Genomic DNA, 72,089 nt, shown 5'->3' on the forward strand with positions numbered 1-72,089 from the left:
TGCACCTGAACAGTCTGTTGAGCCTCACCCTCTCTACAGGATATGAAACTGTTGAATGGGTTACAGCAACATATGGCACACTACACAAGTGTTGGTGCACAACAGACCATGGGAACTATAGTTTTATAAGCTGATGAAGTCTGATCTGCAAGGCCATGGAGTCCATCATGATTGAAGTCAGAAACATAGCTATTGGAAGCCTATAAACACACAACCCTACCAACTTTGGACTGTTCATGGGCAGATCATGTTACCCAAACCTGCTAGACTGTTTGCAAGGCAGCCACCCAGCATATAAATCAATGAAATGAGCTACACACGTCCCACATACACTTTGAATAGGCCTTTTCCAACATCCCAGACACATGTCGTATCCACAAAATAAACAACCTGTGCATAAATATGTATTGTCATCGGATGGATTTGCAATTGTGCCACAGATAGATCACACAAGGTAGGAATTGTGGAGTCCTGTTCAAGCTGGTGACACCTGCTGTCCCCCATGTCTTAGTCCTGGGATTGCATAAAACAAAGTCCACACACAGTACCATGTCTAGTCTGATGATGTCAGCATCCCACAAATATAGCAGTGGAAATAAAAGCTCCCAGTAAAGCATGTAGCAAGTTGTGTTAATGCGTAACTCTCCAGTAGCATAACATAATTAAGTAGGGGTTTGAATCCTGCAATTGCTGAGTGTGTGTGTGTGTGTGTGTGTGTGGGGGGGTATGTGTCTGTGTGATTTCCTTTGAGAGTATTGCCCTTTTTGGAGACTAGGCAAACACCTTAGAAGTGTTATATTCCTGTTTGGCAAGTCTAATGATCTCAGCATCCTACAAATATAGCAGTGGAAACAAAACCTCCCGGTAAAGCATATAGTGCGTCGTGTTAATGTGTATCTTTCTAGTATCATAACATAGTTAAGTAGGGGTTTGAATCCTGCAATTGCTGGGTGTGTGTATGTTTCTGTGTTGTTTCCTTTGAGAGTATTGCCCTTTTTGGAGACTAGGAAAACACCTTAAAATTGTTACATTCCTGTTTGGCAAGTCTGTTGATGTCAGCATCCTACAAATATAGCAGTGGAAATGAAAACCCCCAATCAACCATATAGCGCGTCATGTTAATGCATCTCTCTCTAGTATCATAACATAGTTAAGTAGGAGTTTGAATCCTGCAATTGCTGTGTGTGTGTATGTTTCTGTGTGATTTTCTTTGAGCGTATTGCCATTTTTTGAGACTAGGAAAACACCTTAAAAGTGTTACATTCCTGTTTGGCAAGTCTGATGATGTTAGCATCCTATAAATATAGCAGTGGAAATACAAACTCCCAGTAAAGCATATAGCGCGTCGTGTTAATGCGTATCTTTCTAGTATCATAACATTGTTAGGTAGGGGGTTGAATTCTGCAATTGCTGAGTGTGTGTGTGGGGGTTGTGTGTATGTTTCTGTGTGATTTCATTTGAGAGTATTGCCCTTTTTGGAGACTAGGAAAACACCTTAAAAGTGTCATATTCCTGTTTGGCAAGTCTGATGATGTTGGCATCCTACAAATATAGCAGTGGAAATAAAAACTCCCAGTAAAGCATTTAGCGTGTCATGTTAATGCGTATCCCTCTAGTATCATAACATAGCTAGGTAGGGGTTTGAATCCAGCAATTGCTGAGTGTGTTTGATACTGTTGGTTAATGTGTTGTGTGTTTAGCTTTTACTACTGTATGACATATCAGTATAACAACAGTATGTGCATTGCACACTTCAGGTATCTGTGTGGCAAATACATATATGTACATGTGACCTCAATTAGTTCATAGGTGTGAAGCCTGCTTTCTACATGAATACATCTGTTACCTATGACAGATTGTGATTCTGCTTCTCAGACCTTCGGTCACATATGTATGTTTGTGACAAGGCCAGCCACTGTAGTGATCTGTGGCCTAGGTCATCTATGTCACACACACCCATGACAGATTCTGTACAATAGTGGGAGTGAGGGTTCATGCCTTGGGTATATTTCAGACATGTTCAAACACATCAAAGTCTGTCAATAATGGACATTCATTATAGGTGTACAACAACTTTGTGGATATGCATACAGACCCCTTATTGGTTACGTGATACAGCGGGGGACTTCAGAATACCTATGGAAATGTGAATACCAAAGGACAGATGACATAACACTTGGTCATATGTACACATCGGTACCCATTCTACATGTTTGGGGCTACTACCTATGTGGTACTGTCGGGATACAATGTTTAATAAATGTGGATGACTATGCTATATTTGTCTTACAGCTTTACAGCATGGGTTGGACAACAGGTATCTGTCTGTATGATACCCTTGTGGAGGATAAGTGTCTCATCCGGAGAATGCATTGTAGGCCACTGTATGCATTTCCAGATGTGGACAGACATATCCCTAGTGTGTTTGCTTGTACCTAAGAGGGCACTAATCCAGACTGGGTACTATCATCAGAGGCAGAGGGATGTTGACTGGACCCATGTCCCTGCTGGGACTGGCCAGAGCCACGTGCACGTGGTCTTCTATGACAGTCTACTGACAGCCCTGCTCCAACATTGCTGGGGCTGGTACTGCCACTACGGGAGCAGCTGTGACTTGTGTGTCGTCCGTGACGACTGCCAGCCGATGATGTTGCTGGCATATGTAAACGTCGATGTCTCGGCTGTCCTGCACTGTCCTGGCACATGGACATTACATTGCGGAGGACATCTAATGTCTCCCCCCAATGTCTATCAATGACCCTGGTGTAGTGACGCACTGCACCCGCAAGGTCACGGATACTGTCATTGATAGCGGTGTTATGGGCCCTCTGTGCCCTCAGTACCTGTCTGGTGTACCGTTCCATACGTGCCTGTGCCTGCATTACAGCCTGGAACATACCTGAGGTTGTAAGACCTGTGGGGGCACGTCTCCCAGGGGCATTATGACCAGCAGTGCTCCCACGAGAACTCCTGGACATCCGCCTATGTGGTACCATTCCAGGAATCTGGGTATGGCTGCTGTGAGGGTTTGCATGTGCCATAGATACCACACTATCCTGGTCAATGCCTACTGTATGCTGTCCCTCAGCTAAGGCCATTGTTGATGAGGGATGTATTGGCAGTATGAATGTGCGCATAGATGGTGTGGAAAGCTGTGTACTGTCGATTGGCAGAACAACGACAGACCCTGTCAAACCTGCCTGTGCCACAACACGTTTCATCATCTCCACTATTTGTGGCAGTGTCTTCAGGTTCCCTGCTGCACTCAACCAACACAACCTCAGCACCTGTGAGAGGGAGACTGGAAATACACTTTGCAATCTGTACATGATGTTAGCACACATGCACACATGCACACGTGCAAACATGCACACATGCACCCATGCACACATGCACACATGCACACATGCACGCATGAACACATGCACACATGCACGCATGAACACATGCACACATGAACACAAATATACTACGCACTAAAGTAAACACACACACACACACACACACACACACACACACACACACACACACACACACACACACACACACACACGCACACACCAACAGCAATCCAGAACATACCCATTAGTGGTTGATGGTGCAGTACAGTATCACAAGCCAAAGAGCCCTATCACATGTGTCAGCATGCAAGATGTGTGTTGCTCAACAGAATACAGTGCGAGTGTAGAGAGTCCTTGTTAATAACGGTATACATGTGTTTGATGCATGTGTGTTGTTCAATGATTGGCCTCACCCTGGAACACAATGTGTACATGGACAAAACATTGCTGTGCAAGTATTAAATTCTTTTCAATGTCCTGTGCACCATCACTCACAGGAATACATATCATGGCTGGATGCACACAACTGTCAGGTGTATAGCAATGAATGCTATGTGTTGTACTGTAGTTACTGTAACTGGATGTAGTGTAGTACCATAAGCCATCATCAGGCAGCATCATGTGGTCACTCAAGGCCACTAATGTGTGCCACACTGGCAACTATCTTACTGTACCTGAACTGCAGCACTGTGGCTACATTAACCATTTTATAGGCAGTTGTTACATGGGTATGTAAGGTGTTCAATAGGGAGCATTGCCTAACATGAATGTCTTGTTTGTTGAAGAGTTTTGCAACGCCCCATGATAGGCCTCTACCCCTCAGGTATAGTATGTGTGCTGTGTGGATGACATTTGGGATACTGGAGTCTGACCTTACAGCAGGTGTCTACATATGCTATGTGTATTATATTGACACATACTGCTTATGACAAGGTAGTGTATGTTGTGTGCATGTGTATTGACTCTGTCTATACAATGTCCACTACAGTGTACCACAATTGTTTGGGATGCTCTGTGTATAGCATGTGTTTGAGGCAGCCACTCATGCTACTGGGATGTGCATAGTCCCACAGAAAACATGCAGAGCATGCATTATGTGTAGGTGTTGTACATGTGTATATGGCCTAAAACCCACCTATGACATGCACATGTTATTCACCATATGACATGTAGAACACTCACCAGCATGGATCTGCTGTCTTGCTGTCACACCAGAGGGACCTACAAGTGTCGACAACTGTGGCATTGCTGCTGTGACTTTGCAATTTTACAGTAGTACAATGGTTGACAGTCACAAGCATACAGATTATGTTCAAAATTATTGTATTGCACAACACCAGGCTCCACATCTTCCAAATACACAGTACACATCTGACATATGCATGTTCTAACAATCGAGCTAACAGTAGTCTACAGATATGACATGTTACCTGCACGCTCCAAGTCAACTTACTGGGTGACTCCGGCCTCCATGATGACACATGTTTGTTGTAGTGGTTGGCCAGGAGCCACCACACTGAGGAGCAGCTCTTCCACTCTGTTGAGGGGTGGATGTGATGCAGCGCCACCACCTGTGGCAAGCTGTTGTCTGCGGACATCAGAGGCATGCTGCCGGACATGTCTGATTAAATCACTGCAGTGATGGCATACCTGCTCATAAGTCTGGTTATGCATGCCTACGTCATTAACCCGACAGACAACATCCTGCCACAGTGCAGTGTGCTCATGCTGGTCCTGGCTGGTTCTGGGGAACAGCAGGGTTTGATGTTGTAATAGTGTGGATATGATTAATTCCTCCTCTTATGGGGAATAGACAGGGTTACGATGATGAGACATGTCCCTGGAAGAAAATAAAACAATTATTGTGAGCAAGTCTTGTCACACACTTAACATTCTAAAGTACAGATATCAATGAAATGCCATATATAGCAACCTATTGGCTGTCAGTAGACATATACTTTTAATACCACACATCAGTGCTCAGCCCACAACTGCCTGACAGTGCCTGGCACGTTCTATATATTAAGCCATGTTCTGCACAGCAACAAAGTGAAACCAGTATGTAAGACTATACAACAGCACATGGCACACAGTATGTGACACAATGCACCACCTACCCACAGGAGGTATATATGAAGCTAATGCATACAGAAATTTGTCATCCATTTAAATTATTGTAAAGTACAGTTACAGTACTACCAGTACACCACACTACTTGTTGACAGCAAACCCCTAAGAAACATATGTGCACATTCATCAATATAGGTAGCATACTGCTGTACTACACTGTACATGTTGCTAGATATGCACTTATATCCTGTAACAAACATACGACCCAGGCCATGTTACAGGCATACCCACACACGCATCAGACATACCTACAAGACACAAAGGTATGGCAACCCAAATGAGCTTTACCTGTGCACCATACAGTACTGTGTGTCAGAACTTACAAAACCTTATGCCTGAGGTATGTAATGTGTGGGGACAACAGGTAACAAACAAAACAGTGTTTCAAAGCAATGTGGATATACACCATACTGTGCTGTTTAGGCCTACAACTTCAGGTAGTACTACAGTTCATACGGGATTTGTATTCACTAGTGTTAACTATCAATGAGCATGCATGTACTGCTTTAGTCTACAATGGCACACTCCAGTCAACACCATGTGACTATGTCACACCATATACCATACTGCTTTTGCTGCCTAGCAATCACATACATATCTTTTGCGGGGATCAGAGCTAGAACACTACACACCTTGATATAAACATTTACCCACTAGGCTATCACACATATACACAACGTTGACACATTCACCTTCACATTCACCATCACACTCAGTCAACCTCACATAGCAATTAATGCAACATGTACATGCATGTGTGTATCAGGTCATAGGTAGCTCATAGGCTATTAGGTGTAGGGAATATAGAAGCCTAGCCATATGGTACCCTGCCCTTCAACACCCTTGTAATTTAACTTCATGTGCCCCTGCCTTGCTGAGCCACAGAGGTGACTCCCAGGTTGTATTTCCTATGTCACATCCATTCATCATGATTATTCATGACGACTGCTAATGAGGATCTTTCTTTGCTATTGATAGTTAGTTAGTTCCAGGGTATGGTATATGTCTGAGATGAGAATGTACCACTCCAGCATGTTTTGCCTTTTGACGTTACAATGTTTAGATCAGTACAGTGTGTAGCTTGTAGGGATTTTGATCTGTTGACATGGAGCATGTCCGAAACCTGTGTGTTTGGCATAGCTTTGTATGTTAGGCAGTGGTTGGCTCTGGGTGTGCGGTATGCGACACAGTGTAGCTGTGGTTTTGGATGACAGTCTGCATAGGGCATCTGTTTGGGTCTGGTAATACTCTTTGTGGTGTTTGTGCCTGGCATCTACACTTGCTGTAGATGTCTTCTGAGGTACATACCAAAAGGCCCATTGTACTCTATGATGGGTTTTATGACTGATGAGTAGAGTGGAACACTGACCTCTCATTCCACGTATGACACACCTTTTGTGGTGACATGTGGACCATACACAGTTTACATGACTAGTGTGGCACTGTGATTATCAAAAGGGACACTACTGTCCACCTGTGTCCCGTGGTATCTTATCACACTTTTGGTGTTGAGTAGACTACCACCTATGTGGTAGTTCATGGGTACAGAGTTTTTAACAAAAGGGATGGCAATACATTTACAACATTGAGCTTGAGCGTACATATAAACATCCATTGGTGTACATATAGATTTACATGTAGGCACATATACAGTCCACATTTCATGGTGGGAATATCAATTATGCAAGGGTTGAGAGAGATACAGTTATGTAATACTTTTGCACAGTCTTGTGCAGAATGCATTGAGGGTATGCTCAGGCCGTGTATCTTTAGCAGGACTCCCTGTCTGGAAGAGTATAAACTTAGCAAATCATACCCACAGCGTTTAAACAGCACATGTCATATACCAGCACTGTATGCTGTCTTGTTTGCCACACACTACAAGCTACATGAAAATATGCACATAACAACCTTCACCAACATATATATGTCCACCCTTCACAAACAGTTGCAGTATGTACCTTGCTCTATGCACATGTTAAGATGCTAATATATCTGACACGTAAATATCTCTACATATGTGTGTGCCATACACACACAAGGTACACACTGTTGTACATCTGCAGACCTCATGGATGACCTGTTGGGCCTTGCTACAACATGAACAGTTGTCACATGTGTGCATGGCAGTAATATTACAGGGAGTATTTATAGCTGCTAATGCTACATTACTATACTAACCTGGTACAGCAGTTGCCAATGCCAAGCTACACATTATATGACTATCATGCATGTGTTACTCTGTCACATCCATGTTTATATAGCTGTTTGCACTACTCCCCCAGGCAGCCATTATACACAGTACTGTACAGAACATAGATGACATGATTGGATGTTTGACATTAAATGCTGAGCTACATATGTCACAGTTATGTCCCACTGCACACAGCTACACACTAATTTGTCCATGGCAGTAGTCATGCATGGCATCAGTGCATACATACCTACTGCTGTCACATATGCATGTTTTAAAGTATTTACAGTACTCTTCATAAACATCTACTATTTGCTGGTAATCACATTTCTGTCACATACCTGTTTGTCACTTTCAGGCCCGTCTGTTTTTTTTTTTTTTTACAATTTTTTTTTTGGTGTTGCCTAAGTAGAGATTGCTTCTACTTAATTCCCTTTGCTTATTAATTAAGTTTTTTTTACTTAATTAATATGTTTGGGTGCTGATTCACTCGAGTATTTTTACTCAATTAAACGTTTGTGTTATTAAGTAATAACTAGTATTCATTCATCCACAAGTTATGTGAAGCTTTATCATGTGCAATGTAATGATTGCATGTGGGTATAGCAAGTACAGTCTGCTTTTATAGGTATCTGCACATGTGCATGTGATGACCTCTGCACCAATTGGTGCCCAGCATTTGGTAAATGCATACAGCCTACTGTGTGGTAATTGCAGTACACACTGTCATAGCAACCCAATGCTATAACTTGCTAAGTTTTGTGGACGTAGCCCTTTCAGATTTCCAAAGTAGGGCCCATGCTTGTTTGCTGTGTACACTGTTGTTTAAGTCAGAATGTTGGTATACTTCTTATATACGAAGCTAGAGGTGTAGACAGTGATGTACATGTTGTACGCAGACCTGACTGTTGCCACTTCCAGTACAGAGCTATCAGTGTAGAGTTTAAATCATCCCTACAAATGCTTACACAAGATATATGTGAGTATGTAGTTTATTTTCTACTTATGTAATTGACTGCCATACAAAAGTAGTTCTTGAGAAGAATTCTTTTGACACATGAACTGTTTGTGGACTGTTATACTGTGCATATTGATGTACTCACTTCTGCAGGGTTTGTGTATTTTTATTGTTGACATTAGCACAGGAGTCTTAGGTAAACTGGACAATTCCACTACTGAGTATGTCTACCTACATCCTTGGTTGACCCTAAACACACATATATTTAAAATATGGCGAGGGGATGCAGACATACAGAGAGCATTATGTCTTATTGTGTGAGTGTTATCTTACTGGACCTAATGGATTGGTGTATACCTGTTGGTTTATCAAGGCAGGTGGTCTGTCTGCATAGTTCCCAACTGTGAACCTATCCAGATGGTAGCCAGATGTTAGCCTGTTGTTCTTTGTCTGTGCAACCCACAGGTGTTTTCAGCACTGGTACAATGGCATTGTTACAGTCAGTTGCTACCAGTACATGACTAGATCCTTTGGTATTTCTGTGTTGTACTCCTACATAAGGGTATGCTTGTGGAAGTCCTCACAAAGCTATTTGCAGAGTGTGTAACAGCAGATGAGCTGATATGCCTGTGGGTTTTTGCCTCTGCCAGGCCTATGAAACACTCAAATGCATGTTTGCTTGGAGTCAGGGATAGGTAGTTAAAAGTGAGGTACACCTTCCAACTAATAGAGACTGTAAGTGTAGACTTGAGTGAAGCAGTGCATATGGATTGGTACTCCTTTTATGAAGTACAGGCGGTGTCTACTTTTATTATTGTGATTATTCATTGTGTAATACAACACCTCTCTGACTAACGTCAGTACTTTTCAGAGGGATTCAGAGGGACACAGCTAAAATATGTTTCACAATCAGGAAGTATGGCCTCTGCCCTAATCAGATATGCCAGTGTTTGTGCTGCTATGATACTGCGTGGGGGTTGTAAAGTGCCTCAATAACATTATTTGCTGCTAGAATGGCTGCTTCTCTTATCATGGTCATGTAATGCAATTCAACAACAATTGCTGGTAAAGATCCACAGAACAAGCTTTGTGTTATGGCCTTCCTATTTTTCCTTTACATTCACTTATTGTTTTGCATGATATATTTATTTCAGCACCGAGTTATTGTATATCTGCTTTGGATTAGTGGTACTTCAAGCAGTCATGTGTGTCCAAGGTCTGGGGTTCGAGACTGACAGAGGTGTTTTATTTTGCTGCTGAACAGAACAAGGGCCCCGACATACAGAATGATTAAAGCACTTTTAAGCAGTTGTAAGCGGGATTGCGCTAGTTTGTGCGACGCTTAGCGATGCTAAGCTTAGCGCACACATGCTCAAACCTGCTAACTACTGCTTAAAAGTGCTTACTCCCGCTAACCCCCACACTAATTTCTTTGAAAGAAAAGAAAATGGGGAGATAGGAAAGTGGTAAACAAGGGGGCACAAAGAGGGAAAGACAGTGGGGAAACCAGCTCGGGATGTGCAGGATAGGTGTAGGGAAGGTCCATAGCTGCCCATTTCTTTACCAACAACAGCTGTGCATATGTTACAAATTTGGAGTGAAATTTGAAACCTTCAACCCCTGAGAGAGGGGTGAGGACAACAAAGTATGTTGTACTGCCAATTCTAATTATCAGTTTACATGTCCAGCAGACATGTGTGCAAAATGGGCAGCTATGTATGGGGCGTAATTTTTTTGTGGGAACAGATTGCCCTTTTTTTTTTTTTTTCAGATGAGAGTGGAATAATGTGAGGTAGAGGAAGTAGGTATATTTGGGGAGGTAGGTTGGGGAGGTAAACAGACAAGACAACCAAGATGCATACAGGGGTGGAGTATGACACATGGGGTGGGTAAACACAATTGACGGGGACGGATGTTTGGAAATCGCAAGCCCATGAGCCCACAGATGGTAACAGTGGGACTGAGATCTCCACCCATGGGCACCTTCACAGCCCCGGGGGTGGCTGTGCTGGGGGCTGCCTAGGAGGGGCAGGCTCACCCATGAGTCACGCCACTCTCGCCCGGAGCTGGCGTAGGGGAACAGCGACTAAATGCTGGATCTCCCTACGCACCACAATCTGGACCCTTCGGAGGGTGAGAGATGGCCCTTCTCCGCCCACACTTGCAGGGGGAGGACGAGCCCCATCCCCTGCAGTGCTTCCACCCGAAGGTGGCACAGGACCAACTGAGGAGGGTAGCTCGGGCTGGGCACCAGACCTGCTGGTGCCAGGTGCAATCTCCAGCTGAGGAGGGACAGGTGGGTCCACTGGGACTGGCCTTCCCATACGTTCTGTGATTAGGTGTGTTTAATTACAACATAGACAACAGCATTCCAAATTAGTTGTAACAGCATGCAGTAATATTCCCATTAACCCAACACACCAGGATTCCAACAGTTGAACAGCAAGCATAGCACATGCATATATTGAACAACAGTGGACATTACAACAGCATGCAGGGATGATTGGTGGCAACAGGCCACCAAGATTGTGGTGTTTGAACAGGGCAGATGCATCAAAGAAAATGCAGATTTTTAAAGAACAATAGGACATATGTCCCAACAAATGTTTTGAGATTAGACATACCCACTGAGGAGTGCAATTGCATTGTTTATGCACATAGAAATAGGGTGTAAAAAGAAACCTCCATTAACATCTTATAAATACTTTTAGTCTGCACTACATTCCTATTGACTGCAGGTGTATATCCCCTACATGTGTTATTACACTAGGCAACATGCATTAGATTATGTAATGGGTTTGGCTAGTTCATTATATACCTGACCTATATCTGACATACTAACTGTCCAAGATGCAGATGTTACTGCTACATAGTTATATTTTATTTTTCTATTTATGTATCTTCATATCTGGATGTGTTCATGTGACATTTTCAGTTAAATTTCTACAGAACCCTACATTTCATGTAGCACACTCACATTTCTGGGGAACACCTTGACAAGCTACTCGTGGGCCAGATTTACCTATGCATGACGTTTACCAACTGTTGAGGACTGTATATATGCTTCACAGCTACTGGCACTTCCTTCATCCACTTTATATGGGACTGCACAACTGTGGGTTGACAGCACTTAATACAACAGTACTATTTATTTAATGCAAGGGTACAACAACATTTCAAAGTAAGTGACACAGACACACTCCAAGTATTATACCTTTATTAATTACATTAAACACTCTTTTCTAGAGGCTCTCTCCTTTATTTGTTATTACAGTGCATACGGAAGACCTATTCAAGACATATTATACCTTTATTGATAGGTTACAACACTCTTTTTCAGGCTCGCTCACTTATTTTATATGACAGTACATGCAGTGATAGTATTCCAGACTTATTTTACCTTTATTAATGGGTTACTATACTCTATTTTTGGCTCTCTGACTTATGTTATATAACAGTACATGCAGAGAAATTATTCAGGGCATTTTATAGCTGTATTATTGGGCTACAACACTTTTTTCATGCTCTCTCACATATATTATATAACAATACATGCAAAATAATTACTAACCTGCCTGGTGGCACAGTCTTAGCAGCCTATCTGCATAGGCTTGCTGATTCGCAGCATGGACACCTGCAGCTGTGAAGTAAATGAAGGGATATTGAGACATACCTATCCATTATGTAGACTATATTAGCATATCTTACATACTGCATTCCATGGCTACCTACTCAGTAGTGGAGCATCTTGCATATGACGGGCCTCCTGGATCCATTGGTTCAGTAGGTCCTGCTTCCATCTCTTCAGGTCTGCATGGTGGTGATGGACCTGCTCACCAGTCCGAGGGATGCCTGTGGCACTGGTGAGATCATGAGCCAACCGGTTCCAAGCCTTTGCCTTATACTCCGTCCCTTGGAACTGGCCCTGCAGGAGTCGAGACTCATGACGATGGACTAGGAGCCAAACCATGTATTTTGACTCCTCGATGCTCCAGCATTGCTCTCGAAAGCGAGTACCCTCTCCAGCACCAGACATTCTAACTGCAGATGGGAGCTACAATCAGTTATGGCGAGTATTCCCGCCTATGGAGCTTAAATATACCATATTTCCTGCACTTTTTTGTAATTGGCCATTTTTGAAAATTCTCGGCTGACTGCAGACCTGCTTAGCAATGGTTAATCTACCATTTATAAGTATATGTATGTTAACAGTGGATGTTTATCCTAAGCTGTCATGGCTTAGTGGTTCAGTACTTTGATTTTTGTGCACAGTGTCCCGGATTCGAAACTTGTCATTGCATTTTATTTTACTACTGTCCAGACAGGCTAGGGGGTGTGGCTGCATTTAGGCAACTTTGCTCAACATTGCTCCACGTCGCCTGACGTTGCTCCACGTTGCCCTACAGTGCACTGGTTAGCGTGGTGCGCAGCTCCATGCAAAGTTATTGCACTGGGTAAAGCGCTGCTTAGCTGTGGGCAACTACATTGCCCTGGGTAAAGTGCTGCTTAGCTGTGGGTAACTAGATTGTGCTGGGTAAAGCGTTGCTTAGCTCCGGGCATTTATATGTCAAGATCCTTCTTACATTTCTATATATACATTTTGTTCACTGATACATAGGCCATTTCAATGCTTTTTAGTAATATTTTAGTCATATATATGTCAGGAATTATTTCATATGCTAATTTAAAACATAAAATAGAGAGAGGAGTGGTAGGACCTGAACTGTGAATGCCTCCTCTTTGTGCGAAGGCTCTACTACTATGCTATTGCTATTTGGATTGATTTGCATAAACATTTGTTATTATGCTCTTCAGTGTCAACATTGCTAACTTTAGCTAAGCTATGGGCCCACCCGCGCAAACACGCTGAAATATGGGCAGCTATATCGGGAATTAGAAAAAAAATTATATTTTACATTTTATAACTTTACTGGGGGTTTACATTGTGAGGGAGTGTAGTGTTGGGTATGTTGACATTTGAGCGGACTCGCTCATGTGTGTTGACATTTCACAATTCAGACACTTGCAAGGGCATGGACCTTAGGACTGCTCGGCAGTCAGACACGCCCCCTGCCTTCCTGCACAGTCCATGTTAGACTTGAAGTGGAGTCAGTGTGCCCTCATGAATATGCATGGCATGCTGATGTCATACCATTCAACTGCAGTTTCCAAGTAAGACTTATTTAGTCTTACACGGAGGTTTTGTGAATCCGGGGGAATATATTTCCTTAAAAAAAACATGTTTTTCTGCATATAAAAAAATGGACAACATGACATGTTTATGACAATGTTGCAATGTGTTTCCTTAAAAAACATGTTTTTCTGCATTTGGCACAAGAGCAGATGTTCTTATACAAAGATAAAAATAGAATACTAAAGACAAAAAACAGAATGTTCACACTGTCAGAAAAGCTGAAAAATAATATCATTAAGTCAGCAGTTTGCGTCAGCATCTGCAACAATCAGTATTGTTTCTACAGGAGGAGCAATTCTCCAAAATAGAATACCAAGAGGAAATGTATATGTATGTGCATGACTAAAATTGTATATAAAGATCTGTATTAATCCAGTTATGTTAGGGGTACTGGTAGGGACACATTTGTCCCAAGGTAAATGTTATATCTCTCACATCATCTGTACTATATAAGAAGTAAAGTGGAACAGTACTTTAAGCTGCAACATTAGTCCATCTGGTTTATTATAAAAAAGTTATTTGTTACTGCTCTAAGTTGATGCTGCCAAGTATATTCTCTCATCAGTGTATATTCTTCAAGTTTCTGTATGCAACAGACTGTGAATGCAAATATAACCAGACTTTGATTTCAGCAGAATCTAGCCAGCAAGACTGAGTGTCTTAAGAAGACTTCAAATCCATCACAGTAAGCAGCACCATATACTTTTTCACAGGCATCTTCAGTTATAACCATTCTGTCTGCTTATTCCCATTTAATTTTTAATCTCAGCATCTATTTGCCATACTCATTGTGAATTGAGATAAAATACAATCTTCTGCAAGAAACATTACCAACATCACTTCCTTTCTCCCCTAGAGCACTAGACTTACATCTAAATATCCCCTCTCACAGACTGCTTCCATATAACTGATTTCATCCACTCCTTGACATCCTGTTTAATCTGTTCATAATTAAACCATAAACCATTGGGAAGGCTGTAACATTTTTGAAAATGTATCTGTTCATAAAATCTTAAAATAGTCTCCTATTGGGAAAAAAAGTTGTTTGACCTTGCAAATACCTTCTGTCTACCACTTTCTTCAACTTAACATTTCCCCTGCATTCCAGTGTTGTAATAATGCCAAAGTCCTGCTTTTAGTATTCCTTGCTGGGTCTCTGAGCAACCTTTGAGGGTATTGAAAAACCTGTTCGACACTTCTTGCTGAACAGCTGCTCGTGACTCATTATCAGTATCTTCAGACTGACCATTAGGATCCTCCAACCAAATGGTAGCCATGGCTGATGCAAGGGAGTAAAGGTCAAAATCTGGAATATCTCAACCACCAAACTCTATAGGCAAGTGCATTATACCTATGGAGATCTTATAACTCCTTCCCCTCTCTACAAAATTGTCCTACACCTTCTGTACATTATCGGTACATGTCTTATCCTTTCCAATCAACAGGAGCTGTTTGCACACATACAAAACTCTGGAGAGAATCATTTAAATTAAAGTTATTCTCTCCACTAGTGTATATAACTCTGTTATCCATGGAAGAAATCCATATGTATAGATGTATTAATTGCTGTTAATTAATTCCTGATCTTAATCTTTCATCAGTAGCACTAAGTACCTACCCTTGCCGTCTCCACACAACCATGACTCGTTCACCAATGTCCAAAATTACTTTATCTACTCTAACCTATATAGTTTTGTTTAATTACATTATAACTCTGAAATCTTTACAAATTGCAAAAAAAAAAAATTTGATGACTCTAGAAAGATTTAAATCCAATCTGCTTGAAACCAACATGCAATAAAAAGTAAACAGGGAAAAAAAGATTTGCCTCACAGGGGATATCTTTCCCAAACTGATTGATTCTTTGCACTAGCATGCCCATCTCTAAAACAAAGAGAGAGGGGGCAGCTTACAACCTTGTCTGGTGACTCTACAAATTTAAAACTCCTCAGAAATTTGCCGATTGATTATAATTTGGGCCTTTGTATTTCTGTATAGAACTTCTGTTTTTATCCTCACCTCCTTTAGAGCTTTAAAAAGGATGGTTCACTCCACTGAGTTGAAGGCCTTTTTAATGCCAAACAGTATTGCTCCTGCCCTGTCTTATTCTGTCCTTTGTACTTTTACCAAAATCCTCTTAAATTCTACCAGTTCCCCTCTTCAGCTCTACCCTTCACAAATACTCTTTGATTGGCTTGAACTAATCTGTGCATAAACATTTACAGTCTCCTGACTAATACTGCCACCAAAATTGTTGCATCCAACTTTATCAAAGAAATAGGATGGCAATTACCAGGAATCCTCCTGCCTTGGCACGCCTTGTGGAGTAGCACCATCAGTGTCCTTGGAAAGGAATCCAGCAATATACCCTGTGTTGCTCCCTCATTAAAAACATCCACCAGCAAATCTGCCAGAATTTCCTGAAACATTTTGTAAAACTTTGCTGGTAGCCTGTCACATTCTAGAGATTTCCCTGCCTTTAAACTTCTTATAACACTTACGATTTCCATAGTCAGAATGTTCTCAACCAGCAAGTTCCCTTTACCCAGGGTTAATTTAGGGTCCCTATCACTGGAATACCTCCCTCTGTTATCCCAACCAGGAGATCAGAGCCCTGCACTTTATGTATCTGTGAACATCACTGAAGGCTGCCCTTCTTAAGTAGAAGTTCCTAGAATAGTCCTGAAATGCACACATGATCACTCCCTCTATCTGTGCCCCGTGAAGGAGGTAAGGATTAGCTAAAATCCATTATTTGGAAGTGCATGTATGTAGCTTGACAGTCACCTGTCTTGGCTGTTTAATGGCTTCTCATTTTCTCCCCACCTTGTGTATGCCATCAACATCTCAGTGCATATCTGTGTGGGCATTCAAAGTGGGAAGAATTTTGGTATAAATGAAAGATAGTTAAGTTCTTCTTCTGACGGGTAAATATTTCTCCTGGCAAATTTATAACTTGATCTTGCTGCAAAGCACAGTAACTTCTTCTTCAAATGTTACTATGAGAGCCTGCCATCTTGTCAATTTCTCGTCTATCTCCTCTGAAATTTGCTTGAATTTTGTACCTTTGTCTGGAGTAGGCTAAGATCGTCTTACTGCGTATGCAGCCATTGTTGTAGCCCTTTCATTTCAATAGAGACTACTTGTAATATCTCCTACATTTACACCATCATTTGCCTTTTGGAGGTGGCACTAAAAAGTGTCCGATATCTCCAAAACATCTTTCTTCCCTAGTTCCATCTTCACAAATAAAGCAACTACTATTTAAAATGCCATTTGAGTCAGATTGCAAAGGAGAGACTTCAGACCATTTAAGAAGTCATGCCTCCATAGTGAGCTGCCAGACACACCTCCCTCTCCCACTCAATAAATTTGGCTTAGTAAGAAATTTCCACTGACTCAGGGTGGAGATATGTCTGTATATGTTGCATTCAGATGCATGCATAGGAGTAAGCACAGAGATTGTGATGTCTTATTACAGGCATAGAAATAAAAAATGCAAGAAAGGCTCACCAAGGCCAAACCGACTTTATTGGATAGGTTCATAGGTTTATAGGTAGGTATTAGGCTATCTGCCCGAAGGCATTTATAAGCCTAGCCAGAATGTGTTGGCTTTGCCACCCCCTTAGATTAGTTCCCTGTGCCTCTGTCCAGCAGAGCCATTGAAGTGAACCCTGGGGTAAACTTTCTGTTTCCTATCCACTCATCAAGATTTTTCTTGAAGAGAGTTAGTGAGGAGCTGTGCCTAATGTAGATTGGAATCTTGTTCCAGAGCAATGGAAGTCTCTGGGACAGGAATCTATCCCTCCAGCACATCCTATTTATTGTTGTCATGAGGTTTAGATCCCTGGACCGTGTGGCTTGAGGGGATATGATTTTCTTTAGGTGGAGCATGTCCATCAATTCTGGGTTGGACATGGCCTTGTATGTCAGGCAGAGATCACCTCTGAGTAGGCGGTATGCAACCGAGTACATCTGGAGTTTCTTCAGTCAAGCTGCATAGGGCATTTGCTTGAGGTGAGTGATCCTCTTGGTGAGGTACTTCTGTGGTCATTCCAGTTGTTCCAGGTGTCTTGTAAGGTACATCCCAAATGGGGCATTGTGCTCTATGATGTGTCTGATGAATGATGCATAGAGGGGCCCAATTACCTCTTTCAATCTGGATGCAAACCCTTTTGTGATTAGGTGGGCCACATAGAAGGATTTTCTAACCACTTTGGCAATGTAATTTATCAAAGGAGAGGTTACTATCTACTTGGATCCCCAAATCCCTTATTACGTCTTCCGTATTTAGGGGGCTACCACATATGTGGTAGTTTGTGGGTACTTTGTTTTTTCCAAAGGGGATGACTATGTACTTTTTGGCATTTAGCTTGAGGCCATGGTTTTGACACCAGGTATCTGTCTCAGTGAGACCCTTTTGGAGGATATCTGTGTCAGCCAGAGTCAATTATAGCCCCTAGTTTTCAGTTGTATGCAAACTTGGTCAGCCATAGTCCTCCTGTGCTTGCCTGTACCTCTGAGAAGTATATGCCGAACAGGAGGGGTCCTAGGACTGAGCCTTGGGGATCGTCACTTGTAACTGGTTTAGAGTCAGACCTAGCTCCCACAACTCTTACCATGTGGGTTCTGTCCATGAGCCAGTTGGCAACCCATCTGATGATGTAGGGGTTTATGTTCAGGCTGGTGAGCTTGTCTATAATACCTGAGTGGGGAATGGTGTCGAAGGTCTTTGTGAGATCTAGGTAGGCTGTGTGGACCACCTTTCCCTTGTCTATAGCCTTGGTAACTGTCTCAAAGAAGTCCATCAGGTTTAGGAGGCATGATCTGCCCTTAACAAAGCTGAACTGGGTAGGGTCCAGTGTTTGGAAGTTTCCAATGTCTCTGTTAATGAGATCCATGATGATGCATTCCATAGCTTTGCAGACCAAGCTAGTCAGGCTTATAGGCTGATAGTTCCCGGGGTCCGTTGTAGCTCCACCTTTGTGGATCAGAATAACCATTGCTGTGCGCCACTCTGTGGGCACGTAGCCTGTGGAGAGACTGAGTTTAAACAGTGTGTTTAGGTGAGGGGTTAGTTCATCTTTGAGCTCGTGTAGGACACAGCCTGGGACACTGTCCGATCCCATTGATGCTGTGTTTTTGGCTTTGGAGAGGGTTGTTTTAACCTGAGTGTCTGTGATTTCAGGGGCACTACATTCTTCTAGTATAGTTATGGGCCCTTTTGGGGGTGAGAGGGGGGTGACATTTGCACTGAACCTGTCTGCCAGGATGTTGGCTATATCGATTGGTTCAGTGTATTTTGTGCCATTCTGCACTAACTCCGAGCAGATCTGAGAATTGTCACTTAGATTCTTGACATAGCTAAAGAATGCCTTGTGGTTATCTTTGGAGTCCATGGCAATTTTTCTTTCGAAGCTAGCATTGGATGATTTTATGAGGGAATGTAATTTCTTGCTGATACTGATCAGGGATGTCTTCCCTTCTTGGGATTTTACTTTTTTCTGTGCTAGTTTCCTCCTTCTATTGTATAGTTTGTTTATGGCAGAGGTCCACCAGACTGGTTTCCTTTTCTTGGAGGAGTGAGTCTTGGTGTTGTTTGGGATAGCATGATCCATGCATTCTTGTAGGTGCCCATAGAGTGCATTAGTAAAGGATTTTGCAGCTTGGACAGCGTTATCCTTTAGCATGGGGTCTTTGAAACTTCCCACCTCGGTCTTAAGTAACGTGAAGTTTGCTTTTGAAAAGTTTTCTTTGACTGGGGGGTGGTGGCGGAATGTGAATATCCAGAGTGATTAGTTTATGGTCAGATCTAACCAGCAAGGGATTGACCTCCGGTGTGGAGGACCGGTTGCCCATGTTGGTGATGACCAGGTCCAATATGTTGTCACCTCTGGTGGGGATGTTGACCAGGTGATCCAGGGTATTTGAGTTTATAAATTCTAGGAAATGTTGGGCAAGGGAATTTGTAATTGAGTAGTTCTCCCAGTTAATGTTTGGGTAATTGAAATCACCCAATAACAGGGTGTTTGGTAGGACCTTTATGTTTCCCAGTGTTTCCAGGAATGCGGAATGGGGGTCTTGGGACATGGTGGGTGATCTATAGCAAGCTATAATTTGAATAGCAGTTTTGCCAGTTGTTAGTTGCACGTGGATGATCTCTGAAGCATCGTGCTGTGCCACTAACCTGGAGGTGTGGGTATCCTTGATGAATATGGATATTCCACTGCCTTTTGTATTTTGGTCCGGGTTTTGTGGCTGAAATGTATGATATGAGTTGTAGCCTGGTAGTGCTGTGGTGCTCTCTGGACCCTTAAATCAAGTTTCTGTTACTGCACATATATCAATTTTCTCCATACTGAGGAGTGCCTTGAGTGTGTGCATTTTGAGGTTTAGACTTCTGACATTGAGTAGCATTACCCTCAGTTTTTTGTTACTTCTGCTATTTAAGGTGGTGTGTTTGTCTTTTGAGCCTTACCTAAAATAGGCACTATGGGGGTGGCAAGAGCCTTGGCCAGTATTCAAAAGCCTAAGGGTGACAGGTGCAAGCTGTCTCTAGTGAAGCAGCGTGGCTTGTCGAACATGTCATCTCAGGCTGACAGACACTGGATCCCCTTTGACTGACACCATAAGCTTAGCCAATTGTGGAAAATGATAATTTTTTTTCTCTATACCATGGTATCATTCATGGTAAGGGCAGGATGCTACTCAGGGTCAGGATCATACCAGCCTGGTCTATGTGATCAGAGAGTGCCTCCATGTCTCTTTTCATGTAGTCCAGGGAGGTACAGCTCAGGTCATTCACACCAACATGGACAATGACATAGTCATATTTGTACTTGTTCTGGAGTGACCTGAGTGCTTGTGTTATGTGGCGGATCCTGGCACCCAACAGGCAGCTAACAGTAACCTTCTCCTTGTTCAGCCTAGTAAGTGGGACGTCAGTGTGCTTGACTATAGAGTCACCTGTTACTAGTGTGTTGGGTATGTTATTTTGCCTTAAGGGCTGTGATTGTGTGGCACACTGGTTTTGTGAAGTATATGTTTCATGGTTTGTGTTGGGGGTGGAGGTTGCTTGGATGTCTGCTTTGAAAGTCTCTGTTGCTTTTGCAGATTTTCATTTAGAGCCTCCGAGTATGTTTTCATGCATTTTGTGTGTTTTTTGACGGTGCTGGTTACATAGGTCTATGGGAGACTGGTAGTGTGATGCAAGTAATTCCCTTTTCTTCTTGACTGCCTGGTCCAGTCTTGGGTTGAGAGAGCTTAGCCTCCAATTTGGCTGTATAATTGCATCTCTCGCATGTATTAGTGTTTGGTGGAAGGAGGAGAGGGTTGACTGTGTACATGAGGTAACTGTAACATTGCCTCAAAATGCCCAGATTCACCAGTTGGACCAGAGAGTACACCTGAAACTGCCATTTGGACATGCCTGGATAGGTACAGTGAACTGTTTTACTGATTGGCTGGTATGGTCAAATAGAGAGCCTTGTCTTTCTCTACAGTATAGGGGGTCTAGTGCTAAGGTTTATTAGTGCTTGCTAACTGTTTTGAGCAAGTGCCGGGATGAGAAGTGAATGGTTTGAGTGCTTAAGTTGAAAGTTTATCAAGTTCTAAGGGAAAAATTGAAGACTAGACTTTGTGGAGCTGGGAATAGTTATACTCTAGCTAACCGGCGCTGCCTGGCACGCAAAACCATGCAAATGCAGGTTTTATAGCAGGGAAATGAAAGAGATAGAGATTAACCCAAAATGGCCATTAAACTACTAATTTCTGGGCTGAAACCAGTCCTCCAGGGACAGATAGGCTGCTCAAAGCTCCCTCCCTCTCTCACAGTTAACAGAGAAACTTCCTTCTATCCAAGTAAGGTATGGGCAAACACAGAAACTTGTAACACAGCCCTGAATTCAGAACTAACCGGAAAACTGGACTATACTAGCTTAGAAAGGTGGGAAAACAAGTATTTTTTTTTTTTTTTTTGGGGGGGGGTTTTTTCAGAAAATAAAGCAGATATAATCAAAAAACACTTTAAATGCACAGAAATGGCTATCACACTTGAGTGTGTAGCCTATAACAGTTAAACAGGTAATTTAAACACAAAAACAACTTTGCAGTGCAGGCAGTAAAATAAATACAATATGTACCTGAAACAAGCTTTTTAAATCACAGAAACTCTAGAAAATCAGCGTTTTATGCGGAATTAGCTAAAGGCAGCAAGAAAATGCAAAAAAATGATACTTAATCACTCAGATGACCTTCTCTACAGCACATGCACTGACTAGATATTTACAAAGCTGCCACTACTAAACAAGTTTGAGCCCCATCTGCTTGAGTGTCATATAGTCACTGCCATTTGCCTAATTGAACATCTGCATGCAATATAAACAGAAAAGCACAAATACAACATAATATTTTTTGCAGGGGATTACAACCCTGCACCTTTGATGTTTTGTAGTGTTCTGCTCTTAGTTCCCAATCTCTGTATATGCCACCTATAGAATCACACCAGCTCGGAGAAAATATATTTAAGGACTAGGGATGTATGCTCCTATGAAAACCTCTAAACACTTGTAAATAAATATAAAGGTCTGTATCTATGGGTATATGAAAATGCCTCTGGCTGTGACCAACAATCTGTAAATTTGCTAAGAATGCTGTACTTATCTGTAAAAACAGTCAACGATGTTATCTAGTGTTTATTATTTATTTATTTTTGGGATGACTTTTTGTCTATGCTAATAACTTTATTTTATGACTTTGTTTTCTACATTTGTATAGAAACTTTGTAAAACATAGTAACTGTATTCGAAATTTTACATTCACAAGTATGCTTCAGATTTTTCTCCTTCTATTCTATAACTCCTGGGTTGAGTCTGAAATGATCTGTTAGGATTAGAGTTCCACCCAAGTTAAGAATTTGAAATAAATAAATACATTTGTAAATACTGGAGTCTGTTCAAACTCCATGCAGAAACAAGCATTCAGCTGCAAATGATCAATAGGGAAGCAGCTGGAATGTGTCCTGTTCAAGTAAAACATAAAAGGCTATATTAAAAATCATAATGCCTACAGATCTTAAAGAGTATTTATTTTATTATATTGGAAGTTGGTAACCGGGGTAGAGCATGGATCATAAATGACCAATTTTTGAATTAGCTGGGGAAAATTGCAGCAATGACATTAAACTGTAGAATACAGGCAAACTGGCAATGCAATACAGTGTGAGAAACAGGAATAGAATAATATAGCAATAACCCACGCCTGGGTGTGGGTAATGCTAAATTTACCCACAGTTGGCGTGGTTTGGTCCCGAGGGAGCCGGACCAAACAAAGCCAACCGTGGGTAAATTAGCATTACCAGAAGTGGGTTATTGCTATTATGACATTATTTAAGAAAAGAAACTATTACTTTTCTTAAATAATGGCATAGTATAATGCCTGTTTACTGCCCTTCCGCAGATGTCTAGCATCTGCGGCAGTTCTGATGTACTGCGCGCCTGCGGTACATCAGAGTTGTATAAAAGCAACGGAGAAAGCAAGATCTCTGTTGCTTTTTTTTTAGTGTTTCGCTATGTTAAATGAGTTTAACATAGTGAGACAGTTTTAAAATAAGCAACGGACATCTCCGTTGCTTATTTTAAAACTGTTTCGCTATGTTAAACTCATTTAACATAGCGAACACTAAAAAGCAACGGAGATCTTGCTTTCTCCGTTGCTTTTTTTTAAAACACTGTCTCGCTATGTTAAATGGGTTTAACATAGTGAGACAGCTTTAAAATAAGCAACGGAGATGTCCGTTGCTTATTTTAAAGCTGCCTCGCTATGTTAAACCCATTTAACATAGCGAGACAGTGTTTTAAAAAACGAGTTATACTAATGGAAAAAAGTCCGGGCGACCGGACCTTTTTCCATTAGTATAACTCGATTTACAACGGGCACGCTGGCCAATCAGCGTGCACGTTTTGGGGGGATCATGGTATAATGTGTAATAAGATCAATGTAGGTTAAGCAAATAGTTTTATTTATTTATTTTATTTACAGTTTGTTTGCCAGGATAGTCCGAATGAGCCACATATAGCATGGGATGTTCTTACATAATACAATTCACAGAAGTCAAATGTTTATACGCTATAGACAAGACAGTAAAATGTTAAGATTAAGTGTGATATATAGAAGGAGGGATATACAGAGCAAGAAAGTAATTAAGCAGTGACAGAATATGGTGTGCTTAGGTAATTCAGTCCTCAATGATTTGTCAGAAAGCTACACATTTTATGAGGAACATATCACAAATAGAAGGCAAAAATCTAGACATTCTGCAAAAATCTGGACAGTTGAAAAGTATGTTTTTGGAGTGCTATAAGGGAGTGATTTGACCTGAATAAAACCATGTCATCCTCATAAAGTAGCAGGAGAAGATGAGGGAGGTCAAAGTTTATTGACGAAGATGGAGAATAGATGGGGACAAGGATAGGTCCTAGTGAGACACTGTATTATGAGATTATCTGATGGAGAGAGGGAGGATTGGATTTTGGCAGTGATGTGTCAGTTGGACAAGTAGTCATGGAGAAAGGAATATTATTGGGGCTAATTCCTAGTTTTAGTAAGTTGATTACTAGAAATTTGTGATAAACTAAATCAAATACTTTGAAGAGGTTAAAGAGGTACCTGTAAGCTGCCCTTTGTTCATTCCAAGAAGGATTTAATCTGTGAGTGCAAAGTGCTGTTACTATGCTGTGTCCTGACCAAATGTCATGTTTATATGAGAGAAGATTGTATTTGATGACATGTTCTGTTTGTTACAAGCAGATGAGTTTTTTTTTGGATTTTGCCTATGATGGAGATTACAGAAATTTGCCAGTAATGGGATGATTTGCAGGGGTGGTCAGTTTGTTTAGTAAGTAGTTTTACTCTGATGCTTTTGTAGATTGAGGGCACGATATTCCTCTTTCTTTCAAAAAGTTTAGATTTATATAGAGAACAACAGAATTGTTTATGGGCTGAGATAATGATTAACAGACACCAAGTCAGTTCTGAGCATAGTTCATAAACTGTTACTTCTGGATATTCTTTTTGATTTATGTTTGACCAGTGGCTATCTCCCACTTTAGTTCTTGACCATTCATGAATCACCAATGTACTTGTATGAAAAAAAGTCTTCCAGAGTCATTGCAATCCTTCTGTAATTCTATAACACCAAATGGGTACTTGACATTTGGATTTTTTCTTAAGAAAGTTGCTGCTAGATGACTTTTGGACTAATGACAGAGACACAAGGTGTCTGTCTGTGCCTCTAGCAACATGAGTTACAGAACATGCTTAGATTACTGGTAGATTTGGAGAGAGGAGGAATATGATGACGTTGCTGGTGTTCAGCTGTCCTAGCCATGGGTTAGGTTCCTAGGAAACTGCTTCTGCCTGACTTCTGGTAGAGACCAGAAGCCTTGCTGGTATCCTATTAAAATGGGGATTGGCTAGGGATTGTGACTGGGTCCACACACATAAAGGATAATGGTGCTGCATTTCTTGTCACTCCATAGGAACCCTAACTTCCTGGGCACTGCTAATAAGCACTGCAAGGTTGACTTCCATAGTAGTTGAGGGCCCTCCCAGAGATAAGATTACATTGGGGTCACTTTGAAATGAACAATTTGTGGATTTAGGTGTAAGGCATTTGTGAACAGATTATAATTACGGGATAAGCATCTATCACTTTTAAACAGATTCTTAATAACTACTTTCAAGAATCAGCCTGAGCAGGATAATTTTGTAATACCAGGCATTCAAGACTATGTAAATGAATGTACTCCAAAAGCTTTTGATACCAAAGGATATGAACAAGGATAAGTCAGCAAAGAGCAGGCATCAGATGAATGTTTTGTTTACTTACAGACACGTGATAAGCTGAAGTGAAAATGGCGCTATTGTTAAGTTTCATTTGCCTGGTAATAGAAACACCATATGACAAGAACCATTGGGAGACTTTTTTTGATATCAGCTGATTATATAATTTGTAAATAGATTAGTGTTTGTGTGTGTGTGTGTGTGTGTGTGTGTGTGTGTGTGTGTGTGTGTGTGTGTGTGTGTGTGTGTGTGTGTGTGTGTGCATGTGCGTGCGTGCGTGCGTGTGTGTGTGTGTGTGTGTGTGTGTGTGTGTGTGTATAAATATATAATAAATAATATAGTTTATTTGCTTATATAAAAGCTTATGATTCCTGCTTGAAGTAAGCTGGAGAAATGCCTTGTCTGCCCTCCATATAATGCTTGCTAGAATTAACATGTATGGCAAGTAGTGAATGGAAATAAATCTGTAAAATTGGAGGAATGTTCCAAAGAAAATCTAGTGTATCTGTCTATCATACCCATTTAGTTCCCCATTGATTTTATTGCACCAGGATTAATAGATATTAGGGAACAACCAGAGGGCCAAGCAGGTCAGGTTGGTAGAAGCAAATTAAAAAAAAAAAAAAAAACATTACTTGGCTTTCTAAGTTTTAAAAAGTTTGTTGAGTTCAGATCTCTTTTTGGAAGTGATAGCTGAACAGTAAGTTACAAGGTGTATTATTCTATTGCACTGCCTGGGATTCATAGAATAAGTTTATTGCACTGTGCCAGTTAGCATGGACAGCATCCATGCACAAGATGTGTATAAATCTTAGATATTGATGGTCAAAATAGCATGGTATGCAGTGTATGCTAATGGGTGTATAATGGATATGTAAATGTAACACCCAATGCAAATTAGCCACACAGATTATGTAGGAACCGAAAATGAAGGATTGATTTCAAAATGTATAAAATCATGGTGCTACACAGTGCCACATATCTGTTTTGAATGGCAAGGGTCATGGTGTACTTGATAGGAGCCATAGTAGGAAAATTAGCAAAAGTAGCAGAGCGGCATGTGCTGGGAGCTGCTTTAGGAGTCAGTGTCTGTATTGCTGTGTATTGTGGTCAAGTGTGCCACTAGAAGAGATCCAGGCAGTCCCTGACGTACCACCAGCTCACAGACCAACAGTCAGTGGACTGTTTCTGTGTGACAGAGATTACTGTAAGGGACCTTGTCAAACTGTGTTACCCACAAGCAGATCAAGGGGGATTAGTGGTATGCCCATTTTGGTGGATACAAAGGTGTGCATTGCATTTCATCTTAGCTACAGGAACCTTTCAGTGATCTACAGGAAACACAATAGGGATATCCCTGGTATCAGTTTTACAAATCCTAAACTTGTTCCTTAACTTTTCCTACAACATGTGGAGAAGCATAGTGCTTCCCCAGCACACTGAAGAAGAGAACTGACATCATGTAGGTCTTTATTATATACCCCACTTTTCCTGACATTCTAAGAGCAACACATTGTACTCAAGTTACCATCAATGCTTGACCTGGTCCAGAGGGCTTGAAATACATTAACAAGAATGACATCCACTCCCTGAACACCCAGATGGTCTGTAATTCCCAATGGGCATTATTTATAATGTGTCTATATGTCATCTGATCATATATGTGACATCTCCTATGATCCTATATGCTACATCAACAAAACCTGCTGGACAGACAGATTTGTCTCCCAGAGGCTTCCCCGTCTCTAGAATAGACTTCCCATGCATGTCAAGCAGAGTACCTCATTGACCCTCTTCAACTGCAACCTTGATGAGTGGATGGGAAAACACAAATTTGTTCCAGGGGTTCCACCTGTGTCCCTCATTGACAGGCGAGACAGGTGCTGACTGAGGTTTCTTTAAGGGGATAAACTCTTGGCTAGGCTTGCAAGGGCCCTAGGGCCATTAGCCTAGTAACCTCCTATGAGCCTATAATCTGGGTGATTCACATGATTCACACATTTGGTACATGCATGACCTGCATCAATATGCGCATCTGACTTGAAAGGGGACTTCCGATAGGGCCATCTGTTTAATAGATGTACACACATGATAGAGATACAGATCTATGTACGCATGTACCATGCAAGCAGGAAGCAGGCCACATTTAAGTAATGCCTGATATGACCTATAGCCCTGGATGATAACCCCCAGTATGCTAGCCCCAGACCATGCAGGAAATCACCTATAACACAGCCCATGTGGGAACATGAAACATAGTGGAATATGTATTAGGACTGCAGAAAGAATATGTCCAATATCTAGACACATCAATAGGGACACTGTAATACAATCTAGACATATGCAGCAAAATGTTTATTGTGTGTGCCATGCTCGACAACATGATACTGCACAAACAAGTTGAGAAGCAAGTGAACATCCTGGTAGGGCCTTCTATATCAGTTATAGCAACACAAAAGCAAGTGGTGAAGTGTCATAGAAGGAACATAGAATGGCAACAGTACCCTGATCAAGACAGATACAAGTGCACTATCTGGTCCACAACTATGAGCCATCACAAAGACCGCGCTCAATAAAATGATGCATGTGCTAATATACTCAGGCTATGCAGAGCAGTGCACAGACTGACCAAGCTGTACCTTAGACATCACCATACCCACACAGATTAGGAAGTGGGCATGACACAGTCATCCTTTACTTGCATGCATCTGTGACCAGAAGACTACCATTTTGCTCTTTGGGTAGACCTGAGTGAGAAGCCATGGCTACTTCTGGCACATTGAAATGAAGGGTTCCTGCATGGTATGCCAGGGGCAATGGGATTTCCTGGTTTTTTTTTTTTTTTTTTTTTTTTGCATGGGAATTTTAGTGATTTTTTGTGAACAACTACTGGGCCATAATGACAGCCATTTAAAAAAAGTAGATGCCTGCCATGAGATGGCAGAAATGTTTGATTGTACCACTGGCATTGCTCACTCTGGTGGCAACATAGGCATTGTTACAGTGACCTGAAGGTGTGGCAGAGGTTTAGAAAAGGGAGCCAAAAATGTGCTGTAAGCATTTAAAGTTGTACCATTGCAGTCTGTTGAAGAAGCATGCTTAACAGTACATAATTTATTTTCCAACAGTACAGAAACATCAGCTAAACATGGTCTAGTACCACAGAAGAGGGAAGGCTTATTCAGTATATGAGATGTGCATGAATTGTGTGACAGTCTAATTTACATCTGTACTTTTTTCTATCAAACGCAAACCACAAAAGTAAAGTTAGTGCATAAAAAACAAAGAACCAAAAACATAAATGCACTAACAATGAAGATATCCAGGAAAGTTCAATGCCAGTACCAACAACCACATGGTTTCACCACCAACAAGCATCCTTATCATCACTATATTACGTCAGATAAAAAAAAAAAACTTGAATATGCTAAATCTTATGCAGAAGCATTAAAATAGAGAGGAAATACACCAAATATATAGATGCTTTAACCATGAGCAAAGGTTGCATATGTTTAATCTTTTATCTCTCTGGCATATTGTAGACTGAAAGGGGATTGAAAAAAGGGGGTGAAACCATGTGGTTGTTGGTACTGGCATTGAACTTTCCTGGATAACTTCATTGTTAGTGCAGTTATGTTTTTGGTTCTTTGTTTTTTTGCAGAATCCTTTATAAACGCATTCTATGAACACCTTCAGGAATGCATGGATCATGCAATCCCAAATAAAACCAAGACCCAATCCTCCAAAGGCAGACATCATGTCTGGTGGACCCCAGCCATAAACAAACTATACAATAGAAGGAGGACGCTACTACATGATAGAGCAAAATCCCAAAAAGGAAAGGCCTCTCTGATCAGTATTAGCAAAAAACTACGGGCACTCATAAAATCGTCCAAGGCCAGCTTCGAGAGAAAAATTGCACAGGACACTAAGGATAATCACAAGGCTTTCTTTAGTTATGTTAGGAACCTGGGTGGGAATTCCCAGATATGCTCAGAATTAGTCCAAAATGACAAAAAATACACCGAATCTACAGACATTGCCAACATCCTAGCTGACAGGTTCAGCGCAAACTTCTCCCCCCCTCCCCACCAAAAGGGCAAATATCTATCCCAGCAGAGTGCTGCCCCCCTGACATCTCAGATGCTTAGGTAAGAGCCACCCTCTCCAAAGCAAAAAACACAGCATCAATGGGACCAGACGGTGTCCCAGGCTGCGTCCTACATGAACTCCAAGAAGAGCTAAACCCAAACATAAAACTACTGTTCAATCTCAGCCTTACTACAGAATATGTACCCAAAGAGTGGCGTACAGCAACAGTGGTCCCTCTCCACAAAGGTGGTGCCTCAACGGATCCTGGAAACTATCACCCCATAAGCCTGACTAGCTTGCTCTGCAAAGCTATGGAAAGGATCATCACGGACCTCATAAATAAAGATATTGGGGACCTACAGACACTGGATCCTACCCAGTTCGGCTTTGTTAAGGGCAGACCCTGCCTCTTAAACCTGGTCGATTTCTTTGAAACAGTCACCAAGGTCATTGACGAGGGGAAGGTGGTCCACACAGCCTACTTGGACCTCGCAAAAGCCTTCGATACAATACCCCACTCGGGCATTATAGATAAGCTCATCAACTTAAATATAAACCCCTATGTCACTAGATGGGTTGCAAACTGGCTCAAGGACAGAACCCACATGGTTAGAATTGCTGGAGCCATGTCAGACTCCAAACCAGTTACAAGTGGCGTCCCATAAGGCTCAGTCCTGGGACCTCTCTTGTTCAGTATATATTTCTTGGAGGTACAGGCCAACACAGAGGACTGTGGCTGACCAACCAAGTTTGCAGATGACTGCAAACTGGCACCATAATCGACTCTCCAGCCGACACAAGCATCCTCCAAAAGGGCCTCATAGAAACAGACAACTGGTGCCAGATCCATGGCCTCAAGCTAAACGCCAAAAAGTGTATAGTCATCTCCTTTGGCAAAAACAAAGTGCCCACAAATTACCACATAGGTGGTAATCCATTAAGTACAGAAGAAGTAATTAGGGACCTGTGGACCTAAGTTGATAGCAATCTCTCATTTGACAACCACGTGGCCAAAGTGGTTAGAAAAACATTTTATATAGCCCACCTAATCATGAAGGGATTCACATCTAGATCAGGGGAGGTCATCGTGCCTCTTTACTCATCCCTCATCAGGCCCATAATTGAGTACAATGCCCCTTTTGGGATGTACCTTACCAAACACATGCAGCAACTGGAAAGACCCCAAAAGTACCTCACCAAGAGGATCAAAGGGCTCAAACAGATGCCATATGCTGCCCGGTTAAAGAAACTCCAGCTCTACTCAGTGACATACCGCCTGCTCAGAGGCAATCTGTGTCTGATGTATAAAACCATGTCCAACCCGGAATTAATGGACATGCTGCACCTCAGAAAATCCAAATCCCATCGAGCTACGCACTCGAGAGACTTGAACCTCAGCACTGAAATAAATAGGACATGCTGGAGGGATAGATTCATAACCCAGAGGCTCCCTTCACTCTGGAATAAAATCCCAGTCCAGGTTATGCAGAGTCCCTCATTGACTCTCTTCAAGAGGAATCTTGATGAGTGGATGGGAGATCATAGGTTTACCCCGGGTATCACTTCTGTGTCACTGTTAGACAGAGGCACAGTATACTAACCTCGAAAAAGGGCATAGCAAAATTAATTTAAAATGGGTGGCGAAAGCCAAACACACTCTGGCTATGCTTATAAATGCCCTAGGGCAGATAGCCTAGTACGAACCTATGAATCTATGAACCTATTTGTTTATGGAAAACACAGCTTTTTAGGATTAAAACTTATATGATCATTTAGGGCTTAGGAATCAAGTAGAAAAAAGGACTAATTAGAGCTTCAAATAGAAATAATAAAGCAATTAACTTTCTTTCTTGTACAGTGGCCAGTTATTTATATAACTTATCAATCGATTTAAAAACTGCCAAAATATTTATAAATTTAAATATGGCCTTGACTCATTTTTTGGAAACAAATGTTATACTATTGACTTAAAAGTGAGCATTATGGAAGAGATGCAACATGAGTGTTAACCAGGAACTAAAAAATTCGACAACCATGCTGACTATATCAGATGCACCAGGATAATCCAAGAAGAAATATGTTTTATTATGACTAAGCATTTTTGTCTGCATATAAATTGAATCAGACTTCATCAGAATCTTCTTGGATTTTCCTGGGGCATCTCATCTTGTTAGCATGGTTGTTCTATTTTTTGATACATACATATATTATTATAACTATGTATAAAATTATGCTTGTGCGTTACTTATAGTTTGCATGAAACATTCAATTAGCACAATGCCTTTATTTCAAACTGGAGTCACAATTCTATATATGTAATTCTTTAACATACATAAAACTCTTTTGATGATAACTGTTAAAATGTAGCCTATTAAAGCATTCCAGATGTAACAAATATGATATCAGGAGATACAATTCCTTCATGTTATAGATTAGGAAATCATTGTTACTACCACTGTGAATCTTGAAAAGTAATCAGTACTCCACTAACAGATAACCTTTGTTACAAAACCTATATAAATTAATGCACAGGTTAATACATATTTCACCTAGATAGTCTGGCCTTTTTATTTGAACAGTCTCATCATGAGTCATATTGTTTTACAAGCTACCATTTGATTTTGTTTCAAATATAATCCCGGGTCTTTTCTCTTTTGCACCTCACATTCCTTGTCATGTTCCCACTTATTTCTGCTGTTTCATCTTTTTCTTTTTTCTTCATTCTCCTTTCTGAATGAGATATGTTACCTTTTTCTAGGCCTTCTGCAGTTCTGATTTTGATCATAGCTTTTTGTAAGTCTCATAGTTTAATATATTCATTGTTGATCATGTGGCTATCATCAGCTTTACCTCCTTGCTTAATAAGTTTATTTGTGGTCTTTTTTGTGTTGTCATTTGTACTTATATGACATCCATTTATATTGCTTGTGCAGCTTCCTGTTTCACTTCCTTCTCATCTGTCTTTGCTTTGCATCATATTTCTTATACATACATATTATGTTCTGACATGATGCTTTCTCTGAAATTTGTTCTCTTGTTTTATTGCTGCGTACTTCTTCTTCTGCATATTTTGATAAAATGATCATGTTTCATATATTATGTACAGTTTTCCTAATGTTAGGCATCGTCCTTTAGCAGATACTCTCCACTACAATGTTTGCACTGTCATTTATAATGCTGTTAGTTTTCTGTAGCATTTATACATCTCTTTTCTGTCTATGTTTCCTATTTTAGTCTGTCTTTATTAACTACTTATGTGATAGTGTTCAATCTCGCCGTTTGTTCTTACACATGGGTTCGGAGCCGATCCTCGGCTCCGTGCCGGCCTCTTGCAAGCTCTGCATCGAGAAGAAGCTCGAGACAATCTAATACCCACAATCCCCCTCTGCCTTTACCTCAGATCTAGTTTGCTGCTGCTGCATATGCATCGTTGGGAGCTAGCTCGAGAGTTTCTAAGCTAAGATATAACTTTTTTGTTATATTTTATTAAGATTCTAGTCTAATTGATATTTCTCAGGTTAACTGTGTGATTGTGTTGTGGTTCCGTGAATTTATTGGTACCGTTAACTTTAATTATCGGTTAAATATTTGTCGGGGCCTACACCCTTCATATTTTACCTAGGAAAATTTTACCGGATTTGACAATTTCATCGGTTTTGACTAACTTTATCGGACTTGACTGTTTTTATTGGATTTGTCTTTCTTCACCTGTAATGTCTGAGAAGGTAAAGTCTGGTTTCAAGCGTTGTCAGTGTGGCCAGAAAATGTCGGTCACTGACAACCATAGTTCCTCGTCTACTGCCTTGGCCCTCTCCACTTACAAGAGGATTGCTCCATCTGTCACTCTTTTAGTGGGAGGGTCATGACAGATAGGCGCAGGAAACTAATGGACAGAGGTCTATTGAAACCTGCTTTCCAAGAGGCTCTGGATGCTTCTGACCAGGCATCGAAGTCCTCTAAGGAGTCGAAGACGTCGGAGCCTAAGTCATCGGCTCCGAGCTCTTCTTCAAAGGTTAGATCACCGGTTCCACAGACTTCGGGGCCGAGTGTTCAACTGATATCGGTTCCTGAGCCTCGAGTCTTGGAACCGGTGATGGAGCTCCCTCCTTTGACCATATTGAGGTCGGCTCCGTCTTCGGTTCCTTCGACCCGTTCTTCCTCCAAACTTTCGGATGTCGATGTGGATCGCGTGGTGCAGAAGTTATTGGAGCATTCGGCCCTCTCCAAACTTATTTCGGTTTCCACCCAGTTGGTGTCGAAACTTGAAGGCCTCCCTGTATCTCCATCCATTCCTCCTCCGAGACCGATTCAGTCTTTGGAGCCGGAAGAGGCTGATCTACTGATTGTGGAGCCCTCGGGTCCAGAACCGTCCTTTCTCGGTCTGTTCCTCACCTCGACTCCGTCGGACCCGGTACCGGAGTCTCGGAGCCGACGGTCTGTTCTTGGTTCCGGGGCCGAGTCGAACCGGCGTGTCGGTTCCGATTCTCCCTCGGGGCCTCGGCGCGGATCGATTCGGCTCCGTCCTCGGGTCGATGCCTTCGTGCCTGTGTCGGGATTCTTCCCATTTCTTTGGAACCGGGGACTCTTCGATGCGGGACCCGGGGCGTTCGACCTGATGAGGAAGGTGTTGTCTACCCAGACAACCACATCAGTGGAAGCAGTTTCTCCTCCCCATAAAGGGCCTTTGTCTTCATCTGCACCCACGGCCACATCCAAGCGTCGGGCACCAGTGTCTCAGCCACCCCTGGAGGGTGCCCCTCTTCCTCGAGGCTTCTTCGGATGCTCCCCACGAGGAAGTCCCTAGGAAGAGATTGTGTAGAGGAGACACTTGGATTCTCCACAGGAATCCTTGACATCTGATACTGACTTAGATGAGTCAGAGGGTCCCTAAGTCACCTTCAGAAGATGTCTCTTTTTCGGACATATTGGAGATCCTGAAGCAGAGAGGTGACTGGCAGTCCCTTCCCCCTTCTGAGGATGAGTCAGTTCTGCTGAAGGCATTTGGTGCTCGCCCTTCCTCCTCCTGGGTCACTCCGCCCTTCGACGAACTAATGGAACTAATTGCTCGAAGGGCGTGGGAGGCTCCTGACACAGTGGAACCTATTCCAAGGAAACCTAACAAATACATCACAGCACCTCAGGATAAGTCCTACCTTACAAAAGGAGTGCCAGTAGACGCTATGGTGGTGGCAGCGGCCACGAAAAAGGAGATGTCGGAGTCTTCTTCTTCTGTCCATCCTCCTAATAAAGACTCTAGGACGATGGATAGATACGGGAAGCGCATTTTTAGTTCAGCGGCTTTTTCCATGCGGTCCCTGAACTATCTGACCCATTTTACACGACTACAGAGAGATCTAGTCAAAGAGTTGGGAGATACCCTCCAGGGTGCTACAGATGCAGCTGTCTCAGAGAAAGTGACAGCGCAACTTAATACCCTAACATCGATTGTTAACTCGTCCATGAGGCTGATTTCCTCGCGGCGAAGGTTCGAGTAGGGCAGCAGCTTCAGCGATTGCTCTTCGTAGACAATCCTGGATGTGCCTATGCTCCTTTGCGGAAGCCTTCAAGTCTTCCTTTACAAACGCCCCATTTGACGGTGCCACTCTTTTTGGCCCCAAAGTAAAGGAGACCCTTACCCGGTGTGAACAAGAGGGAAAGACTCTGTCTGCTGTCGGAGTCCGTTTTTCCACCCCAACCAGACCGTACCCCAAAGGGCAACGCGGTGGGAAAATGTGGTTTCGGAAACCCCAAGGGTCTTTCTCAGGCACACAGGGTGATGCCCCCTCTAGAGGCAGAGGAGGAGGCAGAGGTGGAAGACGCCGCCCTGGCGGCAGAGGGTCCGCAACATCAAGGTGACAGGGAAACACTCCCTGGTAAACCTTTCCAGCACTCCTGAGAGGAGGCCCGACTGTCCTGCTCTGGAGGCAGTCGGGGGTCGCTTGGCTTTATACCCTCAGGCCTGGCAAAATATAACTACAGACAAGTGGGTAAAAAGCGTGGTTACCAGAGGTTACAACATACCCTTCCTATCCCATCCCATCCCAAAGAAAAGACTCCCAGATGTACCGCCCCATCTGCGAGAGCCAGCAGCCTTAGAAATTTCAAAGCTGCTAGAAAAAAGAGTCATCCAGCCAGTCCCAGCGGACCAGCAAGGATTCGGGACTTACTCAAGGTTCTTTTTAGTTCCAAAGAAAACAGGGGACTGGAGGCCCATTCTAGACCTAAGCTACCTCAATACTTTCGTCAAGAAAGAAAAGTTCCGAATGGTCACGCTTCAATCGATCCTTCCATTCTTACAGAAGGACGAGTGGATGTGCTCAATAGATCTAGAGGATGCATACTACCACATCAAAATGGCCAGGGCATCCAGAGATCATTTGCGCTTCCGGCTGGGAGCCAGTCACTTTCAATTTCGAGCCCTGCCCTTTGGTCTGACCTCAGCCCCCAGGGTCTTCACCAAATGCATGGCAGTGGTAGCGTCTCACTTGAGACACCAGGGATTCCAGGTGTTTCCGTATCTGGACGACTGGCTCCTTTCGGCCACCACCCAGCGTCAACTACTGCAGGCCAGAGACTTTGTTCTTCAACTGTGTGTTCACCTAGGGATCTCCGTAAACTTCGGAAAATCCTTACTTCAACCATCACAAAATATCTTGTTCATAGGAGCAGAGTTAAACACACGTCAGTTGATTCTGAGGCTTCCCCCAGAAAGGATTTTATCACTTCAGACTCACATACGTCTTCTACTCTTGTCAAGGAAATCTCCTGCAAAACTAGTACTGAAGGTGTTGGGCCTCATGTCAGCCTCCCTTATTGCAATTCCCTTGGGAAGGCTGCACATGAGAGTCCTACAATGGCTACTGTTTGCACAATGGTCGTTTCAACAACTACCTCTAACACACGAGATTCTTATAACAAAAACTTGCAAAAAAGATCTAAACTGGTGGCTTCAAACGTGCAACCTTTCCAAGGGCAGACCGTTTGTGCTACCCACAGTTACGGTGACCACGGACGCTTCCCTGATAGGGTGGGGGGGCATCTTTCAGGGACAGACAGTCCAAGGCGAATGGACCAATTTGGAGTACAATCTGCACATCAATGTTCTAGAGTTGAGGGCAGTGTTTCTAGCATTGCAACACTTTGCTCCCCTTCTTCCTCTAGGGACTATTGCAGTTCAGACGGACAACATGTCTGTTGTCTGGTACATAAACAAGCAAGGGGGAACCAAGTCCTATCAACTATGCAGAGGCCATGAGAATTTGGCAGTGGGCGGAGTCCACGGGTCGCTTTCTAATAGCAACGCACATCCCGGGGTCATCCAACGTCATAGCCGACAGGCTGAGCAGAGCGATTCTGTTACCGCACGAGTGGTCTCTAAAACAGTCAGTGGCGAAAAGGATTTTTCGTACGTGGGGCCAGCCTTCCTGCGACCTGTTTGCGTCTCCAATGAACGCCAAATGCAGGAGCTACTTTGCCCTATTACCCCCTCCAGGGGAAGTCCCCAGGGACGCACTGGTTTACGATTGGCCCCGGGACTCCTGTACGCATTTCCTCCATTTCCTCTGATTTCAAAGTTTCTCCAGAAAGCCAGGATCCTACACAGGACGATAATCCTCATTGCTCCATTCTGGCCTCATCAAATTTGGTTTCCCTTCCTGAAGATACACTGCATTCGGGGACCCTGGATTCTGGACCCAGAGCCAGATCTATTGACTCACTCGTCAGGGGTTCCCCATCCCGCGCTCCGGTCACTCCATCTAGCAGCTTGGCTGCTCCAATTCCCAACTTAGCCAGGTCTGATCTTTTATCACCAGCAGTCCAGGATATATTGGTGGCTTCGCATAAATCTTCCACTACTAAAACATATGCTAGTAAATGGAAGCGATTTGTATTCTGGGCGAATACACACCAGGTGGATCCCTTTATAGCTCCTTTGAATAAGATACTAGAGTTCTTAATGGACTTATTTCATCAGGGTGCTTCTCCTGCTACTCTAAGAGTTCAATTGGCTGCCATTTCAAATTTCCATGTGGAAGAATGTGGAGCTCCCGTTATGGCTCACAGACTTTGTAAAGCCTTTTTAAAGGGAGTGTTTCATATTAGACCACCGGTCAGATCTCCGACGTCACCTTGGAGTCTGAATTTATTGTTATCTAAATTAATGTTGCCCCCTTTTGAACCCGCCTCTTCTTGCCCATTAAAATTTTTGTCCTGGAAAACTCTCTTTCTGGTAGCCATTACTTCCGCTAGGCAGTATCTGAACTTCAGGCTCTCTCCATCAAGCACCCTTATTTGATCTTTCACTCTGACAGAGTTTCTCTTCGTACCAATTCATCCTTCCTCCCTAAAGTGTGTTCCATTAACAATATTAATCAATCCATTGAATTACCCACTTTCTTCAAAAACCACTCCAACAAAATGGAGTATATGTTACACAAATTGGATGTTCACAGACAGCTAAGATTTTATTTGGATAGAACAAAAGATCACAGAAAAACAGATCAACTCTTTGTGGCTTTTGCTGATAGCAGGAAAGGACCTGCAGTTACCAAAAGAACTCTTTCTAAATGGTTAACGGATTGTATAATCCATGTCTACGATTCTTCAAATCAACCCCTTTTACACAAACCCAAAGGACATTCCACAAGGTCAGTGTCTACGTCTTTGGCTCATGCAGCTCGCCTACCACTGCAGGCTATTTGTGCGGCTGCTACTTGGTCTAAGCCACATACATTTATTTCTCATTATAAAGTAGACAAGGTTTCTAGGGACAGGGCAACCTTTGGTTCCACTGTGCTCAAGAACGTCCTCCTGTGAGTTCCTCAGGATCAAGGAGCTAGGGACGCTACCCATGTGTAAGAACAAGCGAGATTGAACACTATCACATATAGAAGTTATGTCCTTACCATAACGTTCCATGTGGAGTGTTCATCTCGCCTTTGTTCTTACAGTCCCACCCTCCCACCCTTAGGAAGAACGTTCTTTGATGCCTGGCCAGGAGCATTCTGCTACTGTTACTATATTGTGTACATAGTTGGCATATATATATATTTTTATATATGTGTCTGTTTGGATATATATATAGCTTTCTGTAAATTCTTTATATACATATGTGTATAAGCATGAATGTGCTACTCTGTAGATTGGTTTGCTTGCAAACTAGATCTGAGGTAAAGGCAGAGGGGGATTGTGGGTATTAGATTGTCTCGAGCTTCTTCTCGATGCAGAGCTTGCAAGAGGCGACGGAGCCGAGGATCGGCTCCGAACCCATGTGTAAGAACAAAGGCGAGATGAACACTCCACATGGAACGTTATGGTAAGGACATAACTTCTATTTCTCTTTGCTTCTAGTTTATCAATTTATTATTTGTACCCCATGATTGTCATTATTAAGGGAGCTGTCAGAAAGTAGTCACTTGCATGGAGTCATTTCTGACTCGGACAGTGTTTCCTCATCACATGGCCAGTACTTTATAATACTAACTGAAATATCTATGTTGTTATTTCTCCATTAATGTGAATGAACTTACGATTTTAAGACAATTACTTCAGCCTAGTTTAACACATCCATGCAGCCTCATCTTTTTTGTGTTTTGCACTTCTCAGTAAAATCTTGCTACCCACTTCTTCCCAAGTGAAATAATTTGTATGTCATAGTCTATTTCAAATACTGTTAGGCTAGGAATTTCATTTTTTCTCATTTCCTACCATACTTAAGCAATTTATTTTCTTTGCTTTCTGTTAATACCTTACTCCATGTATATATCTAAAATAACAGTGTTTTTATTCATTTTTGTAAAAAGACATTTACCCTTGAAGTTTTCTTCAGATTGCAGTCTTTTGTTCTCCATTTCTTTTACACTACAACAATTGTGATTGTAATCATATAAACTAACTTAAAAGTCACCCACTTCAGAGTATACTTATTTTCAAATGAAAAAATAATGTACTTCACCACTAGCCTCTGTAATGTCTTGTTTGTGGGCATGGTGGTGGTAAATACCAATGTAGTTTAGTCAATATAGTTTAGCAAGATTTATAGATACAGACAGTATATGTAATGAGACTCTGTGTTGCATTCAGTGGGGTATTGCACACATCAGCACAGACTTTCAAAGCTATATAGACAACTGACATGAGGCTGGGTTGATTCAGCAAGAAAAAGCCTATTTTATTACATGAGAAAGTCTCCAGTATGCAATAACATACTTAACCAAAACAGCCAATCTTAAATCTTCTACCTGGTGGATTTTTGATACTTTTTTTCCTATTAGACAGGAGGTTAGATCCCCTTTGAGGGCATCTGTACAATTTGTTGGCCCGTCATAAAAGCTACATAACTCTTTCATAGACAATTCACAAACCTTCACTTCCTTGATTTTCTTACTGATTGGCTAGTTACTTTCTTGAATGGGCTTCCTTGACCAGTCACATATCAACAATGCATTTCTATGTTGGAATAGACTCCCACTGCCACTGTGAGCCCTTCCTGATTCTATAACTACAAAATTGGTGCTTTCTCACCTAATGTCATTTAAACTAAGTACCAGTGGCAAAGTAAGGATAACTGTCCATATCCTAGCTTTAATATTATGTTTTATTTGTTTGCTTATTTTCAGGAAATATCTGATATGGTATTCATCATAACTAGTACTATTCTGATCATGAAATAATGGAAATTCTACTACTTACTTACAGTGTTTTCTTCTGGTGACATGAGATGTCTTTTTGTGACGAAATAGAAAAATAATGGGAGAGTGCTGCTGAAATTATAGATGTGGTCCAAATGTAAATGACTGAACTGACAAACAATTTGCTTTCATGTTATCAAAACTGGTAAAGGATTCTGCACCCCAGGAAAATGCACCTTAGTAATCATTGAACCCAATAGTGGAGAATTTGGTGGAAGGAATCAAAAATAAAAAAAAAATGATTATGATGGTGGAGAATCAAACAAGTGTGCCTCTAGAAAGTGCATCAGTGATGAGATAAAGGAGGGAAGTGAAGCTGGAGGTTTAGAAGGAAATAAAATGGCTTTAATAAGAGTTGTTAGATAGCATGCATATGCATTGAAAAACAACGATTCTCAAAGTAAGCTGAATATAAAAGCAACAAGGGATATTTGGTTCCACTGGAACAAATCTGGTGCCTACTGAAAAAAAAAAAACATGAGCTATTTAAATCATCCAATGATCTCAAAAGGTCCAACAATATGTAGGAATTTAAAACTGGCCTCATCTTATTTTTGGGAACAAATACTGCAGTGTTGACATATAGGTGGGATTTCAGACATTCCTCTTAGTCCAAAAATAATATGACATGATAAGATATAATATAAATGCTATGGGTTCCCTGACAAGTCCACAAATAATTTGTGATTGCCTCACACAAGTGTGACCAGAAATGACCAAAAGTTTCCAAATACAAACAGTATTTGGGAGAGAAAAAAAACACAAAAAGCATTTTTGCTTGACCACAAGTTCCCCGCACCTCTGATGAGGGGGTATATACCTTCACATAATGCTGCTGTTTGCATAGCAAACTATAGGGAAAAAAGAATTTTGGTGCACTGGCAATTCACTTTTCCTGTGAAAAGCTGGTTGGTCACACAATAGTGATTGTATAAATACATTTCAGTCACTGGTGCTTTTAGACAAGGCTTGCTCACATGATAAGAAATATGATATAATTCTGAAATATGGTATAGAGAAATGCATACATATGTATTACAACTATAGTATAACTAGATTTGTACTCAGTACAACAATCCATCATTTGTAAAATTTTAAATAAATATGAATTTGTTAAAATGGTCATATTTAAATGACAACAACTTGCATATTATTCTCAGATCACATGAAGACCTGTAGAGAACTAACTGTAATCAGGATTTTGCATAAGGTAGAATATAAAAATGTGTCATTTGAAAGGAAGGTATCTGGAAAATATATGACTGCCAAATAACTCTTCCTTGGAACTGTCATTTGCTGGCTCAGTATCAAGACTAGATTTACAGTCATAATTATGTTAATAATCACTAACATGTCATGCCAGGGATTTAGAAAAGAACATCTCCTGGAGATACTGCATTTCCTGTTTGTCACAGTAATTATTTATCCTTTTTATCAGTTATCTGGAAAGGATCTGAGATAAATAAAATGCCATGCTTGTACTGTTTCTCATTTTATGCCAAAACAATTTGTCTTCTGTAAAATGAATGTTTGGCCATTCTTCTGGTATCAACATACTTTGTTATGTTGTCATTCGTTTTTCCCCATTAATATTGCATTATTCCTGTTCATGGGACTGTTTATGCAAAATATCTTGTTTCACAAGTATCACTAAACATTAAACTGAATTATATAGCTCTTCTAGTAGAATAAATGGAAACCCTGTTTGCTCTCAGCATGACATTTAAAGTAAATAACTTTAGACTTGTTAATTCTTATAGTTACACTTACATTTTGCATAAAGCAGTCTATTAGCACACTGCCTATACTTCAAAGTGGAATCACCATTCACTGCATAATTCTTTGGCGAACAAAAATCTCTGGTGGCAGACAATCTTAACTCTCACTATATCCGGCATTGTAAATATAACAAATATATCATCAAATATTGGAACTACTGCATGCTAGGGATGTAAAAATTGTTTTTCTACCACTGTTGATTCTTGAACAGTCATCAGTAACTACTAACACTTTTTATGCTGACCAATATAAATGGATACATAGATCAGTCGATATTTCACCTGTATATTCTAACATTTGTATTTATACAGTGTACATTATCAGTTTGTTTTGTATTGGCTTTATGTGATAACCTTCTGCTTTTGTTTGATTCATTCACAGTTGTTTTCATGTTGGCACATAGTATTCTGATCATGTTCTAATATCTTCAGTGTGTCATTTTTTTTTTCAGTTTTACATTCTGCTTCTATAGGTTTTATAACTTTGCCAGACCAAACTTATTATTAAATTCTAATTTAGTATAGTGGATTATTACCAAATTTATTTACTAATTACAATTCAAAAGACTGTATTTCATCCATCTAGTTCTCAGCTGTCATTGGGTTATGTCATAGTTTATAATATATATATATATATATATATATATATATATATATATATATATATATATATATATATATATATATATTGTGTTGCTCTGTTGTGCTGATGTTTTCTCTTAAATTTGCTCTCTTGATTTATTCCTTCCTACCACTGCTTCTTCTTACTTTGGCATAACTATTATGTTTCTTACATTTTGTACATATTTTACTTAAGTCCTTTACTGGATACTCTTCACCAATGTCTTCATTGTCTTTTGTTACTCTTTTTTCATTTTGCTTTTTTCATTTTAGTCTATCTTCTTAACTACCCAGTCTTTGCTTTCACATTCTTAACATTTTTTTTATTTTTGTTATGTGTCACAATCTTCATTTCCTGAACTCCTTAAGTATCAAGGAAACTTTTAGAAACAAAAGGGTTATTTCTGTCTCAGACACATTTTCTTTCTTATCATGCCACTACTGTATCCTGTTGCATAAATGTATTATGTGGTCCTGTTTTTTTTCACTTAACATGAATAAACCTGATAAAGAATTCTGTATACTCATCTTTTTATGTTTTGCACTTAAATCCTTATACCCACTTCTTCCAGTGTGAGCTTATCTTTATGTGTCACAGTCTATTTCAAATATTGGTAAGCTAGGAATTTCTGGTTTTCTTATTTCCTGTATACTCCAACATTTTACTTTTCTTTGCTTCCCTTCCACCTTTACTATATAGTCTTCTTCATGTGTACCTCTATTAGTAGTAAATTTTTATTACTTTTTGTAAAGAAATCCACTCAGGATTAAAGTTTTCTTCTGATGACAGTCTTTTGTCCTAGCTCAATAGCAAACATATAAACTAATTTCAAAGTTTTCATCTTAGTGTTTACTTAATGAACAAATAATTTACCTCATTACCAGCTTTTATATTTGTTGTTTGTGGACCTGTTGGTGGTTTAAGTCACTGTAGTTCATAAAATGTAGTTTAGCAAGGCAGTATAGATTTTAAAGCTACATAGATGAGTGACATGGGTCTGGATTTATTCACCAATGGTGAGCCGCCTGGAGGACCTTTTGAGAATGTATTTTCAAACAGAAGTTTGGAGTCATATAGACAGCATAAGAACCAATTATTGGCTGGTCATATGTGTTTGTTCAGTGACTTTCTGAATGGGCACACTTGCCCAATTACATATCAACAATGCATTTCTATGTTGGAATAGACTCCCATGGCCATTGTGAGCCTTTCCTAATTCTATAACTATAAAAGGGGTGTTTGGCCACCTAATATCATCTTACCCATGTACCAGTGGCAAAGTAAGGTGGCTGCATGGCTTTACAAATTACAGCTTTAATATTCAGTTTTATTTGTTTGCTTACTTATTTCTGCTGACTGCATTAGTCACATTTGGCATGGCCTATTTTCAGGAAAGGCACAAAGCGTCTTCATTATGACTATCAGTAATATGGCTAGGATACAAATGGGAAGTTACTTACCTGCTAGGGATACTGGTTTCATCTTATGACACAAGGCAGATTCTTGTGATGAAGGAGAACAGAAATGGGAGAATGCTGTTGACATTATGGATAGAGACCAAATGCAAGCAGCTGAACTAAGTTATTTGTCTTCATAATTGTTACTAAACCTGATAAAGAATTCTGTACCCATGGAAACTGCACCTTTGTAATCATGACACCAGACAGTGTAGGAAATCACAAATGAAGACATAATTATGATGGAGGTGAAGCAAGCAACTGTGTCTGTAGAAAATGTAAGAAGAACAGATCAGCAGACGCATTAGTAAACATTATGGGCCAGATTCACGAAGGCTTGCACGGAGTCCAAGAGTAGAGTAAGACTCCATGCAGCCAACATGTCTGCCAAGAGATCCAGGAACAGCTGGCAGGGGTGTGCAAGAGAGCTCCTAAAACTCCTTTTACACGGACAGGGCTAGGATATGCAAATTACCTCATTTGCTGCTGAAAGTTATGCAAATGAGGTAAATTCTGATCCAGAAACCTAACCTGTCCGAGTAAGAGTAGTGTTATTTGTAGAAATGTACTCGGTTGTCAACTGAGTACTGTTCTGCAAATAGCAAAACGGAGCTGTGACAGCTCCAAATAAAGGATGCATCCAGTTGAGGAAGCATGCCAATGGCCAAATATACAGCCATTGGCAATTCTACCCATTGCAAAAAATAAAATTAATAATTTTTTTTTTACCCCGATCTCCAAAGTTTAAGCGTAGCGCAGCATCACACAAAAGTGCTGCGCTGTAAAAATAAAAAAAAAAAAAACAAAAGCCAAAAATAGGCATTTTAGTATAAATATACATCTGCCATGCAAGTGAATGGCAGGCTGAAGACAACATGGCTACCGAGTAGAGGTTGCTAAGGGGGGGTAAGCTCAGTCTAAGAGATGTAACCAAGCATTAGTAGGCAATCCTATGCAAATGAGGTTAAGGATAGTGAATCCCAATTTCACATGGCATATGAGCAAAGTCCGAGGACTGTAAGAGTAGGATAAGGGGAGTATCAGAGTAGAAGATAGGTGACATCATGAGAGGGGTATGTATGAAAGAATGTAAGCTCATTGGAACAGAGTGGCATGTGTTTGCTGTCAGTTACCCATCACTGGAAGAGGCATGTCAACAGGTATCCTAGCTAAAGGCAAGAAATTGAAGGTGTATGCCATAGATAACACTAAAGTTTCTTGTAGAAGTGCCTGCAATGTGTATGCGCGCATGTGCGCGCCTGTAAAACCGAGTAAGCCTGTGTGCATGTGTGTGCACCTGTGTGCGTGCGTTTAAGTCGGAGTAAGCAATTATAAGGTTGTTGAAACCTGTGTAAGCGCGTTTGCACCTGTGTGCATGCGTTTAAGCCAGAGTCAGCAAGTGTTAGGCCGTGTAAGCATGTGTGCACGCATGTGAGCTGGTGTGCGCGTGTTTGCGCTTGTTTGCGCAGCGTTGCCCCCTGTGGAAACAGAAAGGGAAAAGGAAGCACAACAAATAGTAGGAAGTTAATCAAGGAGAAGTAGCAGAGCTAGCAGGTGAAACAGATCAGAATCAGCCAATTACACAGGCAGTACACTAGCCCAGCCCAGCCCAGCACTTAAAACTCTGCAAACAACTTTCCACTATGTTTTTCTCAGATACATTGCAACACTGCAGTAAGCTAATAGAAGTGAAAACTGAAAAAGCTTTACTGAGACAAAGAAATGGATGCCATTGCTGTTATAAGGTGACATATGCAACATGCTGAGGGTGGTGACAATGCGAATGCTGCTGAGCAACCCACAGTGAGGAGATGGAGAAGAGTGTACAGGCTCAGGGTAACCTACCAGGGGCTACATGAGCTGGAGATAGTGGAGCACTATAGAGTGGACAGAGACCTCATGCAGCAAATTGTTGAGCTGTGCAGGCCACACCTCACACACAGAATCAACAGAGGGGAACCCATTCCAGTGGAAACCAAAGTAAGTGTTGGCCTAAGAATACTAGCAACAGGTACCTTCCAGAGACCAACTGGTGATATGATGGGGATGTAACAGGCATCAGCATCCAGGGTACTGCACCAGTTCCTGAATGCCATGTCAGCACATGTCGGTGATCATGTATATTTCCCCAATTCCCATGAGGTATTGGCGAGCAATATGCATCTTTTCCAGCAAATAGCGGAATACCCTGAGCTAGTGGGTGCAATAGACTGCACGTGCATACACATCAAAGTACCAGCTGGTGAGCGGGATAGGGTCTACTTTAACCACAAGGGTTTCCCCTCCATCAACTGCCAGGTCATGTGTGATACCCAGGGCATAATAATGAATGTGTGTGCTGGCTGCCCTGGAAGCTACCATGATTCCCATATCTGGCATCTGACACAGCTGTACCAGACATTTGCCAATGGGGACATCCCTCATGGTCACCTAGTGGGGGATGCTAGATATATACTGGAGCCATGGCTGATGACACCCATCAGAAATTCACACACACCTGAAAAGGAACGCCATAATGAGGCACACGCACAAACATGAAATGTAATTGAGCGTGTGTTTAGGCTGCTGAAGTCACGGTTCCGGTGCCTGGACACATCTGGTGGAGCCTTGCAGTACTCACCAACTACATGTACCCAAATGGTCATGGTATGTGCTATGCTGCATAATATGATCCTGCGAAAACAGCTGCAGCAAGAGCAGCATAGGGCCAGGCCAAACAGCCCCCCACCATTGCCAAGGCCATCATAGGCAGATCGTGACTTGGAAGAGGAACAACCTAAGCCTGCCCCAGTAGGCAGAAGGAGGCATGCCCAGTATGCTTTGGCCTTGGCAAAGAGGCATCGCATAGCATATACACTGGCTCAGTAGGAACCCTGGAAATGATACCTCTCTCCGACTCGCACATATAGTAAAAGGGATGCCCAACTTGATACTACCTGTTGTCAAACATGTTTAGGGAGTGTAATATGTGCATCTGACATAGGCAGCCCTGCAGCACCACCTGAGGCATGATTGTCATGTTATAAGCAATATAAAGCAGTGCTAAACAGCTTTAACCACTATTTAGTATATGTAAACAAAATTGCACACACTAAGTAGCACAACTTTGGACAATGTTGAGCAATATAGGGCAGCGTTCATCAATGTTGGTTAACGTTGAGCAATGTTGTGCAGGTTTGGTCAAAGTTGGGCATAGTTGAGCAAAAGCAGGTAAACATGGTCATATTTGCTTTACTGTTCCTTAAGCAGTTTGGTCTCCCCAGTATGAAAATATGAAGCAGTGACAGTCCTCGAACCCAGGATACTGTGCACTATAGTCACAGTACTGAACCACTAAACCATGACAGTATTTTGCTGTTCAGTCTGTATGAAGAAATGTTGATAAGTCTATGCAAAGTGTCTCCTGAAAACCCCGCAGGCACAGCATAATCCCTGTAGAGTTATGACACAAAGGTGAGCCTTGCAGTAAAAATACAACTCGATTTACAACACACATATAGTATAAATGTTAATATTGGGCGTGTTCACACACGTCAACAAATGTAGTGGACTTCACACAGCAACATACTGAAAATTCACACTGGGCATGCTCACACACTTAGGCCATGTCTGAGTACAGCAGTGGGCCATACATATCAGGCAGTTGCATGTGTTAACCCAGGAACCTCTCACAATTCACCAATCCTGACTTGTGCATACAGTGATATGACAACAGACAAATATATAATATATTGGAACCGTGTCATAATCAAATATGTACTACAGATACTTAGGTTGGTCATAGAAAGTTGAAAAGCAAAGAAAAAAAAACCCGAAATCAGTATCATCAATAAACAATGGTCATGGAAAGATTATCTGCGAAGGAGTCATTACAGAACCATGACACTTCCTTCAGCTATGTCATAAATAGCAATGCACACTCATATATGTCCTGAGTCAGGGCCAACTGTAAATGACTGACAATGCCAACATCCTACATACCTACTTCCCACTGACAAAAGGCTCACTCATCATACCAGGAGATATCACATGTAGAATGGGTAAACAGCTCCTTCCAAAGCTAAAAACATGGCATCAATTGGATTACATTGTGCCCTTATATGTGTCATAAGTGAACTGTAGAACAAATAGACCCTGCACCGGAGCAGTCTGTTGAGCCTCACCCTCTCTACAGGATATGAAACTGTTGAATGGGTTACAGCAACATATGGCACACTACACAAATGTTGGTGCACAACAGACCATGGGAACTATAGTCTTATAAGCCGATGAAGTCTGATCTGCAAGGCCATGGAGTCCATCAGGATTGAAGTCAGAAACAGAGCTATTGTAAGCCTATAAACACACAACCCTACCAACTTTGGACTGTTCATGGGCAGATCATATTTCCCAAACCTGCTAGACTGTTTGCAAGGCAGCCACCCAGGATGTACATAAATGAAATGAGCTACACACGTCCCACATACACTTTGAATAGGCCTTTTCCAACATCCCAGACACATGTCGTATCTACAAAATAAACAACCTGTGCATAAATATGTATTGTCATTGGATGGATTGGCAACTGTGCCACAGATAGATCACACAAGCTAAGAATTGTGGAGTCCTGTTTAAGCTGGTAACACCTGCTGTCCCCCATGTCTCAGTCCTGGGATTGCATAAAACTAAGTGCACACACATTACCATGTCTAGTCTAATGATGTCAGCATCCCAGAAATATAGCAGTGGAAATGAAAACTCCCAATAAAGCATATAGCGTGTCGTGTTAATGCGTATCTCTGCAGTATCATAACATAGTTAGGTAGGGATTTGAATCCTGCAATTGCTGAGTGTGTGGGTGTGTGTGTTTGGGGGGGATGTGTCTGTGTGATTTTCTTGGAGAGTATTGCCCTTTTTGGAGACTAGGAAAACACCTTAAAAGTGTTATATTCCTGTTTGGCAGGTCTGATGATGCCAGCATCCTACAAATATAGCAGTGGAAATGAAAGCTCCCAGTAAAGCATATAGCATGTCGTGTAAATGCATATCTCTCTAGTATCATAACATAGCTAGATAGGTGTTTGAATCCTGCAATTGTTGAGTGTGCATGTGGGTGGGGTGTGTATGTTTCTGTGTGATTTCCTTTGAGAGTATTGCCCTTTTTGGAGACTAGGAAAACACCTTAAAAGTGTTACATTCCTGTTTGGCAAGTCTGTTGCTGTCAGCATCCTACAAATATAGCAGTGGAAATAAAAACATCCAGTAAAGCATATAGCGTGTCATGTTAATGTTTATCTCTCTAGTATTATAACATAGTTAAGTAGGGGTTTGAATCCTGTAATTGTTGCGTGTGTGGGGGGTGTGTATGTTTCTGTGTGATTTCCTTTGAGAGTATTGCCCTTTTTGGAGACTAGGCAAACACCTTAAAAGTGTTACATTCCTGTTTGGCAAGTGTGATGATGTCAGCATCCTACAAATATAGCAGTGGAAATAAAACCCCCCAGTAAACCATATAGCGGGTCATGTTAATGCATATCTCTCTAATATCACAAGATAGTTAGATAGGGGTTTGAATCCTGCAATTGCTGGGGGTATGTGTATGTTTCTGTGTGATTTCATTTGAGAGTATTGCCCTTTTTGGATACTAGGAAAACACCTTAAAAGGGTCATATTCCTGTTTGGCAAGTGTGATGATGTCAGCATCCTACAAATATAGCAGTGGAAATAAAAACTGCCAGTAAAGCATATAGTGCGTTATGTTAATGTGTATCTTTCTAGTATTATAACCTAGGTAGGGGTTTGAATCCTGCAATTGCTGAGTGTATGTGTGTGCGTGTGTGTGTGATACTGTTGGTCAATGTGTTGTGTGTTTAGCTTTTACTACTGTATGACATATCAGTATAACAACAGTATGTGCATTGCACACTTCAGGTATCTGTGTGGCAAATACATATATGTACATGTGACCTCAATTAGTTCATAGGTGTGAAGCCTGCTTTCGACATGAATACATCTGTTACCTATGACAGATTGTGATGCTGCTTCTCAGACCTTCGGTCACATATGTATGTTTGTGACAAGGCCAGCCACTGTAGTGATCTGTGGCCTAGGTCATCTGTGTCACACACCCATGACAGTTTCTATACAATAGTGGGAGTGAGGGTTCATGCCTTGGGTATATTTCAGACATGTTCAAACACAACAAAGTCTGTCAATAATGGATATTCATTATATGTGTACAACAACTTTGTTGATATGCATACAGACCCCTTATTGGTTACGTGATACACCGGGGGACTTCAGAATACCTATGGAAATGTGAATACCAAAGGACAGATGACATAACACTTGGTCATATGTACACATCGGTACCCGTTCTACATGTTTGGGGCTACTAACTATGTGGTACTGTCGGGATACAATGTTTAATAAATGTGGATGACTATGCTATATTTGTCTTACAGCTTTACAGCATGGGTTGGACAACAGGTATCTGTCTGTATGATACCCTTGTGGAGGATAAGTGTTTCATCCGGAGAATGCATTGTAGGCCACTGTTTGCATTTCCAGATATGGACAGACATATCCCTTGTGTGTTTGCTTGTACCTAAGAGGGCTATATGCCAAACAGGAGTGGTCCCAGGATTGGGTTGCGGTCAATACTACTGGTTACTGGTATAGTATAGTACCAGACGAATCCAAATGCTACTGAGTTACCTACAGCTGTGTGTCAGTTGTCAAGACATCATCTAATGATTGGTTATAGTCAAGCTGTTGAGGTTGTGTACACTACCAGAATGTAAACCAATGACAGATAGTAACAGTATCACCCACAGCATAGTGTCAAACCATGTCATACAAACATGTGTACCCAAGTTAAAACATATGTGTATTAAAATGCATACTGGCCACCAATAGAAATGATGAAGTCTTGACCCTGTGTAATACAGGGCATGTCACCCTTCCCATGTGCCCACTATGCATGTACATGCAGACAGTGCATCTCCACCATGTTCACAGATGTACACCTGCAAATCTAAACTGCACACATCACACACATACTGTCCACTCACCAACACATGCTGCCAAAACTACACACATCAGCCAAGTGGCACATGGGCGGACAATACATTTTTGGAATTAACACTGTTGTAAACAATACTACATTGATAATCATAGCTTTAATGGCACAATGGCTATGTTCATGCGTAAAATCAGACTAGTCTCTCCCTGAGCGACCACTTATCCTACCACACTTTACTAACCTGGGCCTCCTGTTCCCTTGAACCTAACCATTGCTCTTTTGACCATTAATCCCCCTGTTTTTTACAGCATTATTCTTCTCTTTTTTGATTGTTCCTTTATACTCCATTGATATTATACTTTGGCTGTGATGATGTATTAGAGTATAATAACACTAATGTTCCTCTACTGTATGTTTGTATAACTGAGTGGACATTAGCTGCCCAATTGTTTTTCACATCTAACCTAAGTAAAATTTAATAATATGAATTAGCATCTGTCTCCCCATCTTATCTATGGATTTGTAATCCTACTTCCATACTGTTATGCCTGTTGAGTTTTTTCTCTTTTGTCTCCTCATCTGTCTCTTCATTACATGTATGTATATTGTAAACCTACTTGTATATTGTTATCTCTGTGGAGCTTTTCTCCCCGGGCCTCCACTGAAAAAGGACATGTATCCAGTCGGACTATCCCGGTCAACAAATGTAAAATAAATAAAATAATAATAAATTTAATGCATCATGCCTGCTCAGATATACCTACAGGGATATCATTACACTGTACTGTTGACAACATGCTAACATTGCTACACTGTTATACAGTCGCCCTGTGCATCAGCACCATGTTAGCCTGTTCCTGCATCAATGTTACAGATGACAGGAGGTGGCACAATTTCATCATATGCACAGGGTGTGTTATTGGTTTGCCAGAGCCTGACATTGACCCATCCAATCGACATGTATGTATGTGTCTGTGTGTAAGGGACAACAGTACAGCATGGGTCAATGTTGATGTAATGTGTGTGTGTGTATGTGTTAGCCCTAGGTTTTTGGATTATGTGTGTGTGTCTGCATGCACACAGTTCCACCATGTGGCTGCCATATACGGGAGGTTGTGGGACAGCCACAGACTGTACCTGCCAGGCTGTACAGATCACCGTCTCTGGCCACGGACACAGTACCTGTGCCTGGCAGGGGTGCAACAGACAGTATCAGGTACTAAGCCAGACTGGGTACTATCATCAGAGGCAGAGGGATGTTGACTAGACCCATGTCCCTGCTGGGACTGGCCAGAGCCACGTGCATGTTTTCTTCTATGACGGTCTATTGACAGCCCTGCTCCAACATTGATGGGGCTGGTACTGCCACTACAGGAGCGGCTGTGACTTGTGTGTCATCGATGTTGCTGGCATATGTCCACGTCGACGTCTCGACCGTCCTGCACTGTCCTAGCACATGGATGTTACATTGCGGAAGACATCTAATGTCTCCCCCCGTCTATCAATGACCTTGGTGTAGTGACGCACTGCACCCGCAAGGCCACGGATACTGTCATTGATAGCAGTGTTATGGGATCTCTGCCCCTCAGTCCCTGTCTGGTGTACCGTTCCATACTTGCATGTGCCTGAATTACAGCTCGGAACATACCTGAGGTTGTAAGACCTGCGGGGGCACATCTGCCAGGGGCATTACGACCAGCAGTGCTCCCACGAGAACCCCTGGACATCTGCCTATGTGGCACCATTCCAGGAATCTGGGTATGGCTGCTGTGATGGGTTGCATGTGCCATAGATACCACACTATCCTTGTCAATGCCTACTGTATGCTGTCCCTCAGCTAAGACCATTGGTGATGAGGGATGTATTGGCAGTATGAATGTGCACATAGATGGTGTGGAAAGCTGTGTACTGTCGATTGGTGGAACAACAACAGACCCTGTCAAACCTGCCTGTGCCACAACACATGTTTCATCATCTCCACTATTTGTGGCAGTGTCTTCAGGTTCCCTGCTGCACTCAACCAACACAACCTCAGCACATGTGAGAGGGAGACAGGAAACACACTTTACATTCTGTATATGATGTTAGCACACATGCACACATGCACACATGAACATATGCACACATGACACAAATACACTATTCACTAAAGTAGACACACACACACACACACACACACACACACACACACACACACACACACACACACACACACACACACACACACACACACACCAACAGCAATCCAGAACATACCCATTAGTGGTTGATGGTGGAGTACAGTATCACAAGCCAAAGAGCCCTATCACACGTGTCAGCATGCAAGATGTGTGTTGCTCAACAGCATGCAGTGCGAGTGTGGAGAGTCCTTGTTAATAACAGTATACATGTGTTTGATGCATGTGTGTTGTTCAATGATTGGCCTCACCCTGGAACACAATGTGTACATGGGCACAACATTGCTGTGCAAGTATTAAATGCTTTTCAATGTCCTGTGCACCATCACTCACAGGAATACATACCATGGCTGGATTCACACAACTGTCAGGTCTATAGCAATGAATGCTATATGTTGTACTGTAGTTACTGTAACTGGATGTAGTGTAGTACCATGAGCCATCATCAGGCAGCATCATGTGGTCACTCAAGGCCACTAATGTGTGCCACACTGGCAACTATCTTGCTGTACCTGAACTGCAGCACTGTGGCTACATTAACCATTTCACAGGCAGTTGTTACATGGGTATGTAAGGTGTTCAGTAGGGAGCATTGCCTAACATGAATGTCTTGTTTGTTGAAGAGTTTTGCAACGCCCCATGATAGGCCTTTACCCCTCAGGTATAGTATATGTGCTGCGTGAATGACATTTGGGATACTGGAGTCTGACCTTACAGCAGGTGTCTACATACACCATGTGTATCATATTGACACGTACTGCATATGACAAGGTGGTGTATGTTGTGTGCATGTGTATTGACTCTGCCTATACAATGTCCACTACAGTGTACCACAGTTGTTTGGGATGCTCTGTGTATAGCATGTGTTTGAGGCAGCCACTCATGCTATTGGGATGTGCATAGTCCCACAGAAAACATGCAGAGCATGCATTATGTGTTGGCCATATACACATGTACAACACCTACACATAATGCATACATGTGTATATGGCCTAAAACCCATGACATGCACATGTTATTTGCCATATGACATGTAGAACACTCACCAGCATGGGTCTGCTGTCTTGCTGTCACACCAGAGGGACCTACAAGGATATGAGACAGTTTGTCAGTGTCAACAACTGTGGCATTGCTGCTGTGACTTTGCAATATTACAGTAGTACAACGGTTGACAGTCACAGGCATACAGATTAAGTTCAGAATTATCGGTATTGCATAACACCAGGCTCCACATCTTCCAAATACACAGTACACATCTGACATATGCATGTTCTAACAATCAAGCTAACAGTAGTCTACATATATGGCATGTTACCTGCACGCTCCGAGTCAACTTGCTGGGTGACTCCAGCCTCCATGATGACACATGTTTGTTGTAGTGGTTGGCCAGGAGTCACCATGCTGAGGAGCAGCTCTTCCACTTTGGTAAGGGGTGGATGTGATGCAGCACCACCACCTGTGGCAAGCTGTTGTCTGTGGACATCAGAGGCATGCTGCCGGACATGTCTGATTAAATCACTGCAGTGATGGCATACCTGCTCATAAGTCCGGTTATGCAAGCCTACGTCATTAACCCAATGGACAACATCCTGCTACAGTGCAGTGTACTCATGCTGGTCCTGGCTGGTTCCGGAGAACAGCAGGGTGCAATGTTGTAATACTGTGGCTATGATTAATTCCTCCTCTTCAGGGAAATAGGCAGGGTTGCGATGATGAGACATGTCCCTGGAAGAAAATAAAACAATTATTGTGAGCAAGTCTTGTGGCACACTTAACATTCTAAAGTACAGATATCAATGAAATGCCATATATAGCAACCTATTGGCTGTCAGTAGATACACACTTTTAATATCACACATCAGTGCGGAGCCCACAACTGCCTGACAGTGCCTGGCACATTCTATATATTAAGCAACAAAGTGAAGCCAGTATGTAAGACTATACAACAGCACATGGCACACTGTATGTGACACAATGCACCACCTATCCACAGGAGGTATATATGAAGCTAATGCATACAGAAATTTGTCATCCATTGAAATTATTGTAAAGTACAGTTACAGTAATACCAGTATACCATACTACTTGTTGATAGCAAACCCTTACATAACATGTGCACATTCATCAATATAGGTGGCATACTGCTGTACTACACTATACATGTTGCTAGATATGCACGTATATCCTGTAACACACATACGTCCCAGGCCATGTTACAGGCATACCCACACACACATCAGACATACCTACAAGACACAAAGGTATGTCAACCCAGATGAGCTTTACCTGTGTACCATACAGTACTGTGTGTCAGCACTTACAAAACCTTATGCCTGAGGTATGTAATGTGTGGGGACTACAGGTAACAAACAAAACAGTGTTTCAAAGCAATGTGGATATACACCATACTGTGCTGTTTAGGCCTACAACTTCAGGTAGTACCACAGTTCATACGGGATTTGTATTCACTAGTGTTAACAATCAATGAGCATACATGTACTGCTTTAGCCTACAATGGCACACTCCAGACAACACCATCGGACTATGTCAAACTGTATACCATACTGATTTTGCTGCCTAGCAATAGCATACATATCTTTTGTGGGGATCAGAGCTAGAACACCACATACCTTGATATAAACATTAACCTAGTAGGCTATCACACATATACGCAACGTTGACACATTCACCTACACATTCACCATCACATTCAGTCAACATCACATAGCAATTGATGCAACATGTACATACGTGTGTGTATCAGGTCATAGGTAGCTCATAGGCTATTAGGCATAGGGCCTATAGAAGCCAAGCCATATGGTATCCTGCCCTTCAACACCCATGTAATTTAAGTTCATGTGCCCCTGTCATGCTGAGCCACAGAGGTGATTCCGGGGTTGTATTTCCTATGTCACATCCATTCATCATGATTATTCATGATGACTGCTAATGAGGACCTTTCTTTGCTATTGATAGGTAGTTAGTTCCAGGGTATGGTATGTGTCTGAGATGAGAATATACCACTCCAGCATGTTCTGCTTTTTGACGTTACAAGGTTTAGATCAGTACAGTGTGTAGCTTGTAGGGATGTTGATCTGTTGACATGGAGCATGTCAAACACCCGTGGGTTTGGCATAGCTTTGTATGTTAGGCAGCGGTTGCCTCTGGATGTGCGGTATGTGACACAGTGTAGCTGTAGTTTTGGAAGACAGTCTGCATAGGGCATCTGTTTGGGTCTGGTAATACTTTTTGTGGTGTTGGTGCCTGGCGTCTACACTTGCTGTAGATGTCTTCTGAGGCACATACCAAAAGGACCATTGTACTCTATGATGGGTTTTATGACTGATGAGTAGAGTGTAACACTGACCTCTCATTCCATGTATGACACACCTTTTGTGATGACATATGGACACCGTACACAGTTTACATGACTAGTGTGGCACTGTGATTATCAAAAGGGACACTACTGTCCACCTGTGTCCTGTGGTCTCTTATCACATTTTTGGTGTTGAGTAGACTACCACCTATGTGGTAGTTCATGGGTACAGGGTTTTTAACAAAAGGGATGGCAATACATTTACAACATTGAGCTTGAGCTTACATATAAACATCCATTGGTGTACATATAAATTTACATGTAGGCACATATACAGTCCACCTTTCAAGGTGGTAATATCAATTATGCAAGGGTTGAGAGATACAGTTATGTAATACTTTTGCACAGTCTTGTGCAGAATGCATTGAGGGTATTCTCAGGCCATGTATCTTTAGCAGGACTCCCTGTCTGGAAGACTATAAACTTAGCAAATCATACCCACAGCGTTTAAACGCCACATGTCATATACCACCACTGTATGCTGTCTTGTTTGCCACACACTACAACCTACATGAAAATATGCACATAACAACATTCACCAACATATATATGTCCACCCTTTACAAACAGTTGCAGTATGTACCTTGCTCTATGCACATGTTAAGATGCTAATATATCTGACACATAAATATCTCTACATATGTGTGTGCCATACACACACAAGTTACAGACTGTTGTACATCTGTAGACCTCACGGCTGACCTGTTGAGCCTTGCTACAACATGAACAGTTGTCACATGTGTGCATGGCAGTAATATTACAGGGAGTATTTATAGCTGCTAATGCTACATTACTATATTAGCCTGGTACAGCAGTTGCCAATGCTAAGCTACACATTATATGACTATCATGCATGTGTTACTCTGTCACATCCATGTTTATATAGCTGTTTGCACTACTCCCCCAGGCAGCCATTATACACAGTACTGTACAGAACATAGATGACATGATCGGATGTTTGACATTAAATGCTGAGCTACATATTTATAGGTTCATAGGTATGTACTAGGCTATCAGCCCTAGGGCCCATGCAAGCCTAGCCAAAAAATGTACCCTGACTTTCGCCACCCAAGAAAATTATTTTCCTGTGCCCCTGTCAAGCAGAGCCACAGAAGTGATCCCCGGGGTGAATTTCCCATTTCTAATCCAATCATCAAGATTTTTCTTGAAGAGTGCTAATGAGGAGCTCTGTTTGACATAGATAGGTAGTCCGTTCCAGAGTATGGGAAGTCTCTGGGACAGGAATCTATCCCTCCAGCATGTTCTGTTTATTGTAGTGACAAGGTTAAGGTCCCTAGAGCATGTAGCTCAGAGAGATTGGGATTTCTTTAAGTGGAGCATGTCCAACAGCTCTTGAAATAGCTTTGTATGTTAGGCAGAGATCGCCCCTGAGTAGGCGATATGCGATGGAGTAAAGCTGTAGTTTTTTTGAGACGGTCTGCATAGGGCATCTGTTTGAGGCCAGTAATCCTCTTTGTGAGGTATTTCTGTGGTCTTTCCAGTTGTTGTAGATGTCTTATGAGGTACATACCAAAAGGGGCGTTGTACTCTATAATGGGTCTAATGAGTGATGAGTAGAGGGGAACAATGACCTCTTTTTTTCTGGATGAGAATCCTTTTGTGATGAGATGAGCCACGTAGAAGGATTTTCTGACCACTGTGGCGATGTGATTATCAAAGGAGAGACTACTGTCCACCTGTGTCCCAAGGTCTCTTATCACATTTTCGGCATTAAGTAGACTACCAGCTATGTGGTAGTTCATGGGTACAGAGTTTTTACTAAAGGGGATGACAATACACTTTTTGGCATTGAGCTTCAGGCCATGGCTTTGACACCAGGTATCTGTCTCATTGAGGCCCTTTTGTAGTTTGTCCACATCATTAGGAGTTTCGATTATGGCTCCTAGTTTATATTTCACAGTTATGTCCTACTGCACACAGCTACCCACTAATTTGTCCATGGCAGTAGTCATGCATTTCATCAGTGCATACATACCTACTGCTGCCACATATGCATGTTTCAAAGTATTTACAGTACTCTTCATAAACATCTACTACTTGCCAGTAATCACATTTCTGTCACATACCTGTTTGTCACTTTCAGGTCCATCTGTTTTTTTTTTTTTTACAATTTTTTTTTTTGGTGTTGCCTAAGTAGAGATTGCTTCTACTTAATTCCCTTTGCTTATTAATTAAGTTTTTTTTGTTTTTACTTAATTAAGTTCTGAGAAGCTTTATCACGTGCAATGTAATGATTGCATGTGGGGATAGCAAGTACAGTCTGCTTTTATAGGTATCTTCACATGTGCATGTGATGACCCCTGCACCAATTGGTGCCCAGCATTTGGTAAATGCATGCAGCCTGCTGTGTGGTAATTGCAGTACTCACTGTCATAGCAACCCAATGCTATAACTTGCTAAGTTTTGTAGGCGTAGCCCTTTCAGATTTCCAGAGTGGGGCCCATGCTTGTTTGCTGTGTACACTGTTGTTTAAGTCAGAAGGTTGGTATACTTCTTATATCTGAAGCTAGAAGTGTAGACAGTGATATACATGTTGTACTCAGACCTGACCGTTGCCACTTCCAGTACAGAGCTATCAGTGTAGAGTTTAACTCAGCCCTACAAATGCTTACACAAGATATATGTGAGTATGTAGTTTCTTTTCTACGTATGTAATTGACTGCCATACAAAAGTAGTTCTTGAGAAGTATTCTTTTGGCACATGAACTGTTTGTGGACTGTTATACTGTGCATATTGATGTACTCACTTCTGCAGGGTTTGTGTATTTTTATTGTTGACATTAGCACGGGTGTCTCAGGTAAACTGGACAATTCCACTACTGAGTATGTCTACCTACATCCTTGGTTGACCCTAAACACACGTATGTTTAAAATATGGGGGGGGGGGTGCAGACATACAGAGAGCATTACATCTTATTGTGTGAGTGTTATCTTACCGGACTTAATGGATTGGTGTGCACCTGTTGGTTTATCAAGGCAGGTGGTCTGTCTGCATAGTTCCCAACTGTGAGCCTATCTAGATGGTAGCCAGATGTTAGCCTGTTGTTCTTTGTCTGTGCAACCCACAGGTGTTTTCAGCACTGGTACAATGGCATTGTTACAGTCAGTTGCTACCAGTACATGACTAGATCCTTTGGTATTTCTGTGTTGTACTCCTACATAAGGGTATGCTTGTGGAAGTCCTCACAAAGCTATTTGCAGAGTGTGTAACATCAGATGAGCTGATATGCCTGTGTGTTTGTGCCTCTGCCAGGCCTATGAAACACTCACATACATATTTGCTTGGAGTCAGGGATAGGTAGTTAAAAGTGAGGTACACTTTCCAACTAATAGAGACAGTGAGTGTAGACTTGAGTGAAGCAGTGCATATGGATTTGTACTCCTTTTATGAAGTACAAGTGGTGTCTACTGTTATTATTGTGATTATTCATTGTGTAATACAACACCTCTCTGAATAACGACAGTACTTTTCAGAGGGATTCAGAGGGACACAACTAAAATATGTTTCACAATCAGGAAGTATGGCCTCTGCCCTAAACAGATATGCCAGTGTTTTCCCTGCTATGATACTGTGTGGGGGTTGTAAAGTGCCTCAATAACATCATTTGCTGCTAGAATGGCTGCTTCTCTTATCACAGTCATGTAATGCAATTCCACAATTGCTGGTAAAGATCCACAGAACAAGCTTTGTGTTATGGCCTTCCTATTTTTCCTTTACATTCACTCATTGTTTTGCATGATATATTTATTTCAGCATCAAGTTATTGTATATCTGCTGTGTCTTCATGCAGTCAAGTGTGTCCAAGGTCTGGGGTTCGAGAATAACAGAGGTGTTTTTTTTTTGCTGCTGAACAGAACAAGGGCCCTGACATACAGAGTGATTAAAGCACTTTTAAGCAGTTGTAAGCAGGTTTGCGTGAGTTTGCATGATACTTAGTGATGCTTAGCTAAGTGCACACATGCGCACACTCGCTCAAACCCGCTAACTACTGCTTAAAAGTGCTTACTCCCTCTAACCCCCGCGCTAATTTCTTTGAAAGAAAAGAAAATGGGGAGATAGGAAAGTGGTGAAAAAGGGGGTACAAAGAGGGAAAGACAGTAGGGAAACCAGCTCGGGATGTGCAGGACGGGTGTAGGGAAGGTTCATAACTGCTCATTTCTTTACCAGCAACAGCTGTGCATATGTTACAAATTTGGAGTGAAATTTGAAACCTTCCATCCCTGAGAGAGGGGTGAGGACAACAAAGTATGTTGTACTGCCAATTCTAATTATCAGTTTACATGTCCAGCAGACATGTGTGTGAAATGGGCAGCTATGTATGGGGCATAATTTTTTTGTGGATACAGATTGCCCCCTTTTTTTTTCCCAGGTGAGAGTGGAATGTGAGGTAGCAGGTATATTTGGGGAGGTAGGTTGGGGAGGTAAACAGACAAGACAAACAAGACACATACAGGGGCGGAGTATGACATATGGGGTGGGTGAACAATTGACGGGAACGGATGTTTGGAAATTGCAAGCCCATGAGCCCACAGATGGTAACAGCGGGACTGAGATCCCCACCCATGGGCAGTCACCACTGGACCTTCACAGACCCAAGAGTGGCTGTGCTGGGGGCTGCGTAGGAGGGGTAGGCTCACCCATGAGTCGTGCCACTCTTGCCTCAAGCTGGCATAGGGGATCAGCGACTAAACGCTGGATCTCCCTACGCACCACAATCCGGACCCTTCGGAGGGTGACAGGTGGCCCTACTCTGCCCACGCTTGCAGGGGGGATGAACCCCATCCCCTGCAGAGCTTCCACCTGAAGGTGGCACAGGACCAACGGAGGAGGGTAGCCCGGGCTGGACACGAGACCTGCTGGTGCCAGGTGCAATCGCCAGCTGAGGAGGGACAGGTGGGTTCGCTGGGACCGGCCTTCCCAAATGTTCTGTGATTAGGTGTGTTTAATTACAATATAGACAACAGCATTCCAAATTAGTTGTAACAGCATGCAGTAATATTCCCATTAACCCAATACACCAGGGTTCCAACAGTTGAACAGCAAGCATAACACATGCATATATTGAACGACAGTGGACATTACAACAGCATGCAGGGATGATTGGTGGCAACAGGCCACCAAGATTGTGGTGTTTGAACAGGGCACATGCATCAAAGAAAATGCAGAATTTTATAGAACAGTAGGACATATGTCCCAACAAATGTTTTGAGAATAGACATACCCATTGAGGTGTGGAATTGCATTGTTTATGCACATGGAGTAGGGTGTTAAAAGAAACCTCCATTAACATCTTAGTACTTTTACTCTACACTACATTCCTATTGACTGCAGATGTATATCCCCTACATGTATTATTACATTAGGCAACATGCATTAGATTGCGTAATGGGTTTGGCTAGTTCATTATATACCTGACCTATATCTGACATACTAACTGTCCAAGATGCAGATATTACTGCTACATAGTTATATTTTATTTTTATATTTATGTATCTACAAATCCGGATGTGTTCACGTGACATTTTCAGTTAAATTTATACAGAACCCTACATTTCATGTAGCACACTCACATTTCTGGGGAACACCTTGACAAGCTACTCGTGTGCCAGATTTACCTATGCATGACAGACATTTACCAACTGTTTAGGACTGTTATATGCTTCACAGCTACTGGCACTTTCTTCATCCACTTTATATGGGACTGCACAACTGTGGGTTGACAGCACTTAATACAGCAGTACTATTTATTTAATGCAAGGGTACAACAACATTTCAAAGTAAGTGATACAGACACACTCCAAGTATTATACCTTTATTAATTACATTAAACACTCTTTTCTACAGGCTCTCTCCTTTATTTGATATTACAGTGCATACGGAAGACCTATTCAGGACATATTATACCCTTATTGATAGGTTACAACACTCTTTTTCAAGTTCGCTCACTTATTTTATATGACAGTACATGCAGACAAAGTATTCCAGACTTATTTTACCTTTATTAATGGGTTACTACACTCTATTTCTGGATCTCTGACTTATGTTATATAACAGTACATGCAGAGAATTTATTCAGGGCATTTTATAGCTGCATTATTTGGCTACAACACTTTTTTCATGCTCTCTCACATATATTATATAACAATACATGCAGAATAATTACTAACCTGCCTGGTGGTGCAGCCTTAGCAGCCTATATGTATAGGCTTGCTGATTCGCAGCACGGACACCTGCAGCTGTGAAATAAATGAAGGGATATTGAGACATACCTATCCATTATTTAGACTATATTATCATGTCTTACATACTGCATTCCATGGCTACCTACTCAGTAGTGGGGCATCTTGCATATGACGGACTTCCTGGATCCATTGGTTCAGTAGGTCCTACTTCCATCTCTTCAAGTCTGCATGGTGGTGACGGACCTGCTCACCAGTCCGAGGGATGCCTGGGACACTGGTGAGTTCATGAGCCAACCGGTTCCAAACCTCTGCCTTATACTCCGTCCCTTGGAACTGGCCCTGCAGGAGTCGAGACTCATGAAGATGGACTAGGAGCCAAACCATGTATTTTGACTCCTCGATGCCCCAGCGTTGCACTCAAAAGTGAGTACCCTCTCCAGCACCAGACATTCTAACTGCAGATGGGAGCTATAATCAGTTATGGCGAGTATTCCCATCTATGGAGCTTAAATATGCTGCATTTCCTGCACTTTTTTGTGATTGGCCATTTTTGAAAATTCTCGGCTGACTGCAGACCTGCTTAGCAATAGTTAATTTACCATTTATAAGTATATGTATGTTAGTGGATATTTAACCTAAGCTGTCATGGCTTAGTGGTTCAGTACTTTGACCATGGTTCACAGTGTCCCGGGTTCGAAACTTGTCATTGCATTTTATTTTACTACTGTCCAGACAGGCTAGGGGGTGTGGCTGTGTTTAGGCAACTTTGCTCATTGTTGCTCCACGTTGCTCCACGTTGCCCGATGTTGCTCCATGTTGCCCTACGGTGCGCTGGTTAGTGCGGTGCACAGCTCCGCACAAACTTATTGTGCTGGGTAAAGTGCTGCTTAGCTGTGGGCAACTAGATTGCGCTGGGTAAAGTGCTGCTTAGCTGTGGGCAACTAGATTGTGCTGGGTAAAGCGCTGCTTAGCTACGGGCATTTATATGTCAAGATCCTTCTTACATTTCTATATATACATTTTGTTCACTGATACATAGGCCATTTCAATGTTTTTAGTAATATTTTAGTCATATATATGTCAGGAATTTTTTCATATGCTAATTTAAAACATAAAATAGAGAGGGGAGTGGTGGGACTCGAATCGTGAATGCCTCCTCTTTGTGCGAAGGTTGTACCACTACGCTATTGCTATTTGGATTGATTTGCATAAACATTTTTTATTATGCTCTTCAATGTCGACATTGCTAACTCTAGCTAAGCTATGGGCACTCCCACGCAAACATGCACAAATACAGGCAGCTATATCGGGAATTAGAAAAAAAAATTATATTTTACATTTTATAACTCTACTGGGGGTTTACAATGTGAGGGAGTGTAGTGTTGGGTATGTTGACATTTGAGCGGACTCGCTCATGTGTGTTGACATTTCACAATTCAGACACTTGGAGGGGCGTGGACCTTAGGACTGCTCGGCAGTCAGACACGCCCCCTACCTTCCTGCACGGTCCATGTTAGACTTGGAGTGGAGTCAGCGTGCCCTCATGAATATGCATGGCATGCTGACGTCAGACCATTCAACTGCAGTTTCCGAGTAAGACTTATTTAGTCTTACACGGAGGTTTCGTGAATCCGGGGGTATGTTTTTATGTTTATTAAAACAGATACACGCTTTAAAAGTAAGCAAAGCTTTCATGTTACACTTTCCTCAGTGCTTTTCATTCATACTCTGAAACATTGCAGTTAAAATATCCTCACAGCATATATCATGTGACACAGCCAACCTATAACAAATGAAAAACAATTAAATAATAAGTACAAGTCAATTAGATAACAATTCAATGCTCCATTAACTGTCTTTTATGCAGAACAGGTTTTAAACTCATTGTACTGTTTAAGCCTGGAGGAGCAGCTGCTTTTAACATTAAAATCCAATAATATTCAACATTTTTCAGAGCATTATTTAAATCACCTCCCCTAGTAGTCTTATATATTAACTGAATAACTTTAAACCTAAATGAATATGCTGAACCATTATAAATAATATGTTTGGCCAAAGCATTGAACATAATACCCCTCATGATCTCTGATTTGTGTTCAATGATACGGTCGTTTAATTTACGGGTACTTTTTCCCACATAGAATGAGGTACAATATACACAAGTAGCTAAATAAATATTTGTTTGGTTTGGTTGGACAGCGTTTACCAGAGCGAGATTCTGTTTTGTATGCTATCTGTAGAAAATGCATTAGTAGCTCATACTACAGATGATAGTATATGTGATGAGGTAAACAAGGAGGAGACCGAAGCTTGAGGTTTAGAAGAAAGAAACATGGTTATAGTAACAGGAGTTAGACAGTACGCATATGCACTTAAAAACAATGATTCTCAAAGTTAAACAAATACAAAAACTATGAAGAATTTTCAGCTCCTCCAATACAAAAAGATAACCCACCAGGCAGAATGACCTTTTCATATCAGGTAACTGCACCCCTTGGTGTTTCTTGAAGAAGGCTCATCTTAGTTATTAATTTAGGGTTAGAGCTTCTTTTGAACAGAACTGTTACTGAACTAAAAAACGTACACAAATTGGACATTGGACCAACATTACCTTTTAGAACAAAACAGCCAAAAGAAATCAACAAGTCTTTTTTAGTTGAGTTGTATAGTAACAAGGGAGGATGTGAAAACAAGAGATTTAGATACAAAATAGTGCTCTAGATTTCAAATAGACTATTGATTTAAGTGTCTAGATTCTGGAATAAGACTGGATTGCAGAATTCACAATGCTGTGGAAGTAAAAACCGAGACTGACATATACTGCAAAGCTTTAACAGATTTCAAAAAGAACATGGTACTATTAGATGTTTACATACAGGAATAAAATGGAATATCAGAATTAACTTTATATATGTTAAATTTTTAAATGTGTAGCATATATTTTCTGCCAACTGAATTGTTTTTATTATTATAGTTTGGTGGGCCATTTAATTACAGAATGCCCCAAAATGTTGGAATATTTGCGGGAAACAGGGCATTCTAAATGAAAGACAAGCTAAACAATTCTGGGTTTGGTGTAAACAAAAAAAATGGCGAAGAAATGTTCACTGCAGCTAAATGATTCTGTGCTTCTTTCTGACAGAGAAGTAAAGGAGAGGACAGTAATAGTAACGGGATAGTAAAGAGAAAAAAAGGGGAAGGAAAAATTCACCTTATCTAAACATGGTAAAGAAGTGTATGCAGAGTATGAAAATGTCACTATAGAAATACATATGATGTTTAACAAAGGATAAAGGTGAAGAAGCTGGTATAGATGAGTCATCTATTCAGATGATGTTATTTCTAGAGAACAGAGATTAGTTAAAATAAAGAGAAAATATAGCAAGAAGATAAACTAGAACAACATAATTATTTAGTGATTCTTTTTCTTTAATTCTGTTAATATAAACTATTAAAATGATTTCAGAAGAAATGCTGGGTAGGTGTGTTACAAAATAAATATATTGTTTGAGAAGACAAGCTAGAGTGGTTAAAGTAAGAAAACAAAGGTACTGCATGCCTACAAGACATAATATTTTTTAGTCAGGATGAAGGGAATACAAGTTGAATTTTTGCTGTGGGAGTGTGGGGAAGTTTTGAGATCACTTGATAAAAAGAATAGGTGAGGATTGCTATTATGATTACGAAAGGTGTACTCTACTATAGTGCCATGTAGTATAGTCACTGAAGTGGTAAAAGACATAAGTGTTTTATGGTTTAATGATAAACATCTTTAAATCTGCAGTATCTGTGCACTTTTACATGAGGAGGATCAAACCGAGATGTATAAAAAGATATAACCATGCAGAGGACCATATAACCATAAGAACAAGTGATCAAAGGGACCATAAGAGGCCTAGACATATACACCTCTAAGTCTGTTTGTGTCTTTCGGCTTTTCCCGGTTACGGGTCACCACAGCGGAACTCCGGTCCGCTAATGATTGGCAGTTGATTTTTACGTACCGGCTTGCCAGGCCTGACGCACAACCTTCAACGAAGGCATGCCCATTCACGCATGTCTCCATGCAGAAGACGCTCTAGCTGAGAATTGAACTGGACAGCGTCTTACTGTGAGGCGACAACTCTATCGCAGCACCACCACCATGGATAGACACACTTAAAAGTTTTTGTCACTCTTTACAAGTACTTAGTAGCTTTCACCTCACAAATCAAGCAGAACTGTACATGATACCTGTGGTATAAATATGTGTCTACGCATCTGGTCATCAAACCTAGCCTTAAAGATACACAAAGTGGAACTTAGCATGACCTGTAGTAACTTATTGTATAGACTAGGACTATATTGAACTAGAGACCTATCCCTCAGTGAGTCAAGTTTATTTTTTGGTGTAAAATACAAAACTGTCAGGGATGCTGCTAAAAAAACAAAAGCCACTTTTAATTGATGCTTTCGTAAAAACTTCTTCAGAAATACAAAGGCTCCAGGTGGTTCCAGTTTTTTTAGTTTTTTTTATTTTTTGGTGTAACTCCAGGCCCCTGGTATGGGTGTTTGTAGATCCTCTGACTTTGTGCACAAATAGGAGGTCAAATATAATTTTGCATTTTGTGGCTTGAAAAGTGTGACAAGGTCACCTCAGAGCAGCTGGCTACATACTGAGTGCAAAAATATTTGTGCTAATTTACTGGGATAGTTGAAAGATTTAAGGGCTTTCATTCTGTGGCTTGTTAAAATTCACTGCAGCCTTTCCAGTGATATACTTGGGTTTGTACACACCATACGGAGCATTATATTCAGTGATACATGCACATGGGTTTAGCATAATGATTAAGGTGTTTGCCTTACAGACACAAGGTACAGGTTTTGATTCTTAAATAGACTTTTCATACATGTCAAACAGAGTACCTTGCTGACCCGCTTCAAGTGCAACCTTGATGAGTAGATGGGAAACCACAAATTTGTCCCAGGGGTTCCACCTGTGTCTATCACTGACAGGTGCTGAATAAGGTTTATTTGGGGGGATAAACTCTTGGCTAGGCTTGTAAGGGCCACATATGTCATATTCCATCCCTTTCTGGAGCATTTTAGTATCAGAGGATGAGTGGATAACAGTGTCCAGCTTGTGGTCATCAGCAAACTTGGTTAACCACACTTCAGGGATATTGGCTTGGATGTCTGCAAAATAAATGCTCAAAAGGAGAAAGTCCATCACTGATTCCTGTGGCTCCCCACTAGTTACGATTTGACATTCAGTGGGGGTGACAGCAACTTTCAGTACCTAAGATCATTGAATAGAAATTAAATGAGTTGGTTTAGGCCATAAAGATTTTATCTTACAGGCGTGACTGCAACCAGAGACAAAAATGTCTGGGAAAAACCAGGACTAGGAATCTTACTGTATTTCCTTAGAGGTGAACTTATTGCTACTCTGTAAGGGTGGAAGTTTTTGAAAGTGTTTTATAGCTTTCAGATGCTACAACAGATCTTAGCAAAGCTCTGGCTGTGTATTATATCAGAATCCGGTGACCAGATGTAATGTCATTCTATAACCAGCACTGAAATTATTTTTTAGATATTAATGAGAGATATGATGGAACTCTCACAGCAGCACTTTGTTTTTCAGAACCTGACAGAAAAGATCTCTCTCACAGATATCTCACACACCTCTATACCTCATCTTCCCTTACTGTAGTAAGCAACTCAGCACTCATCATCTTGTCTTGCTGTAACAAGTAACTTAACTAGGGAACATTAGGTCTTTATTCAGTCAAGAAAATGTGAGATTGGTTAATTTTTTTTTGCATCTATCCAGCTGTGCTATTTTTTATATGTCCTGTGAGTGAAATTCTGGTCTTTATTGTAACTAGATATTTGGTATTCTCATGTTTTCTATTTTATTGTTTATTATTAAATATTTCTATACCTTTCATTGTGGCTGTTTTTTAGAGAATACCTTTAACATCTTAAGAGTACTTATGCTTATTTTACTGACACTGTGGCCCCTCCTGAAAGCCTTGCTGCATTGGCCAAACTCTACCCTTTGTATTACTATTAATTTTACTCAGTATGATTGGGTACCCTTGTAAGAGCCTTAGAGTAGCTGACTGGTGGCAGCATAATTACAGAGGGAGCATAGCTGGAAAATCTGTGCCAGCCTTTCCCAGGTATGTGTGTGTGTGTGTGTGTGTGTGTGTGTGTGTGTGTGTGTGTGTGTGTGTGTGTGTGTGTGTGTGTGTGTGTGTATGTGTGTGTAAAATAAATATCCAAATGTGTGTGTCAGCTACTTGGAACAGGGACACAGAGCTCAAAAGTGGTTAGTGTGGGGTCTTATTTATGGCCTAGAGAGAGAGAGAGAGAGTCCAGTCCCAGGTCTGTAGTGTGCTCCCTGTGTGCTCTTAAGGGACATTGTGCTTGGTGCAGAGAGCTGCATCTGAAAATACTAGAGTCTGGTGATGGGGATGTACAGTCTTCAGAAACAGGACAGTTCACCTTTTCCTCAGAGGACTTAAAAACTCATCTAGAGTTAAAAAGACTTGAACTTGAAGCCAAACATTTGGAATTAGAATCAGAAGAGAGACTGCAGCATTTGTAAGTTGAAGAGAATGAGAGACTGCGGTGTTTGGAGGCCAAGGAAAAGGAGAAACAGCATCGACATGAGAGGGAGATGCTAATTCTTCATCAGGGTCATGGAGGTAATGGGGAAGGGAATAACTGAACCCCAGAAGCAATAAAGATCAGTAAATTTCTTCCACAATTTACAGAGGGTGATAATTTTCATAGTTTTATTCATATACTTGAAAGGGTATGTAAACAGTATAATTTTGAACAAGGGTCTGGATACAGTTACTGACTCCCTTACTCTATGCTAAAGCTTTACCTGCTGTTTCTAAATTGTCTGATACTGATTGTTTAAACTATGGTAAATTTAAATAATGTTTATTGGAATGTTTCAAGTTAATATCTGAAGCTTACAGAAAAAAGTTTCATGAGCACAGACGCAAGGCAGATGAAAGTATATGTGATTTTATTGCTGAGTTAAGCACTTATTTTCATAGGTGAGTGAGTGGGTGTCAGATCACCACTTTTGAAAGGTTGGCAGACCTTCTGGTGAGGGAACAAGCCCTTAGTATTTTACCTGAGGTTGTGATAATCTGGTTGGCAGACTGGCAGTGTCACTCTGCAGATGAGCTGGGGAGAAAAGGGGATCTCTACTTAGAAAGGAGGGTACCACTGCACAAAAAGGGAATACCCAGTGCTGCACATGGATATAAGAGAATCCATGGTGGGCAGCCTAAACCACCCCAACAGAGTCCACCAGTAAAAGCGAAAGCCACTAGTTCAGATACATGACCAGGATCAAGGGTTAGATGTTTTAAATGTAACCAGAGGGGCCATGTAGCATACAAATGTCCACTGAAGCAAGGTGGGGAGCAAAAGTTGAGTGAGCCAACAAGTAGGAAATAAAAGCATGCCAGTGGTAAATTGTCTGCAGACAACAGGGGTACTAAACTATCCCCGGAGTTTGTATCCTATCTTAGTGGATGGAAGACATGCCACTATTAAGAGAGACACAGCCTCTGACATAACCATTATGAAGCCTGCAGTGGATAAAGAGGAGCAGTACTTACTTGGACAGACAACTCTAGTCAGAGCTTTAGGAGGGATCCCATTCCAAATACCTTTGGCCAGGGTGCACCTTGAATGGGAGGGTGGAAAAGGAAGCAAGCAGGTAGGTGTGTTTGAGGATATTCCTGCAGATGTCCTGATAGGGAATGGTTTTGATAATGCAGCACCTTGTGTGCATGCAGTTACATGCAGTCAGGCTTAGAGACAGGCATGTGGGTCTGGTAGCCTGGGGAAGAGCCAGACAGACCCTGCACCTGAAGCTGGGGCTGATGACATGGCTATTTCAGGGAGGGAGCTACCCACAGTGAGCCTGAAAGTGAGCCACAGCTGCTGGTAGGTACTGATGTTCCCATGGACAGCATGACTGCAAGGATAGAGGCAAGTGGTAGTACCCAGGCTGATGGTGAGGCACAGCTGTCAGAAGATACCAGACTTCCTGTGGGAAGGGAGCTGGAAAGGGTCACAAAGGTAGAGTTGAAACAGGCTCAGGTTTCAGACCCTACTTTATGAGGCTAGAGGGAGGTAGCTAAGGAGGCACTTGATTCTCAAGGAAAAGGGGAGTCTGTATACTGGAACAAAGGATTACTGTACAGAGAGTGGACCCCTGAGGGAAGGCTAGAGATGGTGAGGTAATACAGCAGTTAGTAGTGCTCAGATCTTACCATTTGGCACTTCTAGCCATGGCCCATGACATTCCTTTTGCAGGTCATATGGACATAAAGCATACGAAGAGACATATTATGCACAACTTTTAATGGCCTGGGATTGCAAGGGATGTAATAAGGTACTGCAAGACCTGTGAGTAGTGCCAAAAGGTAGGCAAGGGAGGAGACAAGGTCAAAGCTCCTTTGATGCCTTTGCCTGTGCCTGAAGAGCCATTTCAGAGGGTAGCTATGGATATTGTGGGGCCTCTGAGTACCCCACGTGCCACAGGGATGAAGTATATCCAGGTGGTAGTAGATTATGCTATTAGATACCCTGAGGCGGTAACTCAGTCCTCCATCAAGGCAGAGAAGGTGGCAAATGCTTTGTTAGAAAATTTCAGCAGCGTAGGCTTTACAAGAAAAATACTGACTGATAGAGGTATCAACTTCATGTCAGACCTGCTGGCTTGTCTGTGGAAGAGTTGTGGGGTGAAGCACTTAAGGACCACCCCTTACCATCCCCAGACTAATGGTCTTGTGGAGAGGTTAAACTGTACACTAAAAAACATGCTACAGGCATTTGCAGACCCATTTAACAGAGAGTGGGGCAAATATTTGTCCCATCTGCAGTTGGCATACAGAGAGGTATCCCAGAAATCCACATGTTTTTCACCCTTTGAGTTGATGTATGGGCATAGGGTGAGGGGGCCTTTAGATTTGATTTGTGATGAGTGGGAGGGTTAGTGTTAATCCCACAAGGA

Source organism: Protopterus annectens, chromosome 4.part0 (assembly GCF_019279795.1).
Source record: "Protopterus annectens isolate FY-2018-M chromosome 4.part0, PAN1.0, whole genome shotgun sequence".
NCBI lineage: Eukaryota > Metazoa > Chordata > Ceratodontiformes > Protopteridae > Protopterus > Protopterus annectens.